We start from the raw sequence: 72,089 nt of genomic DNA, 5'->3' as shown, positions 1-72,089 counted from the left end.
ACTTAAGGTGCAATGCATTTTAAAAGGTTGTTGAATTTTTGTTCCCCGTATGTGGGGTTTAAAAAGAGATTACCTTATTTTATGTAATACTTGCACATGACCAATGTTATATTAATGGTTTGTTGATATATACATTAGCTTAAATGTCAATAAATATTTACCATGACACCATCCTGAAGATGGATATAAAAAAATATCATTGTCTATATTGATAAGGCATTGTTAAAAAAAGTTATATCAAGTAAAAATTGGTATATGCCAAGAATATAGGGAGATGCTCCTGAAGAGTATAATATGTTTGAGCAATAAATTTGACATGTATCAAGCTAAGATTGCAATTGATATTTTAGAATAAGTTATCATCTAATAAAGTAAAATTAGTAGATTGTACGTCTTGTTGGAAAAAACGCATGTTGACATTTTTATATCACATCATATACATGGCTAGGGCTGTGCATCGGTCTAAAACCGGACCGGAACGGAATGGAACGAAACCCGGAATCGAATTTTTTTGGGGACCGGGACCGAACCGTAATCAACCGGTCCAAGTTCCGGTCCAGACCTGTTTATTCCGGTCCGGTTTTGGACCGGAATGGACCGGTTACATTATTTTTTTATTTTTCTTTTTAATTTTAGTATCTTAATATATACATACATTTTTAACGTCTTGTTTTGTTTGCGTGCTTTCCTATTTCGCACCTAGAATTTATAAATTACAAGTTTTGTACCTAAATTTTTTAGAAATTTAAAATTTTCACCCAAAAAATTAAAAAAAAAATACACTTTCCGGACCGGAATATTCCGGTTTTTACCCGGACCGGAAATCCGGAATCCCCAATTTGTGAGGACCGAAGACCGGGCCAAAATAAACCGGTCCGGGTCGGTCCGGTCCAATTCCAGTCAGGTCCCGGTTGGTTTTCCGGTCCAGGTCCATTTCTGCACACCCCTATACATGGCTGTGTATGAACAATTTGTATAAGTGATCACTAATGTTGTTAGTATAATGAGAAGTTAGATTTGAAAAAATTGTTAGATGTAATAAGTTAGGCCATCTGGTTTTAAATTAAAGTACCCATTATGAGAACTTGAACTTTTATTTGATATAAAGAAATAATGTGCTGACTTTATTTCATATCACATGTATATATGGACCGAAAGTCAAGACATGACATTGTGATTGAACATTATTTGCGTCATGTGATTTTCATAGTTTGATTGAAAAAAAAATCAAAAGATACAATATTGGTTTTGAACAATTTTGTATACAAACAAGTAATATGTGACCAGAAGTTCACCATAATAACATATACGTAGCCAAACATTAGTGTAGACACCTAAAAATGTCTCCCCAAAACCAAACCCAATGATGAACAACCTTTCACCGCCATTATTGGTTGGGTTGAGTATTTAACCTTTGGAGAAACTGATTTCGTGTCCACATCACAAAACTGAGAGAAACTGATTTTGTGGCCCTATAATTTTGATCCAATTATTATTTGGTTGGATAGGACTTGAAATAAGTTTTCCAACAATATATCATAAGCCCAATTCCGATTTAAAACGAAGAAGATATGAGCAAAATACTAAACTCGACCCAAAATCGACACACTTTCACTAAAACGGCCATATCTTGAAATATACAAATGATTTTGGCCTGATTCCAATTGGGTTAGAAATAAGACTTGATAGGATTTCCAACGATATATTATATGTCTTATTCCAAGTTAAGAGTTACATAGTTTTAAAAACGCGTAAAAAACTAGAATTATCGCGCACACGATATAAAACGCCGCGTCGCGGCAAAATCTGACGTGGCATGGTGCCTGGTGTCGTGACACGGTATTTTTAAACGTGTCACGGTGCTTTTTCCATGTTTTTTTCCGTATTTTCTCACGCGCTTATGAATCTGGACGTGATTTGGGCAGATTGCACACTATGACACGGCATTGTGTACCGTACCACGGTGAACTTGACCGTGTCACGGTGCCCAACACCGTGTCACGGTCCCCAAATTAGGGTTTTTCTGTGGCTCTATCTCTTTTAGGGTTCCGTGCATCCCTATATTCGTCTCTTCTATAAATACAGACTTGATTTATGCAGCTTAGGAGCACCAAAAATATTCTCTCTCTCTCTACACCAAATCATTCTCTCTTCCTCTCTTCTACACCAAAAATCATTCTTTCTCTCTACACCAAATCATTCTTTCTTCCTCTCTTCCTCTCTTCTACACCAAAAATCATTCTCTTCTCTCTCTCTACACCAAATCATTCTCTCTTCTTCCCTCCTACACCAAAAATCATTCTCTTCTCTCTCTCTCTCTCTCTCTCTCTCATATTCTTAACCTTAAACTTGTATTCCTAATTACATTATTCCTTCACTAAGCACTCCAAAGAGTCCATACTTAACTAGAGGTTCCGTTTTTAAATCAAGGCGTGAAAGGTATAATTAACTGAGGGTTTGGACCAAATCAACTCTACTTTTTGTTTAATTTAATTGTTTCAATTTGATTTATATTTTTATTGAAGTTACTAACAATTTATTCATGATGTATAAATTTAAAGGAGCGCACGAAATGTGAGTAATTAATTAATTTTTAATTACTTATTTAATTTTTATATTGCTAGTATCATAATTAGGTTAATTTATATTTGATTTGACTAACAATTTATTATTAAATTGCTTCCAATATTAATGTTGATTTTATTATTTATTGATCATTGTATTACATGTTAAAGGGAATATGTAATTGAAAATCACGACTAATAAGATAATTTGGACGACCGGTTTATGTTCCTTTTTAATCTTGTTTTTAAATCAAATTATCACAATATTTTTGAATTATATGTTGCATTAATATTTAACCAATTTAGCCTAATAATAGTTTGGAGCAAATTGAATCTTTGTTTGCATGCCTATGAGATCGCATGAATCACTTTTCATAATAAGAATCGAGTTGAGGCCAATACGGGCGAATGTGACTCCATGACTCACTTCGTACCATCATCCCCAATCCTCCTTTTGTGGTTCCGGACTATATGGAGTTAGTAATCTCATGGATTATGAATGGGGTGTAACTTTCACGAGTCAATCGTTGTTGCCTTTCATTGTCCCTTTGTCGTGGTTGCCTTTATGATTTGTGAACGGTTTACAAGTTCCTTAAAAACTTGTTGGCTGCTCCCTACTTTCCTTGTCCCTAATCGTTGTCCCTAATCATATATGTTAATTCCCACTTCCTAAGAGTGCCAAACATATTCACACATGCTTTAACGTAGTTGCACTTCGAACTACGCCTACAATTAATTGACTTGAAGATTACCATATACAGTGGTATATATTATAATATACTAACTATTTTATTAGTAAAATGATCTTTTGATTGGGGCTATCGTATGTCAGCACATAAGAAATAAAATAAGAAAAATACAACTGCACAATTCATGACTCTCCATTGATATTAATTTCTAGAAGAGAATCAAATCATGAAATATTCATCAAAATTACATTTGAAACTTACATTATTTCCTAGAAGAGATAAAAAAAATGTTAATTATGGTTCTCCTAGAGGATGAAATTTGTTTCGCTTGAAATTATATTCTAAGTTGGTTAAAAATTTGACGCCCATATATTTGAAATATTTTACCAACTTATAAGTTATAACTAGGATAAGTTAGAAATCTTTGGAATTATTACTTTATCCCTATAATCAGTCATGTGAAAAGTTTATATGTAAGGCCAACGCTTGTCTATATATAATCAATATATGTTGTGTATTATTCTATGATTTGATTTGTAATCAATTATGACCCATCTAGAGGCGTAGAAGATACGTATTTGTCATAGTGAAACTATGTGCATACATTGAGATAAATCTTGCCATTATTTATCTACATACACATAAAGTGTAGATTATTATATGATTGGTTCCTATATAAAGATGTGATACGTGGCAAGGAAGTGCAGTTGACCATATTTTTGAAGAGTATATAACATCGATAAAATAATATTGTATGAATATCCCATAAGTGGAATAGATTTATGAATCATATTAGATGGCCAACATTACGAGAAAAGTATGATGGTATCGATGAAAAATGTATTCAGATACGATGTTGATTAGCATACAAATGTTACATGAAATAATGTTTATGCGACTTGTATACCATGGAACCGACAAATAAGAATATGCATTAAGTAATGGACTTGTGAAGAGGGGGTCTTAATTATACATCCATTTTAATGTCGACATAATTATGATTATGATTATGAAAAATTAAAGAGCTCATGGACTTCAAGTCCAACAAAATATAGAATTTAAAATCCACACTGTACAATGTATTGCATTTTTTAGTATTACATTCATAGTATTACATTCATATACATGTATAGGAAGTGATATGCATCATTCGTCATATACATATATCATTTATAGTCTATCATTGTATGATATTGATTTATTCATATATCTTTACATTTCATGTTGCATTTGAAATTATTATCCTTGCTTCCAAGTTATGGCTTTGATATATAAGTGAATATGCATGCCAAGCATTGTAAGAGTAATTTGCATGTTTTATGAAAGCGTGTAAGGAGAGATTCAAACTCCAATTGGCTAATGGTAGAAGCATATAATGTTTTAATAGAATGTTATGAACCATGAATGAAATTAAGAAAAGTTCATGAAAACTTAGACATTGTTTATTTATATGTCTCTTTTTTAAAAAAAAATTACTTTTGAATATTGCAGCGTTGATGAGATATTATCCTAAACCCTAAAAGATGACATCTGAACCTGAAGTTTGAGCATGTGAGAGTTGTAATGTTTTATTATTTGTATTGTTAAGAGAACTCTCAAATTAATATAAAATGTATAAAGAATTGCAATTATAAAATACTTATCCGTGTTATTAATTTTTTTCTAGTCCAGAAGAACTAGAAGCAATGCATTGAGATGATTCATGTTACCGATAATTCTTATTTGACAATGATAATATCTATAAGTTTTACAAGTGTTTGGTTAAATTAATATTGATACATTTTTAGCTATATATTAATGACCTTTAGAAGAAGGTACAAGTAAGTCAAATATATATATATATATATATATATATATATATATATATATATATATATTGATATATATATATATATATATATATATATATATATATATATATATATATATATTTTGATATATATATATATATATATATATATATATATAAATGGATAAGAATCGTTATCTTTTATATGAGGATATGTGTATCTAAAATGAGTTTGTTATCAAGATATGTGCATTTGGATTTTTTGCCAAAATATTGGTACATAAGAAAGAGATATATACATCATTATATTCTATGCATATTTTTTTCATAATACAGATGACAAGAAGATAATATATATAACGTGTCAATTATCAATGAAGATAATATATTTTTTGCATCTTTTATATTTTTTGCATTTGGAAATCAATTATCAATGAAGATTTTGTTGCTACATAGGAGAAGTTGCTTATGTCAATATTGGATCCATTGCATTGAAGATCTAAAGTGATGTAAAATTAGGAGGAGAAAATACACACTACACTCTTTTTCCCTTAATCAGATTTTGTCCCACTGGGTTTTCCTAATAAGGTTTTTAATGAGGTAGTCTTTCAAGCGTATTAAGAAGAATGATGTACTCTTTTTTCTTCACTAGATTTTTATCCACATGGTTTTTCCTAGTAAGGTTTTAACTAGTCATAATCTTCAATAATAATGGACAAATCCTTACTCGTGAAACAACTTATACTATGCTGAACGATAATAATAATAATAAAAAAAAAAAAAAAAAAAAAAAAAAAACTGGAACAAAAGTCACCATAAGGAGCACTTACTACACTCAAATCCACTATAGGGGTACTTACAACCTTCAATAATGAGTGTAGTTTTATTGAATTCAATAACAAAATCATAAATAAACTAAATGAAAATGGTCAAAATAGCCAATTTTCCTTTGAAATTTGGCTATTTCCGAACTATGAAAGACTTATTATGAAGAACCCTATAAAAAGTACGAAATATAGCATACGCAAATAAATAATTAGCTGCATAGGTTTGTTTTACAAAAATTCATTTTTTATGACGATGTAGATTGTATATAGGGAATATTAACATAAAATGGTATAATGATGAAATAATTTATAACAATATCCATGGAAATCACATCGCTGTATATAAAAAATAATTGTGGATATGCTTTTTTTTAATGAATTTAGACATAAAATTTGATAAATTTTAGAAAAAATTGATTTTATTATCCTAACTTTGAATTATTTATGAATAATCTCAATTTTAGGAGATATTATATAAATCCCGTGCGATGCACGGGTTGTTTGAATTTTTTAAAATAATTATATATATATATATATATATATATATATATGCTTTTATCAAGCATATCAGGTTACCAAACTTGTTCTAACATATACATGTCAATGACTCTATTGGTCCCAAAAAAGTTAAAAAAATATATTTTTCTAGCCAACCACCCGCATTGCCAAAACCCCTTCCCACCCCAACCCTAAAATGGCCCCCCTTCCAAGCCCCAACTCCGCATCCAAGATACCACCACCCCTCCGTAACCCCATCCTTAAAGTCTCTCAAAGTTAGGATTATTAGAAAACTTTTTTTGTTAAAAACTAAATTTTATTGGTTTTTCTTTTTAGTTTATAATTTCGTGTAAACTCTCTACTTTATTGTTTCTTTTTAACACTTTATACCTATTTTAGTGTTATAAAAACACCTAATTAGTGTGTTTTTGAAAAAATAAATTCAAGAATTCTTTTGTTTCGGTTTGAATCATGCTAACACTCACCTCTTGCGGGACAATATCATCCTTAAGAGGCGCCTGCTGCTGCTGATTTCCCACGAGAGGCACCTGCTGCTGCTGATTCCCCACGCCCCCTGCACCAGCGCCCGCTGGAACCTCGTTGCGCTAAGCAGTGTCCGCAGGCTCTGCATCTGCCTGGACGTGGACTGGACAGGGGGATTGCTCGCTGCCACATGCTTTTGCTTCACCTATCTCAGGCTGCTCATTAGTCTCAACCGCAGACTCATCATCACTAAAATATTGCTCCACCCTAGGGACAACCGAAGGCTTTGGTGCACTCTCACTCTCGGTTGTAAGATAAGGGAAATCACTCTAAAAACAATTGCACATCACGAGAAACAAACATTTTCTTTGTCTCCAAATCATAAACTCTCCATCCTTTTTTCCCAAAGGGATATCCTAAGAAAACACATTTTCTACTTCGGCTAGCAAATTTATCACCTTTACTTTGTTGATTATGAGCATAGGACAAGCAACCAAAAACCCGGATGTTCTCATAGGAAGGTGGTTTATTAAATAAAACCTCAAAGGGAGTTTTATAATAAAGTAACCATGAGGGTGTTTGATTAATCAAATGACAAGAACCTTGCACACATTCCCCCCAAAATTTCAAAGGTAAATTGGCTTGAAACCTCAAGGCTCTAGCCACGTTCAAAATATGTTGGTGTTTCTCTCAACCCTCCCATTTTGTTGGGGTGTCCCAACGCATGATGTCTCAAAAATCATCCCATTAGAAAAAAAATAATTTTTCAAGGAATTGAACTCTATGTCATTGTCACTACGAACTGTTTTTATGACTTGATTAAACTGACGTTTGACCATAGCAACAAAACTAAGAAACATAAACTCAACTTCAATTTTATTAATTACTTATCAAATAGGTCCACACACCACGTGAAAAATCATCTATAATAGTAAAAAAATAGTAAGCACCACAAGACGAAGGTGTCTTGTAGGGCCCCCACAAATCCAAATGCACAAGCTCAAAAATACGACTAGCTTTATTGTTTCTAATTGGGAAACTATTCCTATGTTGTTTTTCCCGTGGGCATACATCACAAGGTTTATTTTTAAAGCTTTTACTAGAACTACTCACAACAGGAAGAGAGCGTAGAACTTTTTCCGAAGGATGCCCCAATCTACGATGCCATAACTCCAAGGAACCATCACCAGTTACTGTCAATGCCTTTACCTCAGGAACACCACGATAATAGTAAAGTCCATCCACGCATTCACCCCTTCCAATCACCTTCCTCGTCATTAGGTCTTGTATAACACAAAGATTGTTAGTGAATTGTAAAGAACAATTCGATTCATCACATAATTGAGTGACAGAGATCAAGTTGCAGTTTAATTGCGGCACAAAAAGGACGTTTTTAATCATCAAACCCCCTTTTAAAGTCACACTGCCAATTTGAGAGGCATTAGCATAATTTTCGTCAGGAAAACCAACTTGGTAATTAGTCACACTTGTCACATTGGTTAAAAGGGATAAATCACAAGTTACATGGTTTGATGCTCCTGTATCGATGATCTAAGCTGAACTATTCTTACCATGAAGCTTTGATTTTACTGAATTTAGATAATCCATTAATTGTTGAACCTGATCAGATGAAACCCCAGTAAGAGCAGCAGCATCAGCAGACGTAGCTGAGCTTTGCGTGGGTTGAGAAGACTGCCTAGTAGTTTTGTTTGCACGAACCGGTGCCGAACCACCACTGCCATGACTGCCAACTCTCCTTGCGCAGGACTAGGGGTGTTCATAAATCGGTCCAAAAAAATGGACCGGACTACCCTGGACCGAACCCGGTCCGGTCTATAAGTCTTAAAATTCATTTTTCCGGTCCGGTCCAAAACCCTATAAAAAACGGTTTTGGAATGGACCGATTTTTTAATTAAAAAAATGTGTGAAACCTTAAATAATGGTTAAAATTATCCTTAATAAGCTTAGTAAACTTTAACTTTATAAGTTTTTTTGCACTAAACATACAAAAAAAGACGTAAAAATGACGTTACAATATAGTTTTTCCAATACTTTTTTTGGTGTTTTCCTTAACTTTATTAAAAACTTAGTATTCTTTGTAAAAAAATTCTTGAATCGGTCCAAAGCGGTCCGGTCCGGGTTTTGGACCGATTCTTTCGGTCCGGGTTCGGTCCTAACTTAATCGGTCCGGTCTTCGGTTCTTAAAATTCTAATTTCCGATGTTCGGTCTAATCCGGTCCGGTCTGGTCTTGGACCGATGAACAGCCCTACGCAGGACTGCCATGACCAGCACCCCTGCCACCTCTGCCACGGTCTCCCCACCACTCGGGATACCCAATAATCTAGAAGCACGTACTCTTGACATGTCCTTCCCTATTGCAATGGTTGCACAACTTATCATTGTTCTCTCACCATCTGATTGAACTTTGAACGCCACGACATGTTCACGAGCACTAGAAGGCTTACCTCCACGCAAGCTTTCTACTTGGATTAATTGTTGATATGCACGATCAACACTCGGGAAATGTTCCTGGGCTAGAAGCTGCCCACGAATTGAACCATAGGCCTCATCTAGGCCAATTAAAAAATGATGAACATAATCATCGGCACGGATTTTCTCCATTTGAGCAACTATGTTGCACGTACAAGCACCACAAGAGCATGCGGGTACTGAAGCATAAGCGCTCAATTCATCCCTGATTTTGGACAAGCGCCCAAAATAAAGGGCCACAAATTCACTCGAAGCTTGCTTGCATTCTCCCAAGGCCTTCTTCAACTGGCACACACGAGTGCCACTAACCACACAAAAACGACTCTTGAGGTTGTTCCACAAGAGACATGCATCATCATATTCACCAATAGTAGACCGCACAATTGGATCCAAGGTATTTGACAACCATGAGACCAACATGAATGCACAGCCACCCAATCATCTAATTTCTCCGAGTCAATCGGCTTCTTGACCGTACCATCAATGAAACCATACTTCCTCTTTGCCTTCAAAGCAGTACGAACTGCTCTCGCCCACTCATCATAGTTCTCACCACGCAATTGTATCGGGGTGATAACATTGCCAGGGCCATCACTCGAACCGAGATGATATGTCAAATCGATCTTAGTTTTGCCTCCATCACCACCAGTCATGATTCAAATATGTAATTAAAAATTTTAATGGAGACTCACAATTCCTCACAAAAGAAATATGAACTAGATGAAACCGATCTCAACCTAAGCTCTTGATACCATGACAACATAAATTCAAGAATTCTTCTCTGTATATTCTATATGGTATGCACGGCCATATACATGTATTTATCTTAGGTAAACTTGGTGGGCAAGGCCAAGATAACCTACAAGATTCTACCATATCTTTCACAATATACAAACTTATCATAAATAACAAAATATATTCACCAAATATCCTATAATATCTCAATAGTGTTCCATGTAATGCCCCACATTGTATCTTTTCTAATTTTTTATTTAATGATGAAAATTTGATGTCTGGTTAATGCGTAAACAAAAAAAAATGATAAAAATTTGTCAATGAAAAAATAACTTATACGGAGTACTAATATGATTTCTACCATAAATTGATCATTTTAGATCATTTGAAGGAGGATGACATTGATGCTGAAGATGGAAATGTTTGAGAAAACTAGTAGTCTGGAAGGGGATATCTCTTATGTGTGAATGCCCTGTTCAAATTGAAAGATTTTTGGAATTATGTTGTAATATGTGCCATTAGCGGTGATCCTCATATGCGAAAGGTTAGTATTAAGGTGAAGGAGCTAGCTATAAGTCTGTATGACTGTATTTGAATATTGCAACTAAAGTAGTTAAGCTCAATAAGATCAATGATGCCATTACTTCTTGCTCTCTGGTATTTTTAGTCTAATAAGAGAATTTGAAAACCTTGTTTAGAAGTCTTTAGGAAGTCGATTATTATTGATAATATTAATCGTTTAAACAATGTAACAATCCTATTAACAATTAATTAGCATTCATAGATGCATTACGTTGTTAAATGGTAATTGTGTAATTATCTTTTTTTTTTTTTTGAATTGCTATTTGCCACCATGAAATTACTCAAGCTATAGTATTAAAAGACTTTTATGCCCCTTATTATTTTGAAAATAACATAACAATCCAACCATTACTAAGTACTAACTTTGTCCTACCTTGACCATACTCAAGCCTTAGCTCCACATTAACTATCAGCTCCACCACCCATACCACCACCCACCTTGACTGTCCACTACCACGACTCCACCTTAACAACAAACTTGACCGATCCCACAACGGTTGACCACTAACATTGTACTTTCTGTCCAATAAAATGAGTCGACGATTGTCTGCGTTCATATCGGAGGCACTTGGTGGGGACAAAAAACCTTCGACGTCGTCGAGTCAAGTATATGTCGGACTTTTTTTTTAATTTCCATTGTTCCGGTCGCATGCTATATACGACTATACCACGGTGTAGTCGCATATAACATGTGACTATATCACGGTGTAGTCGCATATAGCATGCGACCGGGTACCATTTAAATTTTTTTTTTAAGCAAACTGTTTAATTTATACTAATTAACTTTTAATAATTATTAAAAATAACAAAATACACTTAATTTAATTAGTAAAATTTATTGATTAAAAAAAATTAGTAATTTTTTTTTTACAACGAAAATTAGTAAATTTATGGGCTTAAACAAATAACAAATTTGCCAAAAAAAAAGTAAGGGCAGATGCGTCATTCAATACCGCAACATAAGTAATTCTATTGTGGCATTTAGTAACCCCTTGTTTTTTTCTTTTCGAGGGAAATGAATTGTGTCTTCTAAGCAACAGATGTTCCAAATATTATCACAATAACGTAAATCTAGTAAAATCATTTTATTTGTTCATGTAATGACAAAAAACTTTTAAACCCTGAACATAATTGAAGTTCGAGATTAATGCTTAACCTTTCACCTGTTAGTTTTATAAACTCGAGGTTTTGTTTAGCAGCAGGATTTATGTTCACCTGCAATTTTCATGTGTTCAGAGTTTGATAAATTAATTAAAGTTCCTATATTTCGTATTAAAAAACATAATTGAATTTCGAGACCATGAGAGAAGTAGCTCACTTCCCCCGAAATATGAGACTTTAAAAAAGCCCAACCAAAGGAGATAGAACCATCGTTTGAAGTCATTATATGATAAAACTAGGTGCACGAGCTAAACAAATACAAGTACAAAAGAAGTTGATATCACTAACCAATAAACTAATGGCAATCAAAGATAAACAAAGAACAATTACAAATCATATAAACGGAAATTACAGAACTTTCGTAAGATACAGACTAAATATATTTGGTATGGAAAAAAGATAATCAAAGTTTACAGAGCCATCATATGAAAGAATATTGGCACATTGCCAAAGTTGCCAACCTCCTTTTTCGACAAGTTCTTGCTGCACAAAACTGCGTTAGATAATGTTGAGCATAGTAGCAAGAAAAGCAATCCGAAAACAAATGCATGAAGACATGATCAACAAAGGAGGTTAATATAGCCAGCATATTTAAACCAGCTAAGGGCAAAGTAGTGCCTTAATTTAACTGAAAATGTCAAGTACTACAGCAAAACCGAAGCAGCAGTTCAGGCATTCTATCACCCAAATGAAAACAGCCCTATACAAGGTGTCCAGAAAATAAGGCAAGGATGGCAAAAATGCATCCTAAGCATTCGGCTAGGACAATCCCTGTCGTAAACAAGGAAACCTACGCGTGCATACCACTACTGTTTTGAGCTACCATTTATACAAAACGGGCAATTAAAACATACCAAAGTGTTACCAAAGCGTCAAATCACTTCAACAAACCAAAGTGTGCAAAAGCTAAAACCCCATTACTGCTAGTTGAAAATCACTTCTCCAGAAGTCATCCTAAATATTTACATGGATAAAACACGAACTGGCATCTTCTCAGCAAAAGAACATAGAGCTTGCGACACCTTCTTGAAGCCTGGGGAGCTGAGGAACAGGAACAGATCCAGCCGAAGTCACACCACCATGGCTTGAAGAAGTCTCTGAGGTGTCCTCAAACTTCATCCACTGTGACATCTGAGTGGCAGCCAAATGGGCATAGCAAACTGGGGCAACTGCAGACAAAAAAAAGGGCCAAAGTCTGTCATTAGATACCAAGTATACTGTATACACAAGCCGCACAACACAAACACGAAAAGCAATTGTTACTTACCAACAGATATAGCAGTGGTACTCCTTTGATACCTATACAACACCCCAAATCAGTCATTAGTTGAGAGTATGGTCCTATAAGAAAACTGAAACAAGTTTTAAGGTTAAAATGAACTTACACATAGGAAAGCGAGTGAACAAGGTCCTGCAAATCATCAGGAGAGAAACCCACCTCATCCAAAAGGACGTGGTAGTGAGTAGGCCTGGTTGTACCCTAGAAAACAATCAGACTCTAGATGTCAGAACATAATACAAAAGCACCTAATGATAACGACTATAACTTGACAGAAGCAGAATAATGAAACACAAGCCATTAGTGGTAGGATAGAAGGGGTCTGTATTCCAGCAATCCACCCAAAAAAAAAATTCAAAAGAAAAAAGACGTGCAACAAGGAAATACTTTGATAGAATTACTAGAAAACAAGACAACAAGGACATCCCAATATGAGAGCTATAAAAAGTCATGGCTGCAGGATGCTTACAATCATTCCAGCATGGGCACAGAGGTAGAAGTCATAGGTCCTTGGATGGCAGACACTGTTGTCTATTATAGTACCTGCACAAGACAAAAGAAGACTAACATTACAACTCCGATCACTCAACATACAATACTTTTCTACAAGCATATATTACCTGGAGGGACGTTCTCAGGAGCATTGGGCTGGAAAAACTTGGTATGGTGATTCTTCTGAGCCACAATCACCACAAACTTCGGGTTCCACTTCTCATCCAGGAATTTGCAAGCCTACAAAGAGTTTGGAGTATGTTTGTTGATAAAAAGTAGAAAATTATCAAAGGATGAACACAGTAAGATAGCTTTTTAGTCATTGACAAACCTCAATGATTTTGTCCAGCTCAATGTTCAAGACTTGATTGAACTGGGACTCACTAACTCCATCCCTGAGAGAGAGAGCAAAAGAAGAAACCTTAGGAACGAACATTAGCATAGAACTAAACAAACAAGAGAAAAAAAAACAAAAAAAAAACAGAGATTTTTAACAACTAGTCAGGCAGAAGCTCGTACCTGAATATTATGATATGTTCAGGCTTTCTTTTCCCAGAACTGACGTAGAAATCAAGCAGAGCCTCCCTGACAAAATATATTGACCCATCTTAGAACTGCTTAAGCTTAAGACAGCACTTACACAGGTAACACCTTCCTCAAACATACCTCATGATACCTTCATCCTCAGTGTCAGACACAGGTTTGAACAAATTGTCTATCATTTCCACTTTAGGAGACTGTGTCCTCACTGATGCCCTGTATCGCGAAATCAGGGGCCATTCCCTGGAGCTAACAACCTAAAGAGCACAAGAATAAACATTAGCTAATATCGAGAGCAAATTTTCCTTGTCAATTTTTTTGGAAAGGACGAGGGAGGAGCGAGGGTAGAAAGTTACAGCGGCAATGGATGGAACATCAGAATGCCCTGGTGATCCATGAGATACATCCATCCCAAGAATTATTGTGGGCACTTTGGAAATCAGAGGTATAGAAGGAGTATGTTCAACAGCCAGCATGGAATTCAACCCACCAAGCTGCATAAAAAATAGACAAATATGAGAAGTCACCCACATTTAAACCAAGACAGATTATAGAACTGTCATGTACTTCACACTTTCCGCCAAGAATGTTGCACATAAAACCTCACCTTTGCATTTATCTTTAAAAGCAAATTTGTAAGATACTGATCATTAACCCTGGTAGGAGCCATACACTGTGTAACTATACCAAAATCAGCCAAACACTTTTTCTTCCAGGGACCTAAAAGTTCATTATAATTATATAAAGATAATCAGTATTATGTAAAGATAAATTTAAGAAGGAAAAAAAAACAATTATAGCACATCAATTCAACTATAACAAAATGTTACCATAAACTTCGCAATTCTTCCTCTCGGGAAGAAGGCATAAAAGGAATTTCGGTGCCCCAGGGAGCTTGGATTGTACGTCTTCAAACATTTTCTCAACCCTTACGAGTGGAGGTGCACGTCTGTTAGATGGATTCTCCTCAAAGACATCGAACGGAGCCTCAAAGCCCTAGAAATCATGCACCATCAATTACAAATAGATCAAACAACAATGAGCACAAAAGACCATTCCTTCTATCAACTTAAATGAAATTTGGTTGATACTACTTACAATGCCTTTCATGTTCGCACACTTCTCTAAATCCCTGACAAGGCCCCTAGTATCACATCGGGCAGAGAAGTTGACCACTGCCCAGCGCTCTATCTTTGATGGTTGTACAAGTTGCTGTAGAAATACAAGATAAGTAAAAAGCAGAACTACAAAACAAACTTAAGTTGTCAGGGGAACAAATCACACCTTGTTGTTGAAATTCCAGCGCCCATTACGGGGGAAAAAATCCTCCCCTTTTCCACATTTAAGCTGAAACCATGCCATAAAAAAAATTTGTGAGAAATCCATCTATGGTCAGTCATTAATTCATGAATTCATAGAGCACAGATGGTAAAATATGCAATTAGAAGTCACCTTTGGAGCTGGAAGAACACGCCCATTGATTTGAGTAAACGCACTACTGATTGTGACTCCACACTCACGAAGCATAGGTTCAGCATCGTAATTACTGACCTTCAGAGCCTACATCAATATAAAATTATTAACATATACAATAATGATCAGAGCCAATCAAAACACCTAAGTGACATGCATCACTTATGAATAATGGAAACCTACATGAGAAAGCACACTCATTCTCTCCTGGGGCTTTTGCCTAGACTTTTCAACCAATGACGCCCGCTGAAGACCAGATAAAGATTTTGTGTACCGCTGAAGTGACACCAAAGAACAGAGCTGCAAAACATAAACACACAAAGGAAAAATATTAGACTTAAAGAGAGCATTTAACATGTTGCAATGCAGAAACAAACAAGTAACTTCAAACTAAGGTTCACCTCCAATGGGAAGAAAGTTGGTCGCTTAGGCTTCCCAACATTGATGCATGGTAAGTCAGCAGAGTAACGCAACTCAATTTTGCGATTGTTAACGAAGTAGTCATACACTGTAACTTCTAGCGCCTCACCTTCACCATTTTCATTACCTCGTTGCTTCAAGGAGAAGCTACATTGCACGCACAAAGCAAAAGACTCCATTATGTTGCCAGATAAAATACAATGAAAAATAAACAACTAACTTCTAGAAAAGAAGACATACGTCTGCTCTCTGCATGGCTTTTCACTCAAACCAGTAATTTTGAATTCTTGGTTGGACGTGGTTGTTTTGATCCTCAAATTCTTAAGCATTCTTTTTGCCTGTAGCATTGCATGTTCAAATGTCATTAAGTAAAACATTAAAGCTAACATTTTAACAAACTGTTTGCAGCATAGAAAAGGTTGATACCTTATTCCAGTCAATGGAATAGGGATCTCTAACATTCTGATTAGCAATCAAAAAATCAACCACTGGCCCTGGCTGAACAATCATAGTAGTTGACACATCTGAACAACAAATGCTGAATTAGTCATAAAATAATATAAATCATATAGACACCGCTAAGGATTAAATCAAATTACTTACCGATGTTTAGGGACAAGCCAGACTGGGTACCACGGAAGCTAGAATGAAACCCTCGGCAGCCCAAAACACCACCTCCGACATCTGCAAAGTTCTTAGGATCATTATGAAAGAACGACTGCCTAACGAGCAAACAGCCCCTGCAAAAACAGAACACAATATTTATTAATGTCCTTAAGAAAACAATAGATGGAGCACATGAATCAATTGGATAGATCCTTACTGTTTAGCAGCATGCTGCCTCAAAATAATATCAAGAACCCTAAGGGCTTCCATGCTGTTTTCATTTTCTTGACCACGTATGACATTTGATATAGCCTGCATAGGGATCTTAGCAGCGAAACTTAGTTCAACTTTGAATGTTTTTGACTGGAATGGGCGTCGTACTCTTTTCCTGTCACTCTCATTGGGACTTCCACGACCTTCAGGACTTGCATTTCCATTATTCCTATACAAAAATAATAAATAAATAAAAAGATCACAGGTATAAATATTGAGATTACCTTGAAAATAGCTGTCACCATAAACTAGAAGCCCTATAACAGAAACAAGATACAACAATTAATCACCCTTTACCTAGCAGATGTGACATCTTCTAGAACAACAGTGAACTCCAGCTTTTTTCCAGGGAGTGCCCCAACAGTGAACAGACTCTTTTCACCATCATAGGCGAAATGTTTGCCAGCCAACTCAGTATCATATGTTTCTTGCACTCTGTCGAGCACTTTTCTTCCTACGCCTTTCCCCTCTACAGGGCGCCCATCCTCATACATGAGATTGACCTGTATAGTTATTTAGAAGTGTTAGCATTTAATAGATTCAAATATTACTCTTGTAATAGTAAAGAGGAGACAAACATACACTGTAGTGAAAGAAATGGCCATCCACATTAGTTATGTTCACTTTAAAGTGATTACTGAGCAGCTGAATCTTTTGACCTTTGGTCCCACTGCCACGTCTAGCCATAGGGACACGTTTCTTCTTAGGAGGATCTGGTTCTGCCTTAATTGGTACTACGTCCGGAGGAATTTCTGCTGGAGGAGGTGGAGGCGGAGGCAAAGCTTCCGCTGATCCATTTCCATTCCCATTTTCATCATGTGGATCCATATTCTATCACAAGTCTGTCGCAACATAACAGAAGCATAGGTCAACAAAATCAGCAACATTTATCAGATGTCCGCCACAGTCTAATACAAGGGTAATAAGTAGACTGTAATGGAAAACAAATGCAGTCTTAAATACCCTTTAACAGCCTTCAGCTCAGAATAACACTCAGTGGTAGTCTCACACAATATTCAAACAGAATGCATAAAATGTTCAATCAACCCAATAATGTAAACGACTACCCATTGCAGTCACTACTAATAAAGATCAAAAAGACAATATTCAGGAATACACACTTGGGAACAAAGATTAATTGAAAAAAAAATAACAAATGCTAACATCATCAAACACATCCAATGAAACAAAACTTAACAGAAAATCAAAAACATCGATACCATATTGTCACGGAACACAATGTTAGAACAAAACTTAACAGAAAGACGAACAGAGCTCCTATAAAATTGATATCCTATATAACAACTTGTACCAATTTTGTTTACCAGGAAGACGAACAAAGCTAATATAAAATTTATACAAAATCCTATAAAACAATGATATTATAGTCAACAGAGCTACTAATGAAAAATAATCAGGCATTATGTCCAATTGTCCACAAACAAATAGATAAAATCCAGAGGATGACGAACAAGTCAATGCTCTCACATTTCAAGTATATTAGCTAAAATCACCAAAAACTTCTCAAGTTAGCATTCCACCAGCATAAAATCCACAAAAACAATTACACAAACATCATCACAAACAATGCATGTTGTTTCTATACACCATTAAAGCTTCATACATTCATAACAGCAGGAAAAAGCTACATAACGAGTAAAATGTTACAGTATAGTCCAAAAGTAAACAAACAAAAAGAAAACCAGGCATACAAAGCCAAAATGTAAAGATTTTACTGCAACATGAAATTAAAATTACAGAGCAAGACATAAAATCAACATGCAAGGAATTTTACAAAAAACCCCTTTAAATCTGAAACACAAAACACAACAAAATTACCAAAATCAACACTAGAAACATCACAAAACCACAAGATACAGGCAATTTAACACATTTACTGAGAAGATCTGGTGTATATTAGTAGATATACATCTCAAACTATTACATGCAAAGACCAATAAGCAATTATTGTCAAAGAAAATTACCAATAAATTATAAATAAGTGATGTTTTTGAATCTGCTTCTACTTCTCGCCCTTCAACTCCTGTCAAAATGCAAACAAAATAGTGTAAATATGTAAATCAGAACATTTGTTTTTGGGAAGCATAAATACATAAAAATTTCAGAAATTCTGAAAAATAAAACCCTTGAAAATCTTTCAAAAAACCAAAAGACAAAAATTCCAAAATAAAACAAAAATAATAATAATAAGATTTCCAAGCGACATTGCGATGAACAACCCAAAATCGCCAAAAATACGAAAAACCCAGAAAATTAGAATCAAATTTTTACAACTACATTGCACAAGATCAAACCCAAACCCCCCCCCCCCCAAAACCCGAAATTATACCTTAAAAACCCTGAAAATCAACCTAAAAACCCATCAAAATTTCGCCAAAAAAAATCCAAAAAAACCCAAAATTCATATGAAAAAGTAGAAAAACGTTTGATTTACCAAAAGGGAAAAGAGACTACAAGAAAAAAAAGATTAAAAACTAGGGTTTAACGATTTGTTTACTCACAGAGAAGAGAGAGAGTGTAAAAATAAAAAAATAAAAAAAAAAACTGAGCTTGTGACCAAATGTGCAACAAACGAACCCTACTCTGCTATAAAAAGGGGTGAAATCATCTCCCAAGGTAACCAGTAATATCGGTTTCCGGTATTTTTTAATTTCCACTGTCATCGAAATCTTCTTATTCTTAAATAAAGTTAATTAATAAAAATAAATAAGTAAATATGTCATTATAAGTAATTACCATATTTGCCCTATGTCATTATAAATAATTACCATATTTGCCCTTTTGTAAAATGGAAAGTAATAAAGAGTGAGGGTATTTTGGTAATTTCCAAAGGGATGTGGAAAGGATAGTGACGTTTTTTACGGAATAAAGGGGTTGGGCTTTGGATAAAGTGACATTTGGTGATGTTTTTCGAAACACAGTGGATTGTGAGGTTGCCACGTGGAGTTTGTTTTTGGGTTTTTATAATTTTTTAGGAGAGTGAGTGTGTGGGCTATACGAGGTGGTTGGAAATGTCATTATCATGCCATTATGCCAAACTGTTTGTATTTGTAAACTTCTTAACAATATTAATATTAGGTGGAATGGGTTGCATCACATATTTTATTTGTACAATTATACTTCGTTCATCCAATTACAAAATTTAATTTTGTTAGGTTTGACATGTATTTTATGGGGGTGTTTGTACCTTGTTTAGGGGGGTAATGAGGTGACCCCGATCTATGTTTGATTAAGTTGAATTTGTTAACATGTTTATTACTTGTACGTAAGTTATGGGAAAATGAATTTATAATTATAACCATTATTCATGTATATTACTCGTATGTAAGTTATGGGAAAATGATTCTACAATTATGGTCATTACTACTCTCTTTATTACTTAAAATTTACAACTTTTTTAATTGTTTCTTTATCAAGAGTTGTACTAAGTATGCAAGTTGACAGTAGGAATTGTAGGTTATGTATATATATTAGAGTTGTTCATGGGCGGGACGGCCTGCTAAGCCCGCCCAACCCGGCCCGCAAAAAGGTCGGGCTTGGACAACCTTTTTGGAAAAAATTGGATATTTGGGCGGGCTAGGCCCGACCCGTTAACATATATGGGCGGGTATGGACAAGAAATATGTATCCCGGGCTAGCCCGCCCGGACCGTTTATTAATATATAATAATAATAATAATAATAATAATAATAGTTATAAATTAATAATAATAATAATAACATTCTTATTTTAATAATTTTATTTAGTTAGTTAGTTATGACATACTTTGTGTATTTTTGAAAATAAATGCAAAGAGACTATATTGAACTTTAAGTTTTTATTAGTTACAATTATTCATTTTAAATTTATATTTTATCATTAACACTTTTTAAATAAGTTTTATCTTACATATATTTATATTATATGTTATAATTTCAACCTTTTTTAAAAAAAAAAATCTATTACCATTTGTGAACAAAAAATTATAAGACAACTATACTAAAATAATTTTAGCACAAGTAAATATTAGTTAGTGTTATAAAAAATAAAACAAAAATTAAGGCTCGTTAGCCCGCGGGCAAGCCCGACCCGTTTAACAAGCGGGCATGGACAAAGTATCAAGCCCGCATAAAAGGGTTCAGGTTTGCTACATAAAGCCCGTTGGACAAAAAAATAAGCATAGGTCCGACCCGCTACCCGTCCAAGCCCGCAAATGATCACCTCTAAGAGTGAATAAATTGATGATAGGACCATAAACATTTATGTTCAATAAAAGTTAAAGAGTAATTTCTCTCTTTATAAAACAAAATTAAGTTATGTGATTTTAAAATATGCAAGAGTAAATTTTCAGAGTGCAACTTATTAACGTGTGTAAGTGGAACATAAATCTAAATGTTGAGGGATTTGAGGAAATTATATTACATGATAATTTTTCTTTTTTCAACCTTTTTATCTCCCTCCTTCCATCTCCCCTCCTAAAGGAATGCAACTCTTTCAGGAAAGCAAACTCATAGCATTAATAGCTCACCAATTATATTCCATCGTTAAATACTTGATCTTCCACCTTTATTTGACCCAAAATTCAATTTTATCACAAACCTTTCACACCTTTCACCACTAATGTCTATTTCTACCAAGGTCACCTCAAGTTACTCATATTTTACACATTTTCTCTAGTAATAGGAAGAAATGACCTTTTCCCCGCACCTTGAACAATCTATAACAAAAACTTTTTTTTGTTTGACATATGAAACCATCTAAAAGAAGAGTTACAAATCTTACAATTGTAAAGAGTCATGATAATGTTTAAGCAAGTTACTATGAAACGCATCTCCTAGTTTGCTCATTCGGTTTACTAGGTCTTGCAGATGTTACCATAACCATCAAGTATTTGGGTACATTATTAGAGAAAGATACAAACAAAAATTGAGTTGCACTTTATATAGAGGGGTGAATGTAACATCATCACTACAAATAATATGTTTATATTCCATAAATAAAGGTTTTAAAATTCAGGATTATGCAAACTTCTAAAATCATTAGAGAGAATAGAGAATTAATGACTTCCAAAATCAGGTTGTGACATAAACTAGATAGGTTACGGAAGCATAATGGCATATTTTGTACCCTCTCGAACTATATGATGAGTTATCTAGGGAAGCATATTTCATACCCTCTCGAACTATGGATCTTTTACTAAATTAGCTACTTAAGTAAAATTGTTTACCAAGATAGCTATTTATAAATTCCCACATTCTCGAAACTAGCCATATTATTAACTAGATATTGAATTGGAAGTTTTTTTTTCCCATGTAAATCGGTGATTTTACAATTTTGATTACCACACTAACTACTGCCCTACTCAACCATTCCCATTACACCCATTATGCAATTGCATGCATCTAATCTTTGATGATTCCATACAATTTTATATTTTTGTTTGATTAGTAGTTTTGGTTCATGTTAAATAATTCATGTTACCATAAATTAGAAGTATATACAAAGTTAAAAATCACTATTGAATTTGCAACTTAGTCAAATATTTATGAAGAAAAAGTCCATCTTTTATGGTTGATCAAATTATAAGATTGTAAAATCTTACTTTGGGGATGCAATTTGAAGATAAGCAACATGGCTAATGACCTATGATGTGTAATATAGTAGCTAGAAGCTCATTTTTTTATGTAATTATTATTGCATTTTTATGTAATTCTTACTATAAATTTTGAAGAGATTTGAATCGTTTGGTAATTAAAAGTTTGGAAAAATGTTTGTTTGCATATGAATGTATTTTGGCTAATTTATAGAGTGAGAATATAATTAGAAAAATCTATTTTCTCAAAACTTGGCATAAGCAACCAAAAAAAAAAGAGATAAAAACCAAACCGATTCAAATGTTAATTTTCCTTCCTAGCCTATATATATAAATAGTTTTTTTAACTAGCTAATTTCGTAAAATATCCTTCAGAATTATCCTCTACCAGTCTATTTTCCTTACATGAAAATTGTCTTAAATTAAGATTATTCCTCCCATATTTAAGCCATGTTCACTTCACCTTATAAAAAAATAATATGTAGTAAAGATAATTTCAGTTCAGTAAAAATAAGTTTTGTTCTATAAAAATCAGTAACTTCAAAGAACAAGTATAATAAACAACCAGTAAAATTAATTTAAGTTCAATAAAAATAGTTTAAGTTCAACAAAAATTTCAGTTCAGTAAAATTAATTTAAATTCGGCAAAAATAATTTCAGTTTAGTAAAATTAATTTCAGTTCTGCAAAATAAAGGTGAAGTGAATAGGACCTTAATTAGGAATTTCACTTATTAAAAGAATTATTTAGGAAGTGTTGTTTACTCCTTTAAAATCATAGTTCCACGTAAGTACAGACGAGTAGTAACTCATAACTAGTCCGGGTTGCAACTGTTTACACATGTAATCGATAAATTTTTTAAAAGCTTTTTAAAATTGTAATTGTCATCAATTACATACTACTAAAAGCGAATCTGAAGGAACACTTGGCAACATATTATTAAAAAAATTCCCGCCAAAATTACTTTCCAAAAAAATCAATTATCAATTACATACTACTAAAAGCGAATTTGAAGGAACACTTGGCAACATATTATTAAAAAATTTCCGCCAAAATTACTTTCTAAAAAAAATCGTTATTATATAATAAAGATTGCATTTAGATTATGACTTTTTTTATATATATAAAATCTAAAATAAACTTCCTAAAATATCAACTTGCACCTTATAACTATAAATATTTTCTCTCACATGTTTTAATCTATATATTATACTAAAAGACAAGCGCCTCAATGTGAGGATGACAAATGTCACTCTCTCATTGGCTTATCTTATGTATAAAATATATCTATATAATTATTGTTTACATATTCAAGCATAGTTATTTTTGTTCAACTTTAAATAATAAAAGCAAGTTTCTATACTTGCATAAGATTTATATGATTTTCTAACATGATTAAATTTTTAATAATAAAATATATATTTTTCAATACTGCAAATAATCCATAATGTCTTTCCAATCTTTACTTATAGTCAAGTTAAAGAATAATACTGTAACTAATTTGAAGCAATATGATTAAAGTGCATAATTAAGGAAATAAATATTTTGTATTTTGAAAGGCTAATATTGTTTTTTTTATGAAAATTAAATAAAATCGATAAAATTAAGTTTGACGTCAATTATGAAATCAATACATACATTTAAAAAAAAAAACCAGATGTACAGTAAAATATTGTGCACCAATTATAAAAGTTATCCTAAATTCAATACAAGTTATCGAATGAATACAAAAGTTTTTGATAAAGATACAAAATAGTGTAAAAATTACTTTTATCGTTTGTTGTACTCCTTGACAAATACTGAATGCTGAGCCGAAATGTTGTCTTGGAAAAATATATATAATCTTGAACATAAATTTAATTTTAATCGATCTTTCATTTTCTATGCAATGCCTTTTACAATGACCTTTTAATTTTCTTACGTAAATAAAATTGAACCAGAAACCAATCTAAACAAGAAGAATAAATGTTAAATTGAATTAGACATTTGACGGGAAAGGACAGATATAAAATGTATTATAACTATTACTCGTGTTTAAAATTGTAATATTCGTATTAAGGGCCTGTTCACATTTACTTAATTTCAGTTCAGTTCAGTACAACTCCAATCAGTTCAGTTCAGTTCAGCTCCAATCAGTTCAGTTCAGCTCTTAATTTCCATCTCTCATAAAATATTAATTTCACCTCAATTCAATTTAGTTCAGCTCCAATCAGTTCAGTTCAGTTTAGTTCAGCTCAGTTCAGTAAATATGAACAGACCCCAACAATGCTATTACTTATGAATTCGTGCATTGCTCATGTACTATACTAGATATACAACAATCATGTGCAATAATTTATGTTGTTTTATACATAATAATACTTTTAACTATAATTTAGACTTTCACATCAACATTTTATAATAATAAAAAAAATATATACATGTCATTTTTATTACACCTAAACATTATATAATAAGTCACATTGTTAAAGTTCTAATTATATTATTGGAATGTAGGTATGATACTATTTTCATGTACTTTACATTCTATGTAATTACGTATAGTATGAAAATTAATATATTTCGTGTAAAATAGTATGTGTATATAATATAATATTTTTTATAATATAAAAAAGTATATATATGTATATAATATAATATTTTATAACACGGGTCCTCCATATCAAGTGTAGCCTCAATCACCACTACACCAATTGGTTGTTGATGTAGTGGTGATTGAGACTACACTAAATTGGCAGGGAGGACCCGTGTTTGATCCCCTGCAACAACAATCGAGAGGGGAGTGGAACCTAACAGCCTAGAACTGATCCTCGAATCCGGATTAGCCCAAAGGGTGAACCGGATAGAACACCCAAAAAAAATTGATCGAGTAACTCAATGCATATATGACGGGAATTAACTTATCCTTTATATATCTTATACAAAACTCTAAAGTCTATATTTTTTTTCAAAATATAATAATAACATTTGTAAATTTTTGTTAATATGAAAGATATAAACCCATCAAAATGTATATATAGTTAAATTGTTTAATAACTTATATCGAATGCGTAATTTTATTAAAATTATTTGCATGTAGTCATTAAATGTGTTGGATGTTGTGTAGCTATGCAATGTTCAAAACTTTAGTTGAGCTATCTTGATTTAGTGATTGTCAGTAAAAAGATATTGACTTCGATCTTGAAATATAATAGTATAATAAATTCTAAATAGAAAAATTAAAACAAAAGGAAATGAAAATAGTAAATGGCTTTAAATATGAAATAAACATAACCTTTTAAATCAATTTAGCGAATTCAAGAGACAACTTTAAGGCTTTTAAAATTAAATGGGGGAAAATATATGTGAAAGAACATTTTTAGTGATATAAATGTTCATGCACTATTATAAGAGTTTTGTTAACCTTTTTATAATTAAGGTAGGGACAAATCTTAATATATACTCCGTATATTTTATTTGTATAAAATTATCAGTATCCATACGACCATACCTATGTACGAAGTATTTGTGTTGTATAGTGTATTTAATCAGCTGTTGGTTATATGACTATTATATAATATATAGTTTTTGGCACAATGCTTAACTTAGGAAATTATATGTACTGGTAGGTCAGATATAAGGTTATTATCGTGTCTATAGATTTGGTGAGTGCGACGGGTAAATAAAACATGTATATATTAGAATGATTGTAGCTACTGATGCGGATGGTATGATAAGAAAATTTAAGTAGTTTTTTCTCAACGGGAGATATAAATGAATTGGTCCACTTCTCTTATATAGTTATGTGGAGTATTATTCAATAATTTTTCAATTAATAAAAATAACATTATAAAAAATTAAAAGAAATTCAAATAACATAAAATACTATTCAAATCACGTTCCTTTAATTTTTTTTTATTGACCATTAGTAACCAAGTCCTTTATTAGTAATTGAATTACCTTTGTTTTTATTTTTCCTACGGGTTTTATTATTTGATTTATAAGCCGTGCATCGCACGGGCACTATGCTAGTTGTTTTAATATATTTCATGCACTTTGATACCTGATGAATCGATTCATTAATTTTTATATAATTATATTATTATCATAATTATTCAACAACCGTGCATTTGCACGGGGTTTAACCTAGTTGTCAAACTAAAATTGAGTTTTTTTTTTAGTATATTTTATTTTAATTGAACCTTGTGATTTGCACTTATATGAATTTTTTTACATATTAATAACATACTTGATAATTGACTTATTAGATGGTGAAATTATTATTGTTATAAGAGGTTAAGGGTTCAATCCTCCTTATCCTTATGTTTTTATATTCAACTAGTCTTAAACCCGTGCGATGTACGACTGTTTAATGTTATAGAGGTTATTTTGTATTGTATTTTTGCTTAGTATTTCAATTTCATATAACAAATTAAAATTTTCCAAGTTATTAAAATTGCATTATACGCCAAATTGAAGAAATATGCACAACTAAACATAATTTGAAGCCCGCTTTAGTCTTCACTTTCACTGTTAACCCACAATCACCTTTATGCAAATTAAAAATAACAATTGTTTTTAATTTGAAAAACAAATTGATGATATTTAATAACAAAAATGAAACTTTAAATATGAATATACATATATAGTTGAATGAAAAATAGATATAAATTTTTTTTACTATTTTCAATAGGGTGCAGTGGGTCTATAAACCAACACACTAATTTTGGGTTTAAGTTTGAAGAAAGTTAGTTACTTTTCGTAAAGGTTTGATCAATTTTTAATTTTATTTTTTTTTATTTAATTTTATTTTTTTATTTATCAAGGCATGATCAATTTTCATTTTGTAAAGTTAGTTTTAAAATAGGGTAGGTATTTGTAAAGGCATTTAAAAAAAAATTATTTGTTAATTTTTTTTTTAATCTGAAAAATAGGAAGTAAACACATAACTTTCCAACTTTTTGTTTTAATTAGAAGTGTAGATTTGTTATTTGGTAATCATTTACAAAATATTGTATTAAGCATAGTCACTTAAAATCGACTTATAGAAGCTGGTTCAAAATTATACAGAGTAGCAATTGTTAAGAGTTATGTTTTTGTGAGGCAAAATTTATCTTAAATAATAATTGATTAATCAACTAATTAAACCATTGAGTAATCCACAAAACACAAGCATGAGAATATAAGGGGAAAAAATTGATGTTGCTAAATTTTTCAAAAGATAAATACATATGAAACATATATTAAGACAAATTTCATCTGTTTTCTACCAACATAGTTCTTAAAACCATTATTTTAAAAAATCTATAAATTCCTCAAATTTCTATCTAATTGCAAAATTGGCATATGAATATATATTTGAAAAACCATTACTAACAAATCACAGAGAAACACACCTTTAAATTTGTTATATTAATAAAAAAGATGGGAAAACTATTATTGAATTGTTACATAAAACTGTATATTCAACTCACTTGTCAACCCCATTATCACAGATCACAAAACTCAGGACTTGAAATCTTTTAATTTTCCAGATTATAAACATAAAAATTTACCATAATTACAACTAACCTTAAAAAAATAAGAGAAATTAGAGTGAAAGAGGGTTGATCTGATGACAATGACAAAATTAGTGACTATTGCATATTGTAAATTAACTGTTTAAACGGGGAAAAGAAATGATTTGGTGAGGAAATAGAAATTTAAATTAAAAAATTAGTGGTTGTTGATAAAAAAGAAGCTGAAAAAAAAAGAACCTCATAATAAACCATAAAATATATACCAAAGGGGTATCAGCTTGTCATCCTGGTTTGAAAGATAGAAGCGCTTTAAACTTTAATTTAAGTGAAATCATAGAAAAAAAATTAATAAACAACCGCCACCAAGAAACAGATAACATGCATCAAAAATCAAAATTAGGGAAGAAAAAAAAGGCAAGAGAAACAGAATTACAAATTTAAATAAGCATAGTAAGGATGAAGGAGACATTATTGATAGTTAAAATTGAATTAAAAAGTTGGATCAAAATCATACGGAGTAGCAATCACTAATAAGAGTTATTTCCCTAAAAAAAGTTAATCTTTATGGGGTAAAATCAATCATAAGCAAAAATCAATTAATAAACTTACTAAATCATTTATTTATTAATCAACAAAAGGCCAATATTAAAGAAAAATTAACTTCAAAAAATATTGAAAAACAGGGGCAAACCTGCAAACTTAAATGAAGCAAGAGTATTAAAAAAAAAAAAAGAAACAACACTGTAGAAGAATCCATATACCATTGACTCTTCACCCAAAAAATCATTTTAATCAACAAATTGAAAAATAATCACAACTAAAAATTAGAAATTGTTGTATTATGAAACTCAATTAATTTAAAAAATAAAAAATAAAATCGTGGGAGTATAATAGGGATCACAAACCTATGACCTTAATCAATGGTCATAATACAATCTTTTATGTTCATTTTCGCTATATTTATAAATCCTAAACAGAGAAGTTAAAAAAAACGTCGTTTGGTAATCTTTAACTGTGAAACCAAAGGGAAGCCTTGTTTGGGAAGAAACTCAAGTCCGAGAAATAAAAAGATAAACATCTATTTCTTTTTTTTTGAATAAAATATAAACATCCAGATGAGTATGTCAAAAATAAAGAGAGCCGCCAACAAGTTTTTAAGGAACTTGTAAATCGTTCACGGATAATTTAAAGCAACCACGATAAAGGGACAACGATAGACAACAACGATTGACCCGTGAAGGTTACACTCCATTCATAATCCATGAGATTACTAACTCCATATGGTTCGGAACCACGAAAGGAGGATCAGGGATGATGGTACGAAGTGAGTCATGGAGTCACATTCGCCCGTATTGGCCTCTACTCGATTCTTATAGTGAAAAGTGATTCATGCGATCTCAAAGGCATACAAACAAAGATTCAATTTGCTCCAAACTATTATTAATCTAAATTGGTTTAATATTAATGCAACACATAATTCTAAAATATTGTGATCACTTGAATTAACAACAAGATTAAAAAGGAACCTAAACCGGTTGTCCAAATTATCTTAGTAGGCGTGATTTCCAATTACATATTCCCTTTAACATGCAAAATGGTGATCATAATAACAATAGAATAAACATTAATTAATTACTCACATTCTGCGCGTTCCTTTAAATTGCTACATCATGAATAAACTGTTAGTAACTTCAATGAAAATATAAAGCAAATGAAAATTAAATTAAATAAATATAGATTTGATTTGGTCCAAACCCTCAGTTATTTGTACCATTCACGCCTTGGTTTAAGGACATAACATCGGGTTAAGTATGGACTCTTTGGAGTGCTTAGGGAAAGAATGATGTAATTAGGAATATAGGTTTGAGGCTTAGAATATGGGAGAGAGAGAAGAGAATGATTTTGGTGTAAAAGAGAGAAAAAGAGAATGATTTGATATTATAATCAAGCTTGTTGATCATTGGAAAAGGGGTGATATGACCTCTATTTATAGGGAAAAAAAGAGAGTCGAAGAATCAAGAAAAGATCGAGTTCGAATCGGATTAAAACTCTTGCGATAGACAGCAGTTTTTGCGGTTTTTGTTTTTATCATATCTTTTGATTCAAAAATCGGAATAAGATGAATAAGATATCGTTGGAAAGATCTTGAAGTCTACTTTCTAAACAAATTAGAATCAGATTATAATATTTTGTAGAAGTAAAGATATGGCCGAAATAGTGGGACGGTGTCAGTTTTGAATAGAGTTGTTTATTTAACTCATATCTTTTTCGTTATACCTCGAAATTGATATTATAATATATCATTGGAAATATAATTTCAAGGGCTATCTAACCATATAAAATTGGATAAAAAATATGAGGCACGAAAATAATATCTGTCTATCTTTGAATATCTTTCAATTTGAATAAAATTAGGACTTTCAAGAAAAAGGAGTTTTATTCAATTTCAAACTCTTTAATCTTATCTTTTCAAAAAGGATAATTAGGATCTTTTAGAAAATTATAGAAGCTTCTAATTAATCCTAATTGGTTTAGGAATTGGATCAAATAATTTGGACCCTCCACATGATCATTGGGTCGTAGGTAAGGTGGCCTTAGGTTCGGTTTGGGCTCAGTTTAATATTTTGGCCATAACTTATTCGTTATAACTCGGATTTGGGCTTATAATATATCGTTGGAAAGCTCTTTTAAAACCCCATTCAACTATTTAATCATTGGACCCATATTATAGATCAAAATAAACTGGATTAAACGTTGTTATAAAAAGAACACGAAATGAATGATTTTAAAGGACACGAAATGAATTATTTTGGGTTTAAAGGCACAAAAAGAGGAAAATAAGTTATGATTTGGGGAAATGGGCTAGGAGTTGGGTTGGTTTATGAAATGGAAATATGGATTTAAGCACTCCAAGATTAAATACTCAACCCGACCAATAATGGCGGTGAAAGGTTGTTCATCATTGAGCTTGGTTTTGGGGAGACATTTTTAGGTGTCTACATCCCCACACCGTAATCATTCTATAACAATGTCTTTATTAACATGTGACATGATCTAAAAAATGGTTACAATCATCTAAAGTTACAGAACGTTACACAAGTTGCTAAGGAATGCATCTTTTAGTCCATTCATTAGGATCAATAGTTCTTGTGGATGTTGCACCATAACAATCAAGTAGTTGGGTATAGGATCGGACTAGATGAAGAGACAAGCTCAAATTGATTCCACGTACTTTATGGACAAGTGGTCTGGTTAAAATCAGCATTAGACCATCTCCAATGGTGAGACTCAACATTGGGTATTAAAATACAAAATGAGTTATTTTTTAACTCCAATGGTGATACCCAAGCCACTTCTCAATTTAGCAACTCATATGACTATCTCCAATGGTGAGACTCAAATTTGAGTATTGAAATACAAAATGAGTTGTTTTTTTACTTCCAATGGTGATACCATACTCACTTCTCAATTTAGCAACTCATGTGAAGCCTAATTTCCCAATGGTAAGACTCTCTAAAATATACAAATGTCACTTTCAATTTAAGGTTCACCAAATCCATTTCTTTTTTATTATCAAATATTGCAAGATTATAAAAAAAGTTAAACTTAAATAAATTACAAAATATATTAGAATATTGATAAGGGGCCCACACTTTTTGTCAAATGAGACTCAAAATTGAGTATCTAAACTTAACAACATTTTTTTGGAGTTACTAAATTTAGATACCAACTTATTGGTATACATTGCAAAAAATACTCCCTCTCTCCTAAAAATACTCATTTGAGTCTCACCATTAGAGAGAGTCTAATTTCCCAATGGTGAGACTTTCTAAAGTATACTAATCTCACTTTCAATTATGGCCTACCAAATCATATTTTAAGTTTTATTTAGAAAAAAAGTAAAATTAAAACTTAAATAAATTACAAAACATATTATAATATAGATAAGGGCCTACACTTTTCGTCAAATGAGGCTCAATATTGAGTATCTAAACTTAGCAACTTTATTTTGGAGTTGCTAAGTTTAGATACCAACTTATTGGTATCCTTTACAAAAAATACTCTCTCTCTCTCCTAAAAATACTCACTAGAGTTTCACCAATGGAGAGGGTCTTATTGTTTAGCATTTGATGAGTTATCTAGTAATGTAGATTTCCTCTACCCTCTTAGAACTCTTCTCTACTTGATTATTTTCTCTATAATACTAAGATTCTTCCTTCCCATATTTAATTAGGACTTTAAATTATTTAAAATATTATTTAGGAAGTAAGCTTGTTTATTGATAGGCCGTCGTCGAGCCTACCAAAGATAAAAACCTAACTTGGTCTCTCTAATGGGTAGAAAGGGTAAGTAAGGGTCGATCCCACAAGGACTAAGGGGAGCACTAACAAATATCGATTTGTGATAAGCTAAGTCAAGTCTTTTTGGGTTATGAGTTATGAAGAAAAACTACAAACAATAATAAAGAGGATCTCGGGAAGGTATCCACCAATTAAGTCGTTCACAAACTACAATTTAACATACAAGACATAGCGATTTGGGGATAAAATTAGGGGAAGTCATCTAAGGCACCCAACTACTCTCTCAAGCTAGAGGGATTACTTGAATCATGAATACAACCTACTCTCGTGGTTACAAAGCATAAAACAAGTGTTAAAGCATAATCACGATGACATAAACATTCCCTTGATCGGAAATTCCTATTCTCATGGCATTTCGGGTCAATCAAGCATAAGGGAGCTAACTCAAGTTCATCTCTCGATCCTTCGTTGAGAAAGCTTAGATAAATAGTTCTAGCAATGGCCACTTACAAGAACTAACAATGAAACCACTTAAGCTCAACTAATTAACATCCCACATTAGCTAAATCAACACATACAAACAAGTATTTGTGAATTCATCAATGATTTCAACAATCCCAAGTAAAAGAACTACTCACAAATCATAATAAATTGCAAAACTAAAGGAATTAACAACTAAGAACATGAAACAAACACTAATCTAACATAAACAAGTAATTAAGGATGAAAAGATATAAAAATAAGTAAATAGAATAACAAAATAGGAGAGAGAGTAAGAAATTCTCATTGATATTGCAAGGAGTATCCAAATCTTCAAGTCTCCTTCCTTCAATTCTTCATATTCCAAGCTTTCAACAAGATTTTCTCACTTTCTCTCTCTAGAAAATGAGAGTTTCTCTCTCTAAAAACCCTAACCTAAGCTAAAAATAAACTAAGAAGATCCCCCCCCTACAAATGAAGCTAAAGGGATATTATATAACCCCCAAGTAAAAGGACGGAGAAACCAAGAATCGGCCCGTCTACAGGTCGGCACGGACGTGCCAAAGGTTGCACGGACGTGCAGACCTGTAAAAATGAGAACAATAGCTACTGCCTGACCTTGCACGGACGTGCATCAATTGACACGGACGTGCATGAATTGGCACGGACGTGCATCAATTGGCACGGACGTGCAGCTTTTTCTGGCGAAACAGCTTTATTTCGGAAGGTCATAACTTCTTCATTACTCATTGGAATAAGGCATGTAAGCAGTCGTTGGATAGCTCTTGAGATGAACTTTAATCTCCAATTTGAATCACTTCAAAAACTTGAGTAGAAAAAAAGTTATAGTCATTTGAAGTTGACCTTAGTGAAAAAATCCTTCCAAAACCCTTCCAAATGCTCTTATTTCACTCTTGTACACTTTTTCTTGCTTCTTTCATTCTTCCATAGCTCCCTTATTTCCTCTTCTTGTCTCCAACTTCTTTTCTTCTTTGTCCAAAAGCTTCAAAGTGCCATATTTATACCTAAATATGCACCAAAACACTAGCAAACCCGTGAAGCATATGATACACAAAAAATGCATAAAAATAGAGTAATTAGTGAACTAAGCATTGATTTCCCACAATTCTAAGGCTCAAAATCACTTTAAAATCATACAAAATAACAAGTTATCACATCCCCCCAAGCTAAGCTTTTGCTCGTCCTCGAGAAAAACAATAATGTCAAACCAAAGAAGGGAAATAACGTGTTAGAATCTAAACAAGGAGGGGCAACAAGGAGAATGCATATACACACTAATCCGTATGGTAGCCACCACTATCACTTTAAGCGCAAGTGAGAAGCAATTTAAACCTCTAAGTCGCCCTAGAGGACGAGTTTTTATCTCGTGAGGGTTTCCAATGAGCTTGCCCCACAACTCACGCAATCCACAACACATCGTCAAAAATCACACAATTTCAATTTTTCGCCCAAGTCAACTCATCGGGATATGAGACACAAGCAAGACAAGTGAACAACTTTCAAGAATTACCAATCATACAAATGTACACATGAGTTGGGGGTAGAGAGGAGAACTAAACAAGGTTGCACTAGGATACTTCCTTTGGCCTTTTACTAGTTCATTAGAGCACACCTAGATATTCCAAAGTTGTAACAAGCCCTCTTTCGGTTATAAAATCTCAAAATGCTAGTCCACCTCCCAAAATGCACACCCAAGGCCCCTTAACTACACTCTAACTCGGGAATTTCATAAGAAACAACAATGCAAACAAGGTGTGGGAGGCATCCACGAGTTGACCTCTAAAGAAGAGAATTTTTTTTTTTTTAGAAGTTTTGGGGTAGTTTTTGTTCTCCCCTTTTTTTATGCTCTTCTTTTTTTTTTTTTCAATTTTCAATGCCCTCGCCTCTTTTAACTGTGAGCGGCTCTTTCTTTATTGAGAACGTGTGGCTTATTACGCCACTTATTACACATGATACAAGTAGAACCAATTCCCTAATAGAGTTTCATTTCGGGGAGGAAAGGGGACACATCAAGGGCACAAGGGACCACAAATTTATTCAAACATATCCTACTTGAGCAATTAGACAATATCTTATACTAGGCGTGCAATTGAGCATTCATTGGCTTTCATTTCATATACTCCAATGCAATCAAGATTAATAGACCTCTAAATGACCCCAACTCGTGCACACACTCTTCTAAAAAAACTTTTACTCATCACTCAAGAGTCAAGCAAGCAAAACATATAATCGTCATTTGAGTCTCATCCTTGGCAATTTTTTAATTTTTTTAAAGTTATATTAAAGAAAAATAAAGAAGACCATGAATATCCAAATGTACAACTATGAACGAATTCAAGCATCAAACTAACAATCAACCCCCTTCATGAAAGTGTGAAGCTACCCCCCCCCCCCAAGCTTAGACGAAGCGTTGTCCTCAATGCTTTGAAGAGATAATCAAGGGGGAGGAAGGGAGGGAAGGGAACACAATCAATCTCAACAAGTACCTCTAATCCAACATCCATAACTACAACAAAAAACCACAACAATAAAATCTAGCCCCCAAACCAAACTCTTTAACAAGCAACCAATGAATGGCAAAAATAATTATAAAATCAATAGCTTGAGAAGGGATGAAGACAGGAAGAGATATTACTCAATTTGATGCAAAATTCTTCATAAATTCTTCAAAACTTTGTAGAGTATGTTGCGTCTTTCCAATGTAGCAAAAACTCCAAAATTCTTGTGAATTTGAGACTATATGATGTAATTTGGAATGGAGTGATAAAGAGTACCTAATTTAGAATCATTTCATAAAGCTCGTTAGTTCAAATCATCAAACAATTAAAATCCATGCACATCGTTATTCAAAAATAAATAAATAAAAAAAAATTGCCTTTCTTTTCGGTCTTTGGCTAGACCTTAACTAGTAAGTAATTTGACAAACTCCTAAGGAGCTTATCATATGCACTTGAGCACATTTCACAAATTGCAACCATAAAAATAAGAAGAAAATTTAAAGAGAAGAAGAAAAGGATATACATTAATCTACAAAGTTTCCTAAAATAAAAATGAGAAGATCTAAAAAAGGTCCTAGATTGAAAAGAAGAAGGAAAAATAAAAGTATAACTATCAACAAAACACTTTATTGGAGATTCATTTGGTAAATCAAAAACCATATTTACATCAAATTCACCCAATTGAGTATCGTTGGTTAGAAATTGATCATGTAAATCATAGAATGAAGTACAAAGAGGCTCATGTGAAGTGAACTTGGGAAGAGAAGTGGGGAAAAGGCTTGGAAATGAGACAATAATATCAAGAGTTTTTGAGAAAGGGACATGAGGCTCAAAAAAAGAATGGTCAATTGGTAAAGACTCAACAATCACCTCACTCTCAACTCTGTGGTCCTCAAAAGAGGGACTTTCCTCCACTTCATACCTTTTATCCTTACTTTCCCAAAATTTATCATGAATATCTAGGCTACTATTTCCAAATTGATAATTATCCTCAACACCTCTTGAATAATCATCAATATAATCAAATTGAAGAATACCATCAACATTATATTTGGACTTTAGTAGACTTATATCATTAGTGGAATTCAACAAACAATCATCAACTTTGTCATTATTCATAATTAAAGGTACATTAGGCTCATTATACAAATTGATGATATTTGGAAAAATAGGGTCATCAACCAAAGGTTTTTCAAGAAGAGGTTTCTCAAAATTTTCATTTTCATTCATTTGAACCCTAGAAGCTTCACTAAGATGATTCATGGATGTACAATTGCTCTTTATGTCCATTAGATTCTTAGAAATCTCTTCACAACCCTCCAAAAAACATTCTAGAGCGATCTCTAAAGAAGACTTGGGTTCTTGAGGATGGGAGAAATTTCGAAAATCACAATGAGAAGAGGTGTCAACATTATGCACATTAGCCACATCATAAGGAGTACATGACATAAAATTGGAATCCAAGAAAAAAGTTGGGGAATTTTGACAATTTGCATCACCAAAACTCGAAACATTAGAATCCAAAACATTATCATCACATTCTTCAAATGAGTTCGCACCATTAAAATGGTCATACATCTCATGATTAGCCATCTCCCAATCATAAGTATCTTTAGCTAGCCATTCAAACATACTCCAATTCTCATTAATGGTTTTATACATAAATTGACCTTCGGACATAGATTCAACAACAACTCGCATTTCATCATTTAAACCTTCAAAAATTACTTCACAAATATCCACCTTTAAAAGTCTATGACCATAATTATAACCAACATAATCATTAACTCTATGGTAATATCTCCAAAATGTTTCATTCTCGTATTGGGGAAGGGAAAAAATTGCCATTTATTTCAATGGAAGAAACCCCAAAATAAAATATAAAAAAGAAAAATAAAAGGGAAAAAAATATATGTACAAAGACTTAGACTCATCTAATCAATAATTAGACAATGTCAACCGAAGTCCCCGGCAACGGCGCCAAAATTTGATAGGCCGTCGTCGAGCCTACCAAAGATAAAAACCTAACTTGGTCTCTCTAATGGGTAGAAAGGGTAAGTAAGGGTCGATCCCACAAGGACTAAGGGGAGCACTAACAAATATCGATTTGTGATAAGCTAAGTCAAGTCTTTTTGGGTTATGAGTTATGAAGAAAAACTACAAACAATAATAAAGAGGATCTCGGGAAGGTATCCACCAATTAAGTCGTTCACAAACTACAATTTAACATACAAGACATAGCGATTTGGGGATAAAATTAGGGGAAGTCATCTAAGGCACCCAACTACTCTCTCAAGCTAGAGGGATTACTTGAATCATGAATACAACCTACTCTCGTGGTTACAAAGCATAAAACAAGTGTTAAAGCATAATCACGATGACATAAACATTCCCTTGATCGGAAATTCCTATTCTCATGGCATTTCGGGTCAATCAAGCATAAGGGAGCTAACTCAAGTTCATCTCTCGATCCTTCGTTGAGAAAGCTTAGATAAATAGTTCTAGCAATGGCCACTTACAAGAACTAACAATGAAACCACTTAAGCTCAACTAATTAACATCCCACATTAGCTAAATCAACACATACAAACAAGTATTTGTGAATTCATCAATGATTTCAACAATCCCAAGTAAAAGAACTACTCACAAATCATAATAAATTGCAAAACTAAAGGAATTAACAACTAAGAACATGAAACAAACACTAATCTAACATAAACAAGTAATTAAGGATGAAAAGATATAAAAATAAGTAAATAGAATAACAAAATAGGAGAGAGAGTAAGAAATTCTCATTGATATTGCAAGGAGTATCCAAATCTTCAAGTCTCCTTCCTTCAATTCTTCATATTCCAAGCTTTCAACAAGATTTTCTCACTTTCTCTCTCTAGAAAATGAGAGTTTCTCTCTCTAAAAACCCTAACCTAAGCTAAAAATAAACTAAGAAGATCCCCCCCCTACAAATGAAGCTAAAGGGATATTATATAACCCCCAAGTAAAAGGACGGAGAAACCAAGAATCGGCCCGTCTACAGGTCGGCACGGACGTGCCAAAGGTTGCACGGACGTGCAGACCTGTAAAAATGAGAACAATAGCTACTGCCTGACCTTGCACGGACGTGCATCAATTGACACGGACGTGCATGAATTGGCACGGACGTGCATCAATTGGCACGGACGTGCAGCTTTTTCTGGCGAAACAGCTTTATTTCGGAAGGTCATAACTTCTTCATTACTCATTGGAATAAGGCATGTAAGCAGTCGTTGGATAGCTCTTGAGATGAACTTTAATCTCCAATTTGAATCACTTCAAAAACTTGAGTAGAAAAAAAGTTATAGTCATTTGAAGTTGACCTTAGTGAAAAAATCCTTCCAAAACCCTTCCAAATGCTCTTATTTCACTCTTGTACACTTTTTCTTGCTTCTTTCATTCTTCCATAGCTCCCTTATTTCCTCTTCTTGTCTCCAACTTCTTTTCTTCTTTGTCCAAAAGCTTCAAAGTGCCATATTTATACCTAAATATGCACCAAAACACTAGCAAACCCGTGAAGCATATGATACACAAAAAATGCATAAAAATAGAGTAATTAGTGAACTAAGCATTGATTTCCCACAATTCTAAGGCTCAAAATCACTTTAAAATCATACAAAATAACAAGTTATCATTTATTCCAGTAAAGTCTTAATTATGCGAGTTCAAACGAGTAGTATCTTGACTCATAATAACTTTACCTTATTTGAAATGTTAAGATCTCCCCTTTAGTTACTCCTTACTAATTCTATGTTGTCCAGCTCCTCTATATTTATATGGCATTAATCATATGTATAATCGTGATCCTTAGTGTTAGGATCTTACCTATTCGCACTATCTACTGCATTATCGTATCCTTAAAATATTTCCATTTTATCTTCAATTATATTTTATTCAATTAATTCAATTTCATCCTTTCTTAGGATTGCAAATAGATCTTTCAAGTCAATCAGCTATGTTCGGCCTTCAATTGTAGGCACAAAAAAGTATTTCCCATTTAGCATCCGATAACGAAACAACGCTATGCACAATCAGGTTAATTCTCAAAGTAAAAACGATGTTGCTAGGTTCATCACATGTTTTTTACCCTAAAACATTTTGCTTAGCCCCAGAAAACCCAAAAAACCTCTTTAAAGCTCTAAACAGAAGCCTAAAGCCGAAGTTTTACCCAGAAACCCTTAAAGTCAACCACAAACTTCTCCTACCTTTCTAACAATCTTCAAGGCCAGGCCTAATCCAAAAATATCTTCATCAACCTTTTGTCTCTTTTGAACCTCCCGAACCACTAATCACTTGGGATTATGCAAAGTAAAGTTACAAGCTACATATATGTGCCAAATGCACATACTGCGTATCTAACGCACGATTTGTGCTCCGGATGCATGACCTAAGTTCTATAACCCCTTAAATTTTATACACCCCCTTCTCATTTCTCCATTATAAGGGGTCGAAACCCATCAAAAAACTCTACAAACTCTGTCAATCATTGACTCAACTTCTTAGTCACAATTACACTATTTGTTTAGGCAAATCTCAATAAGGACATTTAAGAATTTGCTAGGTTTGAGGGGTAATAACAATCATTCTACCAATAGCATATAAAATAACTAAGAACGATAATGAATCAACAAGTAATCAATAAGTAGGCAGTAAATATTCGATTATATAAAGAAGATGAGTTTAGAGATACAATACTGAGTAGAGACAAGCCTCCTTGTTCAGTAGAGACACAGTTCCGTAGACAAAAGTAGAGTAATTTTATTATATTTAGGTGTATGCATGTGTAAATGAATGCTAAAAATGTCTAATTATGCTTATTTATACCTAGGGATCTCTAGGGTTTACAAATATCTTCAGAATATATTTGAAATGGGGAAGATCTTCTTGATTTATCTTCTTCCTTGTTCTGTAGGTGTATCTTTGGCAAGTATCTCCTTGATTGATATGTATGATGCTGTTTTCCTTGTTTACTTCAATCAAGCCGTTTTGCATATTCTTGCTGATTTATTGGTCTTGGATTGATGCCCTAAATGCAATGGGTCGTGTGATAATACGGGCCCAACAATTGCCCCTAATTTTTATTTTCAAGTATTTGGAAGTGAAAATTACTTAAAAATCCGTTGGGAGGATTTTGAATTTTTCAGAAATTACTTCAACGGTTAACAAAATAGGAAACGTGATGGCGGTTTTAAGGCAACTTCCTCGATAACCGTTCATGGCGGTTTATTTCTTTTTTGGTATTTATTGGGTGTGCAGGCTCTTGTCTAATCACTTCATTGCTTTGCCCCAATTTCGGTTTTCACCAGGTATTTTCTCTCCTTTCTCTGTTTCCTCTGTTTCTTTACTTCGTTGTTTTTCTTTTTGTTTTGCGATGGGTGGTCATGTGAAAGTGGTGTTTTCTGGGGTGGATGAGGGTGTGAAAAAGCCTAACTTGGTGGCGTAGAACGTCTTCCCTGCTAAGGATGTCTATCCTTCTACCATCACGAAAGAGGAAGTTCAGAACATCGCTGCTATTGCGCGATTCCCTGATGGGGTTGTGGTGAAAATCCCATCTTCTAGGGAGAGGGCTGATTGGACTGCCCCTGGTTGGGTGTGTTTCTTCGAGTATCCCTTTGTAATTGGGCATACTTTCCCTTTTTCTTCTCTTGTTCGTCAATTTCTATCTAGGGTTAGGGTTTCACCTTGTCAGTTATTGCCCCAAACTTGGAGGGTTTTGCGAATTTTGGATTTGCTAAGTGCAAAATTGGGTATAGAGCTTGATGTAAGGGACTTGTGTTATCCTTACACTATTAGGACCAGTGGTAAGGGTCGGGTTGGTCTTCGTTTGAAGGATGGTGTTGGTCCTTCGGTGACTGACTTGGAGAAGGCGTTTGATAAGAAGTGGTATCACAAGTTCTTCTTTGTGAGGATTGACTCGTTGGGTGATGATTGTGATTTTTTTATTGACACTGTTAAGGCTGAAGGTATTTTGTTTTCTTATTCTTCTATGTTCTGCTCTCCTTCTTTGTTGATTTGGGCTTATTTGCTTGATGGTTGCAGTGAGTAAATTGAAGCAGCGTTCTCAATCTCCGTCCCTGGTAGACAAGTTGTACGAATTAAGTGTGGACGAGAGATCTTTCATCAAGTTGACGCAATCAGAGGCGGTTATCCAGATCAGGTCTTTGGACGATTCTAATTCTGAGCAGAAAGTTGCCCCAACTATGTCTCAAGGTATGTTCTTCTTTTTTCCTTTTCTGTTTGTGGTTTTTGTTGTGTTGTTCCCTGTGGATGTGTCCTGTTGCAAATTTGTTTTGCCTTTGTTAAAGATTTATTTAGCTTTTAATTTGTTTGTCCTTTCTGAGGTGGTTATGTATTTTGTTGAGTATGTTTGTTGTGTTCCCTGTTACATTCCCTTTTGAATTCTGCCATGTTCCTTGTAGATACTTCGAGGTCACTAAGGTCTCATGACCTTCTTAGCTCATCTTCCCTTCTGGGCCGCCGTAAACATCGCTCTTATCCTCCAACTACTGAGGTTGTTCCTCTTAATACGGTGGCTACAAAGAGCGGTGCTCTTCCGCCTCCACCTCGTACTGGCCTTAAGAGGAAGCTGGGGGTGCCTATTGCTGTTGATGCTGCTGATTTCTCTTTTGATTCCTTGGCTCCGCATGTGGACACCTTACTGTTTCCGTCCTTCAAGGATCGCCAATCTTCGCAGACCTTTGCTGATCTTTCTCAAGAGGCTGCTGTGCAGTCTTTCCAGGTATGGTATACTAAAAAAAAAATAGAAATTTAATAAACATGGTTAAAACCGGATTGCGCATTCCTTACTTGATTCCGTGTTCTGCAGAGCCTGCAGTCTTGCTTGGGCGTACTGGGCAAAGTGTCTGAGTTTACTCGAGCGTATGAGGCTATGAAGAAGGAGCGTGATGCTCTTTCTGATAAGTACAAGGCTGCTACTGAGGCTTTGAAGGCTGAACGTGCTAGGCACAGGGACTGCATTGCTGAACGTGATGGGCTGAAGAGGACCTTGGAGGAGGCTGGGAACGAGGCTGTTGATGCTGCAGCGTATTACTTTGGGAAAGCTCGTCTTGAAATGATGGAGGAATTTCAGCAAGGAAAACATGAGGCCTGGGATTATGAGGCTGACAAGGCTGCTTTTGAGGTTGCATTTGCTGCAGGGACTGCTGCTCCTGGCACATTGTTGCTGAGCTATGCTGATGAGGAAGTGAATTCTCCTCACAACACCGATGTTAGGGATGTCCCAGAAAGTACGAAGCCTGTTGCTGAGGAAGTGGTCCCTTCTGACAACATGGATGAGAATTAGTTTCAATGGTGCTGTGTCACCTTTAAAAATTTGTTAGATTTGAAGGATGTTTGTTTTTACTACCTTAGTGCAGTTGGATAATTTGTTTTGTCTTTGTGCTACATTTCTGTAGCTGGATAATTTGTTTGTTTTGTTTCTCTGCAACTAAGTATTTCTGTCTCCTTTTTGCTAGTTGATCTGTATTTATGTTTCTTATTGTATCATTGCTGTCTTATAATCGTGTTGCAGTCGTATTGCAGTTGTATTACAGTTGTATTACAGTTGTAATATGAATGTAGTGTTGCTTACATGTGTTTGCTTGCTCTGCGAGGATAGTTGGTTTGTTCCTTGTAGGGATGGTTAACCTTTGCTCTGTGATGGTCTGTTGTGCTTTTGCCTAGTAGTGTAGGTAATGTTCCTTGCAAAACAGAATAAGGTGAGGGGTGGCCGTGGGTTTCCCCAACGGCCCTCCGATGCCAAAGTCAGTACTCGTAATGATCATAAATTGAATTGACAAAGTGTGAGTAAAGAGGAGTACCTTTCGTGCTGATTTTGGCTGTTAGAGATTTTTGTGTTTTTCTTCTTTTTTTTTTGGTAAAAAAGGAAAATTGAAATGATAACTACACACCTTCGCTTCTTCAAAAATGATATAGCTTTAAGTGTGTTGCATTCAAGCTTCGCTGTACTTCTTTTCCTTCTGCATTTCTGAGTTTGTAAGCTCCATTACCTACTACCTTAGTGATCTCGTAGGGTCCTTCCCAGTTGGGTGCTAGCTTTACTGAAGCAATGTATAAGGCCAAAATGATTTTCTCTAATGATGCGTACCTCGTTTCTGCACTGAGTAGGGTTTCGCTTACGTAGTAGATTGGGAACTATTCTTTGTTTTCCTCTCTTGTGAGAACTGCGCTGACTGTCCCTTCAGACACTGCGAGGTACAACTGAAGCGGCTCCCCTTCTTTGGGTTTGGAGAGAATCAATGGGTTGGCTAAATATTCTTACAGCTTCTGGAATGCTTCGTCGTGCTCTTGTTCCCACTTGAATTCCTTATTCTTCTTCAGTATTTCGTAAAAGGCTCTATTCTTGTCTGAAGATTTTGAGATGAACCTGTTCAATGCTGCAATTTTCCCTGTTAAGCTTTGTACATCCTTCTTGGATTTTGGTCGCTCTAGGTCTAGGATGGCTTTGACTTGGTCTGGGCTGGCTTCTATTCCTCTTTGTGTGACCATGTATCCTATGAACCTTCCTGACTGTACTCCAAATGTGCATTTTGTAGGGTTTAACTTCATGCCGTACTACTTTAAGATGGAAAATGCTTCTCTCAGGTCTTTGACGTGATCTTCTGCCTTTTTGGACTTAACTACCATGTCATCAATGTAGACTTCCATTGTGTTCCCAATCTGCTCTTCAAACATCTTGTTCACCAACCTCTGGTATGTTGCTCCTGCATTTTTCAATCCAAAAGGCATTACCTTATAGCAGTATATTCCTTGACTGGTAATGAAAGCGGTTTTCTCCTGGTCGTCCTTGTGCATGAGGATCTGGTTGTAACCACTGTAAGCGTCCATGAAGGATAGCAGCTCGTGCCCTGCTGTGGCGTCTACCATGGCATCAATATGAGGTAAAGGGAACGGATCTTTTGGGCACGCCTTGTTGATGTCTGTAAAGTCTATGCAGATTCGCCATTTTCCGTTCTTCTTCCTGACTACTACTACATTGGCGAGCCATTATGGGTACTTTACCTCTCTGATCTTCCCAGTCTTCAGTAGGTTTTGAATTTCCTCGTTGATAATCTTGTTCCTTTTTGGCGCAAATTTCCTTCTCTTCTGTTTTACTGGTGTATGCATTGGGTCCACGTTCAACTTGTGAGTAATTACGTCTGGAGAGATGCCTTTCATGTCTTCATGGGTCCAAGCGAATACGTCTTTCTCTTCGTCTAGAAAGTTGTAAACTTGTTGTCTGAGTTCTGCCTTCAACTCCGATCCTATTCTGACTTTTTTATCTGGATGTTTGGGGTTCAACTGGACTTTTGTAGCTTCTTGTTCTTCTGATATGCTCAAATTTTCTTGGCCCAGCTGACCCTCTGATTGCTATGCTGAACTCTTTTCTGCAGACGTTGCTTTCAATGCTATCTTGTAACACTCTTTAGCTTCCCTAGGATCTCCTCTGATTTCTTGAATACCCCACCTAGTAGGGAACTTAATGACTTGATGGTACGTAGAAGGGATGGCTTTCATCTCATGTATCCAAGGTCTGCCTAAAATCATATTGTACGAAGACAGAGTATCAATCACTAGGAACTTGACCTGTAGGTTGATCCCTTTCGCGTATGTTACCAATGTAATCTCTCCACTTGTCTTTTTGGTTTCCCCACTGAATCCCACTAACATTGTTGACTTGTTGACGATGTTCTTCTCATCTATGTTCATATGTTTCAGGGTGTCGAGCATGATGATATTTGCAGAGCTTCCATTGTCAACTAGGATTCGTTTGATCATGCAGTTTCCCACTGGGAGTGAAATCACCAGACCGTCATGATGGCCTTCTACTGCATCGCTCTCTTCAAACATGATGGGGATGTCTATCTTGGATTTCTCCCTCTTGTCTGGTTGATCCTTGTTACTTTCCTTTGCATGTCGCTTTGCTGCTGAATATGCTAAACCGCATACTTTTGACCCTCCTGATATGAAGCAGATGGTTTTGACAATTGGAGGCGGAGGAGGAGGACCTCCTTGCTTAGAATCTCTCTCCTTCCCCGAGGCTTTAGATCTATTTGACTGGAGCTCTTTGAGGTAGCTTTTCTTCAGCAAGTGTGCGACTTCCTTTCTGAGCGCGACACATTCATCAGTAGTGTGACCGATATCTGAATGGAAATCACACCATCTGGAGGGATCTTTCTTTTCTCCAGGCCTATCACTCCTTCTGGGCCATTGCACAGTATCTCCCATCTTATTCAGGGTCGTTATTACTCCTGTAGGATTAACATTGAAGCAGTACTCATGTAGCTTAGGTGGAAGTTCAGGATCCTCCCTCCAGTCAGAAAATTCTTCTTCGACAACATTGACTGATCCCTCATCGAAGCGTGAACGCTGATACGACTTGAATCGATGATCTCTTCTAGGAAAATTGTTGCTCCTTCTTGGTTGACGGTCTTCATCCTTTCCGAGCTCTGGAGTCTTTCTTGCATACGCGTCTTCCTCAAATCTGACTTGAGCCATAGCCTTAGCTTGCACATCTTCAAAGGTTGTACAGGGATACTTGGTCAACTCCTTGTAGAGCTCACTATGGTCTAGCAACCCTCTTCTGAATGCTTCAATTGTTGTGGGAGCGTCACACTTGTGTATCCCAATCTTTTCCTTGTTGAACCTGTTGAGGTAATCCCTCAAGGATTCACCGTGTCTCTGCACAACACGGTATAGATCTGAAGACTGCTTCTCTATTTTCCTGCTGCTGGCGAACTGGATCTTGAATAGGTTTACCATTCCTGCAAAAGATCGGATTGTCCCATTATCTAAATTAATGAACCAAGTTAGAGCTGGACCTGATAATGTGGCTCCAAAGCCTTTGCACATGATAGCCTCTCTGATGTCTCTAGGGATTGAGCTTGTCATCATCTTCTGCTTGTAGAGGGACACGTGCTCATCTGGGTCTGTTGTTCCGTCGTACATAGCCATTTTGGGTGTGTTGAACCTCTTTGGCACCTCTACCATGGGGATCTCTTCTGAGAAAGGAGACTCTATATAGCCATCTGGCGCCTCTTCCTCCATGGGCTTTGGCATTCCAGGAATCTTGGCGATCTTGGCCTCAATTGCTTTGAGGTACTCTTTGACCACCTTCTCTATCTTTCCTTCCTCGGGTCCTTCCTGGCTGCTCTTCCTGTGAGTTCCTGCATCCAAAGAGTCTAGATCCAAGGCTGTTTCCCTAGTGTTAGATCCTTTTTCCCCGTTAGGGGTGTGAAAAGTTCCTGACATATCAAGCTGCATGGCTATACTTTCGGTGTTCTTTCTGGTGTTAACGGTTTTAGAAGCAACTGTTGTATTTGGCTACGGAGGGCTTCATTTTGTTTGGTGAGACTGGTGAGTTTGGCTTCGGTTTGAATCTTTTGGGCCAACAGTGTTTCAATCTGGCTTTTTTGCTGGTCTAAGGTTTGACGGAATGCATTCATTCCCTCATTGATTTCAGCTATGGTAAAGGGTACTTGGTGTCCAGTCATGGTGTTTGTCTTGGTTTTTAGCGGATTGGTAGGTTAATTGATTATCAGCCCCACGGTGGGCGCCAAATTGTTTAGGGGCAAATCTTAATAAGGACGTTTAAGAATTTGCTAGGTTTGAGGGGTAATAACAATCATTCTACCAATAGCATATAAAATAACTAAGAACGATAATGAATCAACAAGTAATCAATAAGTAGGCAGTAAATATTCGATTATATAAAGAAGATGAGTTTAGAGATACAATACTGAGTAGAGACAGGCCTCCTTGTTCAGTAGAGACACAGTTCCGTAGACAAAGTAGAGTAATTTTATTATATTTAGGTGTATGCGTGTGTACATGAATGCTAAAAATGTCTAATTATGCTTATTTATACCTAGGGATCTCTAGGGTTTACAAATATCTTCAGAATATATTTGAAATGGGGAAGATCTTCTTGATTTATCTTCTTCCTTGTTCTGTAGGTGTATCTTTGGCAAGTATCTCCTTAATTGATATGTATGATGCTGTTTTCCTTGTTTACTTCAATCAAGCCGTTTTGCATATTCTTGCTGATTTATTGGTCTTGGATTGATGCCCTAAATGCAATGGGTCGTGTGATAATACGGGCCCAACAATACTGCGTATCTAACGCACGAATTGTGCTCCGGATGCATGACCTAAGTTCTATAACCCCTTAAATTTTATACACCCCTTCTCATTTCTCCATTATAAGGGGTCGAAACCCATCAAAAAACTCTACAAACTCTGTCAATCATTGACTCAACTTCTTAGTCACAATTACACTATTACTGCATTTTTTCAGTATTTTATAAACTAATAAAAATATATTTTGAGAATTTAAAAGTACTTAATTATTAAATTTTTTTAAATAGTTTTACTTTTTTTACGGGAAATCATAAGAAACTTATTCATCATTCAATAGCAAAATGTCACCATTACAAAACTCATAGCTTCGTTAGGGACTCGTCGATCCACATAAGCAGCCACACAAAGGTCTTGTTAAGTTGTGCTAACTTATGAGAAACCTTGTTACCATTTCTAAAAGTGTTTGGGCTATTGAAATAGCTAGAATGGCTTATGAAATGAAATAAAAATATAAATGACATGAGTTTCTAAGCACGAATCAAGTGTTCCTTTCTTTCAATACTTTACACGAACCAAATGGCGATGAAAGGTTTTACTTATTATTGGGTTTCAGTCGAAGACAATTTTAGGTGTTTATAGTTATATTATTATGAAATTTGAAATGTTTTTATTCCGATCCTTTTAAAAATTTGGTGATAGTATTTGTTTTGGGGTTTCTTGATGTGTCCTGCGGAAGAGTTACAACTCCAAGACTAGTTCTACTGGTGCTTATACCTGCAACAAATGGAAGCTCTGGTGTTTTGGGGTTTTGCCTCCGATGATGATCAAGTTAGTAAATCTTGAAGTTGAGTAAAATACAGAAAGTGAAGTAGATCTTCTCGGATCTCGAGATCAGGTGATTTTTTTGTTGTAAGAGAATAGTATTGAATGATTGATGCAATAATTGTTGTTGTAAAAGTTGTCTCCAAAGGTAATAAATGTCCGTATTTATAGGGCATGGGAGTTAGAGCTCTTCCTTAGGTCATTTAACCTAGGTAATTGTGTTGTCCGTGTCTCGAGAATTGAGCCCATGAGTGCCGCTATTGCTATGCCACGTGTCTTATCCTGGTTGGCCCATTTTGGGCCCCTCCTAGGGTGACACGTGTTACGACCTGATTGGTCTATACGTCTAGGGTATTTTTACCCTTAACAATATTGATGCGATTAGCAGCAAGTCTTACTAAGTGTATATTTATCCTATAATATAGCTATAAATTAAAACTTATTAGTTATTGTATATATAACTCTAAATTTAATTGTCTATATTATCCACTGGAGGAATCTGCTTGCGTACCCAACCAGTTTACAAAAAAGGAAAAACAAACTAAAAATGTAGTTCAAAATTTATGTTAAAAAACAAAATATCTCACCTCTTTCATATAGGAAAAAACTTGTGTGGACCTGGTTGACACTAATATTATTGTGGACATGAGGCCCATATGTACGCAATTGTATAATGAACATAGAGACCCAAATCTTTAAAATAGTAACCTTAATTTTAGGGTTTTTTTTGTCAAAAACTACCTAATAAAATTGATATTTTGTGAGAAACTATCTAATAAAAAAAATTGTAATAAACTACCTAATTAAGGTAAAATGTTATAAAAAAAAAAACTACCTAAGAAAAGGTAAAATGTTGTAATACTACCTATATCGAATTTTCACCATTGATCGACCTCTACACACTCCCAAAACCGCCGCTTTCATTCCCAAAACTAACACGACTTGCTTGAAATCGTCTCCACCACAACTAAACCACCTTTTAACCGTACCCCAAAACCAATACCTCTAATCCTAAAAACCATCATCCCGAAGCACTAATCTACCTTGACCAACTCGGAATATCCTCCAACCACCTCGAAAATAACCTTACCACCTTGAAACCAGCTCTCACGATGATTTTGGGGGGTGTTCTAAGGTGGACCATGTGGTACCTGGTTTTTAGTTGACAAATATTAGTCTATAAAAGGTTCCACTTAAGTGTCTGATAAGACTTATAATTAAAAAAAAAACTTAGAGTCGCCACCTTATTTTTATCCGAATAAGGTCGGATTTTAAAACAGTCAATTTAAGTATAAAAAAAAATCAACTACTAACTCCATAATAGAAATAAGGCACAGGGTTCGGGGTTTAGGTTAAGAGAATCGAACGTCTGTAACTCGTCTTTCCTTCCGTTCTAAGGAACGAGCTCTTACTATTGCGTTGTTAAAAACCAAGTTTTAAGACATGTAAACCACATAAAAAAAAATATAAGGTAGGTTTGAGCACCAAAGTTGCACTACGTACCAATCATAGTGAGATTTTGGATTCACTCACAGATCAAAATCTTCATAGTTTGGACAGATGCCATGTTTTAAATTACCAATTCCATTGGGTTTTTAATTTGGGTTGTTGACATAAATATCATTTTTTGTAAGTGGGATTTTAGTGATCTTGACGGATTCACTCATAAAAGTAAAATGAACCACCTTGGTTGAGGAAAATCACCCCGATTAGTGATCACCAAAAATGTCTTTTGAATAAGACAATTTGACAAATGCGTCCCAATTGACGACTTTTAGTGGATCAAGGTATTTTTGGGAGTGAAACAATAAGGGTTCACTATATAATCTCACTTTGGGTTTCAAATTCACTCAAAGGTAATTTTTGTAAGGTTATAAGGGTTATGTGTTTAGGCTTAATGGAATTGGCCAAATAAAATACGACACCTGTCAAGGCCTTCCTTCCAAATAAAAGGGAACAATTAACTATATTCGATTGTCAATTAATCCATCGGGCAATTATAATGGGATATAAGCTTATTTTTATGGAGATGAACAATTGTTACAACCTTATACAACTAAATAATTAATCTTAACCTCATGTTTGGAAATGAGGCCATAACCTTATATTAACTATCATTAATTATTAGAAATAAACAAGCAAAGTTATGGTTCATTCTTGCATCACAAAAGGGTTTGAAATAAAAAGGTTCACAAAATTATAAAAGAAAACAATGTTTGTTAAAAGTTTTATTTCTGAAGTCATCTTGAAATAAAATTAAAGTCCTTAAGACATCATGTAATAAGATTGAAGATTTTTTAAAACAACGACATTTAGAATTAAAGGCTCTTATTTCTGAAGTCTTCTTTAAAATAAGATTAAAGTTTATTCAAATAATACTTAGAATTAAAGCTTGTTAAAACTCTTATTTCTAAAGCATTTTAAAAATAAGATTAAAGACATTTTAATTAAAACTCCATAAGTTAAGAAGTATATATAGTGTAATATAGGTTTCATACCACCAATAGTTCCTTAAAAATAAATTAATACAATTTTAAAAAGCAATTAAGAGAAAGACGTGCATATTTCATCTCTTTGATAGCTTAACCTAAAAAATCATTAAAAGTCATAGAAAAATCGAAAAACTTATTGAGATATTGTTGGAAAGCTCTTGAAAAGTTCTATCACTTGAGCTAAATAAATGAAACTGATTCTGGTTGTAAGGGTTGTTTCACGGGCCATCTTTAGGTTGTGGTAAGTAATTCTTTACTCTTGAACAACCTTTGCTTAAACTCTTGATTCCTTAGGCCTTTAAGCTCACTTTAAGAAATAAATCAGTCTTTAAAATATACATTAGGCAGTCATATGAATGTATTAACCTTTCATTTTTAAAATGCATTAAAAAGAGATGCAATGTAAAATGCAATTAACCCCTCTCTTTGTAACCTATCACCTCACCAATAGGCTTGGCTTTCTAATGTGGAGTAATGAAAGATTTAGGGCTAATTTAGCACCTAATATCGTCATTACCCCTATTGGTAACATCACATGAAAACAAACACATTAGTTAGCATAATAATAATAATTAAGTAAATTAAGAAAGGAACAAAGATAATATTTTGAGCTAGATGTAGCAATTTTTTTGATAACCCTTCTTACTTATCAAGGATGAAAATATGATCACTCCTTAATTAAAGTGCAATAAAAGAGACTAAGTGAATTTTTTTTTTTGGAGTTTTGAGATATTAAAGGAAATTAATGCAAAAAATAAAGCTAAAGAACTTTTTTTGGTTAGAGAAAATAAACTTGAAAAATAAAGCTAAATCTTGAGAAACAAACCTTTTTTTTTTTTTTGGTTTTACTTATAGACTAGGAATACTTAAGCAATTAAACTAATTTTTTTTAACAAGGATAATAAAGAAAAATAATGCTTGAACTTGAAATACTTTTGTGTTTTTATAGGAATTAAAGATGATAACAATACTTAAATAAAAATAACAATATTAACTTAATTATAAGATGCTTTTAATAAGCTAATAACTTAAAAAATAAAGCTAAATTAGAGAGATTTAACTAAGTAAAGATTAGAGGAGAAATTTTTAGAGAGAGAAATTGTAGGAAATTTTGGTGTGTTTTTAACTTGAAAATTAGGGGGTATTTATAGGAAAATAAAGGGGTTAATTTGTAAATAGAAAAGTAAATAAATTAAAATTCAAGGATTATTTTGGTAAATATCAAGATTTTAGTAATAATGAGAATCTTGATATTAAATTCTTTCGTTTTATATGTAACAAACTACTTAATCTGTTTTACAACACTTAAACTGATAAAATAAAGAAAACCGTAATAAAATCAACTCTAATATTCATATAATAAAATGGTTCTAAAATGCCATGGTATTACAAAAAAGAAAATATATGACCAAGTCATGTCACAACTCAAAATAATACTCACATGGTATACGATAACAGAGCGCCTAAATTTATTTAGTGAGTATTATACTCACCAAGGTACTAAAACAACACTTATAAAATAAACATCAGCTCTGAAAGTTACACAAAGACATCAGGTTACCATACTAATAGGGTTGGACAAAATATTTCAGAGTTTATAAAAAATTGAAAAAGAAGAATAACCCCTGCCCTTATTAGATAGTACATATAAATTTACCCAGGAACATCTAATCATATGACAAAATCGTATACATACGAGCATTACAAACAATGACCCTTACTAAAAGTATAAAATAAAGTAAATCATATAAAGTCATAAAATTGACGTGGTCAAAGTGAAAATACACCATATAAAATCATACAATATTAATTCATACGACATAAATTTAAGGTAGTCAAGAGTAAAATATATTCCCTTAACCGAATTACCCTTAAAAAAAAGGTGAACTCTTATCTTTCCTTAATCTACTAAAACACAAATTTATATTTATCATAGTCGCATTATTTCACAATTGACGATGACAAGAGATACAAAAATTGGATCAAAGCAAACTAAAGAAACGAAGAGAAAAGGGCTTCATCATCATGATGAGCTCATAACTAACTGCTACTCAGTCGCATTACCATTATGGATTCATGCATTCATATCCTAACTAATTTCTAGAAGCTTAAAGTACCACTGTAGATTCAGGCATATGTATCCTATCTAATTGCTACAAGCATAAAGTTCTACCGTTGATTCATCCATTATCAGCCTGTTTTACTCCTGTCCACATACACGCTTCCTATCGATATATGATCATTGATCTGAATTGATATCTATTGGATCCAATATTAACCGTGGGGGGATAAAAAAAAAGGTAACGTTATTTCACTATTGACAATTGTTCATCAAAATTGACGAAAGGATACAAAAATTAGACTGAAATAAACAAGTTATACAAAGTAAATAAGAAAAAAAAAGTAAAACAAGAAGAAAACAACAAATTACAAAAGAAAGTCAGTATCCACATTCTTAGACATGATTTACGCAGAAAAAAATGGCTTTCTTTCATCATAATACTCCATGGGACCCTTAGCCATGCTGCTACAATATTGATACTTCATCGAAATGAGAAAACGGATCCTAGTTTAACGCCGGATACTCACCCTGCCAACACTATTCTAGGGCTGGTAAACAGGTCGGGTCGGGTCGGGTTCAGGTCGACCTGTTTACATAAACAGGTCAGGACCCCCCAACCTGAACCCGACCTGATTTTAAGCGGGTTGACCTGAACCCGACCCGTCTTAACCTGTTTTTTTATTTTTAAAAAAAAAATTGATTAACCTTGTTATTTTTTTTAACCTACAATCTTTTTAACTAATCTTGTAATTTTTAAAAATAAAAATATAATTCTTTTTAAAAAATTAACCTGAAATATTGAACAACATAAAAAATGTAAAATGCAAATTCAAAGCCACTTGCTGCATAGTTTATAGTACAATTATACAACACTAAAAAGTTCCAAGAGTTCTAAAATACATATAACAAAAATTCAATATTTGCCAATTAGTAACTTCATCATCTGATTCTTCATAATCAGCAAGTTCAACGGGTTATGGAGGAAGAGGACAATCAAGTATCAACCATCTGTTAATTAAGAATAAATTAGTTAATTAGATAAATAATTAGGCTAACTTTATCAAAATACTAAATGCCAAATGCAGACTTAGCATCATATAATCAGATGAAAAGATCAAACAAAATCACTTAATCTCACTCATAAACTCATAAAAAACAGTTGTAAAAACAAGTAATCTCACTCATAATCAGATGGTGAAAAAAACCGCTTGCACAAAACACACTCATAACAAACGAGCTTAAATCAGACTAAAAAAGTTAATCGAAGAAATTAAATCGCAAACAAGTAAACACATAAAAACAAACTAATGTTGAGATGAAATTGAAGAACTAAAATGCATAAAAAACAGAACATTTAAGTAAAGAGAATTAATTAGCAAGCAAATTACCTTTGACAATGTTGAGATGAAGATTCACAAGCTTTAATAAACAATTTTCATGGAAAAAAAATATGAAAACAAGAGAGAAGAAAGATGAAAGAGAGAGAGAGAGAGAGGAGAGAGAATGAGTGAAAGAGGGGAATTGGGGAAGCGGCGTGAATAAAGAAAAAAGCTTAGGGTTTTTCATTTTTGTGGTTAGATATTTGGGCTTAGCCCATATTAAAAAGTTAGGGTGTAAATAACTAAAATTAGGGCTGGTTAACAGGTTTAGGTGGGTTAGGTTCGGGTTGACCCGACCTGAAACCAACCCAATTAATTAAATGGGTTTAGGCGGGCTGGTTTCGGGTTGGGATTTCCAACCTGTACCCGACCCATTTAACTTCAGGTCGGGTTCGGGTTGACCCAATTACATAAACGGGTTGAAAATCTCTTTCAAAACCCATTTATTTCGGGTTGGGTTCGGGTCGGGTTGTCGGGTCGGGTCAGCTTTTGCCAGCCCTACACTATTCACCTATTATTCAACATAATAATTATACAAAACAATCACACATTCTTGATAAAAAAAATACATTTTTATCCATACGTATTCCCCTCTTTAAATATCAACGGGTTTGGTCCGAACTTGTATTTATCGGAACAAGTATTAACTGTGGAATAAAATGACAATGACATTTTAACAAGTATATATAAAAGGAGGTTCCTTTAGCACTACAACATGTAGTACTCATTTAGGTGTGGGAATGTTTGTCACTTCCCTATATTGGTTGGGCATGAGTCTTTAGAGTTGTGGACTTTATAGGTAAACTGGTCATATAATAGGGTATTGCACAAATTGCAAAATGCACTAGATAAAATAAAATAATATAAAATACTCTAACAATCTAAGTGAACATACTAATATAATTACTATACTCTAAAGGAATAAATAATGCCTGTTTATAGAGAAAATGACATACTCCCCTAGCCAGACAAAAAATATTATACTTTATACTATACGATTATTATACATATACGTATAGAAATACGGTCTAAAATACCTACTTTTTACTATAAAAAGAAATTACCCTTATCAAAAATCTCCACTCACCACTTAATTCTTATCTTCTTCCATCTTCCTCCTTACCCGAAAAAACTAAAAAAACATGTTTCAAGAAAACCAGGAACATCAGCCTGTCTTCACCTTTGCAAAAGACATGAAGATGATAAGAGCGTACTTCATGTACATTGTGGGGCTAGTGGTCCTCCTAATGGCTGTATTAATTTACTTGTTAATCTTCAAGTAAAGCCCGAAAATTACTTCGGTGGTGCAGGGTAAAAATACATGTAGTGTTAGCTGTACTTCAAGATTTTGTAATTTAGTAGTTTAGAAGTACAAATTGTAACATGTATTTTGGAAATTATAAATAAAAATCATTAATATTACTCGTTTTCTTCGTCATTAAGTTTATAAAAATATTTAGCAAAATAATAATAATGATTATTTGCAAAAAACGATAACATAATAATAAAAGATAATTAATAGTGACAATTACAAAAGTAGGATCAAAATTTAGTGCCTACAGATTGCCCCACATTGATTGAGTTTAAATAAAACGATAATCAATGTTTGAGAAAAGACACGAAACTTTGATGTATGATTCTGAAAAAGGAAGGAAAATACCAACTAATTTTCATTTAAACATTGGCTTTGGTGTAGTTAAAAAACTGGCTGAAAAATTAAGTGAAATTCTCACTCAATTGCAACACAAGTGTCGGCTTGGGTGCAGTTGAAAAACTAGCTGAATAATAGAGTGAAATTCCCACTCAATTGCAACACAAATGTTGGCTTAGGTGCAGTTGAAAAACTGGCTGAAAAATAGAGTGAAATTCTCACTCAATTGCAACACAAATGTTGGCTTGGGTGCAGTTGAAAAACTGGCTGAAAAATAGAGTGAAATTCTCACTCAATTGCAACACAAATGTTGGCTTGGGTGTAGTTGAAAAACTGGCTGAACCTTGCACTAGTTTAATTTAGACATATGTTTAAAAGATCAAACTTTCAATTTCCACGAGCTTTAGGGAAGATAATAATCATTCTTGAAGGAACATAATTTATGGATTTCGGATGTAAGAACATCAGGTGGTTTGTACTGAGTTTTCGGAAAAGTAAACTCCTTCGGCCTTTTCTTCCTGGCACATTATCACCACCACCCCTATAAAAAGGAGGTGATACTCATTCTTTCTACACTAAATCAATTCCCTCCTTCTCCTTTCAAGCTTCTTAAGTCTTATTTCTTCTCTCCTTAATTTTTCTAAGAAAAAAATGAATGCAATGTTTCAAGAAATCAATGAAATCAGCGGAGTTAGAAAGCTCCAACTAAAAGGGGTGGTCGAAAACATTTCTTCACCTCGTCTTTCCCCTTATACAAGTGTCTTTACCAGAACCATCACCCCTCTCCTATCTATCCAACCTCGGTATGATATGATTCATGCTGCTGTTGAATTTTGGGATGAAGAACGCCATGTTTTTCGCTTTGGAGAGACGGAAATGACCCCCCTTCCGGAAGAAGCAAAGGGTTTATTAGGTCTTCAAAACGAGGCTGTGTGATTAAACCTGCTGACCCAAGGGCAACTGATGCGGTCACGAGGGATTTTTTAGGTATACCATTAAATATGGAAATCAATTATCTCCTACTTGACATTTTAATGTTAGAGAATTTCCTTAAAACTTTCTCTTTACCTCATTGGGAATTTGCGAACAATGAAAATTTCCAAAAGTGCCAAGAAAGAGCTTGCATCCTTTTATTGCTCCGCCTTGTTTTACTCAAGGAATCATTATTTTCCTGTCATGTTCACTGCCTTTCTTTGTTGTCACAGATTGAGTCAGGGAACCATTTAGGGCCTCTTATCCTAGGGGAACTTATGATGGGGCTTGACAATCTAAAACAAAATCCAGGGGGTTTTTTCAAAGGATGTCCAATCGTGCTTCAACTCTAGTTATGTGAGAAAATTAAGCTGTCTAGACCACCTATTCGAATTTCTTACCAAACCCGACATATTCGGGTGAGAGGTTTTTTTCCTATATTCCGTCAATGTTGCAACCATGTTGCATGGACAGACCTCTTTGCCGCAGCTGATGTGGAATGGATCATTTCATTTCTCAACATAGATTCCATAACAATTAGCACTAGTTGGCGCAGAGGTGTCCAACTTCCAGGATTGTGTCGAGTCACCTTCTATCTTCCTTGGAGATGCTTGAGACAAGCGGGCCAACTCCAACGACTCCTAGAGCTCCATGAGCTCCCAGTGGTACCTTGTACCACCTATGAAATTGGTAATGTGGAAGCTCTTAGGGAATCATCTCATGTATGGCAATTTGCACGAATGCTCCCAGCATTTTCAGTTCTTGAGGATAATGTTCCAACCGTGTCCTACACAACATGGTTGTTGGAAGACCTCAAGGGTGATGCTTAAATAAATCCTTGGAAGGATTTCCTTATTGTATTTCAATACTTGTACTTGTGTTTCCCTTGTTTGTGCATTTTCAATTCCAAAAGAAGAAATCATTTCCAAAGGCATTGGTTTTTCGGGTATGGTGTATGTGGTTGCTGTTTTCGTGTTTTTTTTTAAAAAAAGTTGTAACCTCGCCAAAAAGCGAGAGAGTTTGTGTTATGTTTGAATAAATAAAAAAAAACTGTTTGTTTGTTGTAATCATATTTTGTTAAGTATTGACTTGATCACGATCTTTTAATAATAATGAATATTTCTACACGACCCTTAAGCATGCAATGCAAACATGAATGAAATCTAAACTTTAACATGTTACACATATACCTATTTAAAGCTAGTAGAAGATTCACAGTTTTTTTTTTTTTTTTTTTTTTTTTTTTTGCGAATCTCACAAATACAACACTGTACCAATCAAGCATAATAATTTTTCAACTGATCAAGGTTGGTGAAATGAACAAACTCATTTCCATCAAGATCCATCAATTTTACTGCTCCTGCTGGTGTAAGATGTTTGACCAGGAAAGGACTAGACCAGTTTGGCTTGAACTTTCCACGTGGATCATGAATCGGTGCTCGATTTTCCTTAAGTACCAAATCTCCTTCTTGTATATTCCTTTCCCTGACCTTTTTATTAAAAGCCCGGGCAATGCGTCTTTGATAAATTTGAATGTTGTGAAGGGCCTATAACCTTCATTCACTTGCTAAAGAAAGCTCATCATATCTTTCTTTAAACCATTTCTCTTCAAATATCTCTCTTTCATTCATTACGTGAAGCGATTGAATCTCTGTTTCGATTGGAAGAAGCGGATCCATTCCATATACCAAAGAATATGGAGTAGTCCTAGTTGGTGTTCGAATGGAAATTTTATATCCCCATAGTGCATAGGGAAGTTTATCAGGCCATTCTCTAGCCCTATCTGTCATCTTGGCGATTATCCTCTTGATGGTTTTGTTAGCTGCTTTAACAACTTCGTTGGTTTGAGGACAATATGGCGAAGATTGGTGATGCCTGATTGTACTTCTTAAGGGTTTCTTTAAGATGGCCTTCAAATTGTGAACCATTGTTAGAGATAATTTCAAAAGGTACCCCATACCGACATATAATGTTATTGATCACAAATTTTGAAACTTGTTTTGCCCCTAGTTTTGAATATGATGATGCCTCCACCCATTTCAAAAAATAATCAACAACAACCAATATATATTGATTCCCATTCGAAGCTTTCGGATGTATTTCCCAATGATGTCTAGGCCCCAGCTGGAAAAGGGCCATGGCGAAGAAAAATTATTCAAGCTAACTGGCGGCATATGATTAAGGTTTGCATATAGCTGACATTTTTTGCATGTTCGTAAAAAATGGATGCAATCACTTTCCAAGGTGGTCCAATAATACCCTGCTCGATTCGTCCATTCATATGAGGCCTACATTATCCCCATGTACTTCTTCCATGATCCTTTGTGTCTGTTCCCCACCGATGCATAATTGCAAGTTTCCATCCTCACTTTTATGATACAACAAACCTTTTAATTTTATAAAATGAGAAGCTAGCCTTCGAATAGCCAACTGATCCTTCTTGTGACTCCCTTCAGGATATTCTCCACCGATCAGATACTTCTTAATATCAGTATACCAAGCATCCTCGCTATCTTCTTGGGTTAGTAGAGCAATTGTTGGTTCAAAATTAACCATTGGAATTTGTTTTTCTACAATCGTTACTGACTGTACCTTTACATCATCATCCCAAGTCAAATTTACCGCAAGATTTGCCAAAGCATCGGTGAAGCTGTTTTGCTTGCGGGGAAGGTGTTTAAACTCTATTTCTTCAAAGAATGGGATAAATTGTTGAAGATACTCCATGTACACTTGTAACCTTTCATCCCGAACTTTCCAAGCTCCAATAGTCTAGGAAATTATAAGATAAGAATCACCATATTACCGTGAGATTTTTTGCAGCAGCTGCTAATGCTGCTTTGATTTCATAGATACAAGCTTCATATTCAGCCGTGTTATTCGTTGTTGGGAAACTAAGCTTCACAGCGAAAGGAACATGTACACCATGAGGATCAATCAATAATACTTCTGCACCATTCCCCCTCCTGTTAGAGGCTCCGTCGAAATACATCTTCCATTGTGATGTATTAAGACAGAAATTATGTTCATCTGGAAAATCATCATTAAATTCATCACCCGATATGGGTCCATCAGCCAAAGCTTCAGATATAGCCCTCCCTTTAACAGACTTTTGATTCACACACTAAATGTCAAATTCTGACAATATCGCATGCCATCTTGCTATTCTTTCACTCAAGATTGGTTTCTCAAAAATGTACTTGATTGGATCTAATCTCGAAACCAGATAAGTTGAATGTGATTGCAAATAATGTCAAAGGTTCTTTGTTGCGTAAATAAGGGCAATGCAAGCTCCTTTTACGTTCTTGGTGGAGGAAGCTCTTGTATGGCCTTTACCTTGTCATAGTCGGCTTTGATTCCGTCTTGACTTACAACGAAGCCCAGAAGCTTTCCCGAAGTTACCCCAAATACACATTTTTGAGGATTCAATCTCAGATTGTATTTCCTAATTCTGTTGAAGAATGATTTTAAAGAATCAAGGTGTGTCTCACGATCATGACTTTTGACAATCATGTCATCAACATACACCTCCACAATATCATGGATGAGATCATGTAAAATCGTCGTTGCAACCTGTTGATTGGTTGCCTCAGCATTCTTTAATCTGAAGGGCATTTCTCAATAACAAAAGGTTCTTGATATGTCCATTTTATACAGTAATTTACCCCCGTCCCTTGGTCATAATTAGTAGTGTTTTTGGCTCTTTCGAGCCACTTTTATTGCTAATTGGTGTTTTCTAGTGTTTTCGTAGTCTTTGTTGAGTTTTGTAGGAAATTACACCTTTGGAGCATTTTCTCGGGTTTTTCATGGAGCGACTACAGAAATTAGAAGAGCACGACCATCTTTGAAGCCCAAGGCAGGTTAGAGTCATCGAGTCGGTGATTAAGGGCTCGGTAATCGGGATATCGAGGTATTTGGACCGAGTATTCAAGACCCGAAGAGGAAATCCGGATTGGGCCGAGGAATCAAGCCCAATCGAAGTCCAAGCCTCGAAGAGAAGCAAGGGCCCGATTGGGCAAGCTAGCACGATCGGGCGCGACATGCATTTGGTGCTGGTGCGTGGCCTAATGCGCGACCGATCGTGCGAGCATCTAGCACGATCGGGCGACGCTGCTGAGAAGAAGCGCAAGGAAAAAGGCGCGCCCGATCGGGCGGCCTCTAGCTCGATCGGGCGCGTGTTTTTCTCAGACCTGATTAGTTTAGTTTTAATTTTTGTTTTGAGGAGGTTTAAGTACGAATTATGTACGTAATTTTGGTTTACCTTATTTTTTAGATTTTCTCTCTCTACTTAGGATATTTCTCTCTCAACTCTTGTTCTTAATTACTTCCATTAATTTAGATTTCCTTTGGTAACAATTTCTTCTCCTTTAATTTCAGCTATTTCATTTACTTATTTGATTATGTTTTGTTTTATTTATTTGATTAGTTTAGTTATGATTATGTCTGAGTAGTTTCATTCTAGGGTTTATGGGGATCCATAATTAATATGAAGGGATAATTTGTTATTATTGATTATTGGTGTTGCATGATAATTTCTTATTGAATTGTTTTAATTCTTTGCAATTAGATTATGAATCGAGTAGATGTAATTTGATTGTGAATGTTTAGCAATATTGAATTGATGAATCGAGCAGATGTTAATTTAATATTAAAGGCTATTTTTAATAGGAAGTTAGATCTAGTAAATTGCGAGAGCCTGTTAGATCTAAGTTGATTACTAAATTACGAGAGCCTGTTGATCATGTTATTTGTGCAATGTTGATTATTAGTAATTATGTTTTATCCCGGAATATTAATTATTGGTGAACCTGTACCCTAGGCCTTCTTATTATTGTTTCTCTCCCTAAACTTATTCTTCGTAGTATAGACTTTATTCCCAAAAATATTGGTTACTTAGATAATTTAGATTATAATAATTAATTAGGAGTAAAAAGACTTGTTTCCCTGTGGAGTTCGACCCTACTTCACTATCTACTTTAGTTAGAGGACTTAGGTATTTATTTTTGATTAGGGGATACGACTTTAACCTGTCAGTTCCCCATGGGGTAATAAAAGAAATTTTTGACATGTCCTCTTCTGACATGAGTATCTGATTGTACCATGAGAATCCATCTGTAGACACCCAAATGTGTCTCCCCAAAACCAAACCCAGTGATGAATACCTTTCATGTCATTTGATTATCGAACAAAGTGAAAGTATGAAAAGTCTAGTGATGAGGATGTTTTTATTAAAATATCTCTTCTTTCTGTTTTTGAAAATATTTATTTTCTTACCTTATTTATGAAAAACGTGTATTCAAGTTTATTTTGGTCCATGAAAAGGGTCCAATAATGGTGTAGTTGGATGGGGCTTGAAAATACCTTTCCAACGATATATTATAAGCCCAATTCCGATGAATAATGAGAAAGTTATGGCCAAAATACTAAACTGGGCTCAAACCGGATTTTTACCTACGGCCCAATGATCTAGAGGAGGGTCTATTATTAATTATCATTCCTAAAGCTATTAGGATTGATTATAGTCTTCTAGAATATTCTAGAAGGTTCTCTTAAATCCTAATGGAGTTAGGATTGATAATTATGTTTCAAAAAGTTTGAAATTGAATAAAACTACTCCTTTTGAGAAACCTTGTTTTATACAAAGTGGAATATATTCATATATTATTTTTTGTGTCTCATAATATTTATCCAAATTTTATATAGTTGGATAGATCTTGAAATTATCTTTCCAATGATATATTATAATATTAAATCCGAGCTATAACGAAAAAGATATGAATGAGATATGAAACTCTATCCAAAACTGACACCCTTCCACTATTTCAGCCATATCTTTTTATCTACAAAAGACTTTAATTAGATTCTAATTGGGTTGGAAAGTAGACTTCAAGAGCTTTCCAATGACATATTATATGACTTATTTGGACTTCTGGATCAAAAGATATAATAAAATTAAAATCCGTAAAAACTGTCTTGCAGCGCCGGACGCCAGGCCTAGCGTGTGGCGGAAGACATGGTGTCTGGCGCCAGACCTAGCGTTTGGCGCTACAGTCCATCGTTTGGCACTGCAGTTCAGCGTCTGGCGACAGGCGCGTGTTTGGCGCTGCGGTCGTGTTTTATTCTTTTCGAAACTCTATCATATCTGGCTGATTTTCTCTATAAATAGCCTCCTAAAACTCCTGTTTTGGATCATCAATTCTTCTAATCAATTCTCATCAATTCTCTCTATCACCAACTCTTATCAAGAATCTCTTGATTACTCTTTCTCTCTCTCTTTCTTAAACAACTTTTTACAAACAAAATTCTGCATTCACAAGATATAGACACACCTAGCCAAGTTCGAAGTTACCTTCGCCCTTGACGTGAAAGGTTTGATTTCTGAGGGTTTGGTCCCAAATCTAGTCTAAAATTTCTTAAGCTCTCTTTCAATTATTTAATTTATTTATTTGATTATTATTTTCCTTGAAGTTATTAACGTGTGTATTTTGTTATTAGAAAGAGGTACGAGGCATCCAAGTAAGTGCTTTAATTAATTTATTGATATTATGATATAAAGATCATGTTTAGGTTGTTATGTTTATTCCTAGTATCATGTTAGGATGTTTTTCTTAATTTGATGTTTAGGGTGACAACAATAAGTTCCTAGTATCATGTTTAGGGTAAAGAATATAATGTCAATTATGATTTCTATGATGCCTTTTATTGTCTTTCCTAATAGTATCATGCTAGGGCTATATATTTGATCTTTATTGTTTAGTGACATGCTAGGGTTTGTTATTAATCTTGTTAGTATCATGCCTAGGAACTTGCTATTATTCTGCTTTAACATGATTATGATGATGATTATTATTATGATTAATATCATGTTGCTTGATATATATTATTTTTATTGCTTGATCACACCTTTTATGCATGTTTAAAGGGAATTTGTACTTGTAATCACGCTTATATAAGATAATTAATAATCTTGTTTAGGGTTAATTTGATTATAATTTAAGTGATCGCAAATAATAGATTTATTTTTGCATTAATATTCAACCGACATAGATAAACAGGTTTAGGGTTAATCCTATTGATTGCATGTTAGTCAGAAAGCGCACATGAATACGATCAGAATAAAGTAGAGGCCTATTATTAGGGCAGGTTCAATTTCTTTTAGGTTGGATTTGTACCTTCATCCCCGTACTACCATTCATGGTTCCAGACCTATTGGAGTTGACAATCTCCTGGATCGTTAAGGGGTGTAACCTTCACCCTGTGAACGGTTTACAAGTTCCTAAAACTTGTTGGCGACTCTTTTGCTCTAGCTTCCTTCCCTTTAGACGCCACCATGCTTTAGTGTATGATCACAGTGGGGTTCACGTTTGGGGTAATGCTTGAAATATTCCCTACACCATCCATGAATGAGAACATGGCGTGTTCGGCAGTGTTATCAACTAGAACATCAATGTGGGGTAATGGAAAATAGTCTTTCGGTGATGCTGAATTTAAATCCCTAAAATCAATGCACACTCTGACCCTTCCATCTTTTTTGCGCACTACCACCACATTCGCCAGCCATTTCGAATACTTGATTGGTTTGATAAAGTTAACATCAAGCTGCTTTTGGACTTCTTTTTTAATTTTGAGACTAACTTCTGGTTTCATTCTTCAAAGCTTTTGTTGCTTTGCCTTGTGTAAGGAGGGTGATCCTATCATAAGGGGTACTCTCCTTAAATGCCCATGGCCACTTAATAGCATAGGACTTTACACTTGTTAGGGTGTAGTAGAATTTTGAATTCCTAACTGTTTGGGGGACCTTGAATTAGAATTGATTATATCATTACGCTTTTTTGTAAGAAACAAGTAGGAGTCGCCAATGAGTTTTAGGAAAACTTATAAACCTCGTTCATGCCTTTCTTCCATGTGGAGTTCATGGAATAATTAGCACGAATCATAAGTTTACCCATGCCCAAATTGATCTATAAACCAGAAATGAGTTCGGGATCGGGGGTACTAAAATAACGTTCCTTTTAGAGGGGAATCGTTATCCTAGCTCTAGTATGACCTCTACTAGCTCTTCCTTTTTTACAATTTCATCACCAAACAATATATGCAACGCGATACCTAAAACTATGTTAGTTGATTTTATTTACAAGCATTAATTCACGTAGGAAATACATCGTAATGTCGTTATGCTTATTTAATTAAATTCGTGAAAAAGACAAGAACATAAACAAGATTCGCCTTGGCTTAAGTGATCAACCAACAATTATTTAATTCAATTCTAATCTTTATTTAACGCAAGATACTATGTGGAATTGATTAATTAATTATTTTAAAGGTGATCAAACAACACTAATTAATTAATTAAATCTTTTTAAACAAGAAAATAAATGTGATTTAACTAAGTGCTTGGGAATTTACCACTTCTCTTTGATAGATCCCCGTTTAGAACACTTATGGACTCCTTCTTGTTGGGGAACCTCCACCGTAGTAACAAAGTATCAAAAGGGTGATTGTTTAGGACAAGAGGGGCTAGGTTGCACAAGTTCTCAAGTATTTCGCCAGAGTTTTAGGTTAATTTCTGTCTATTTAAGCCTCGGTCTAAGCTCGTATTTATAGGGAATGATTAGGTTTAGGGTTTCGAGCATTCTGCCGCAGCAGGTGTCGCACGCCACAAAATGAGTTGCGCGCGACAACCCAGTGCAAGTGATTGGGTTGGGCTTCTATGGGCAATGCAACTAATTGTCTTGCGCGCGACTTTATGGTAAGATTCGATTTTATATTTTACGTATAGTTCTGAATCTTCCGCAGCACAACTCTGGTGGTTGCGCTAGGTGTCACGCGCAACTTAATTAGTTGTGCGCGGTAGCCCAGCGCGACTCTTTGAGATGCGTGCGGCTTTTTCTGCGGCAGCACTAAGATTTAACCTAGGCGCTCCTAAATCCGTCATTATTAGGTTTTAAGCACGGGCTTAAGCCTAATTATGATCAGGTTTAGTTAATTGGACCTTTGTTTTGGCTTTTTCTTTAATTTGGGCTAGTCTTTTGTGTTTTGTGGCTTAACTAGTTATCCATAAGTATTCTTTACTTTGATCCAACACGAAGATGGTTTTATTTATCGTCATTGCACAACCTGTCGGGACAGGAGGCCAAAAGTAGATGTCTACACCTTGCTACCAGGGCAGAGTGGTATACGATGTTCAGTAATATTACGATCGACACCAGGCATATCATCATAAGACCATGCAAACATATCCACATATTCTTTAAGTAAAATAATGAATGCATTTTGTTCATTAAGGGAAAGGGACGATCCTATCTTGACTTCTTTTACATCATTATCAGTACCTATGTTTATAGTTATAGACTCTTCCATGGGTGTCACGCATGATTAAGGTTCATTGAAAAGTTCATTATTAGAAAATGCATCATGATCAAGATCAATTTCTTGTACTCTAACATGTTTACAAGCAACTCCTTCGATATCTTCATGATATGAGATATCAAGCAGTGTATGGATAGATGATTGGCTAGCTGATGAGATATCAGTTTCATAACTATCTAGGGTAGAGGATTGAAAAGGATATAGTTTGGGGAAAGGAAGGAATCGTTCTTGAGTTTCGGATCGAATATTATTTTCAATTTTTGTTTTTATTAGAGTGATAAGTGTAATAGGATCGAATCAAACTTCATAATAAAAAATTGATGAAAACAAGCCGCTTAGAACTCCTTGCTTTAGATGGTCAGCCCAATCAATATCTTTCTTAAATAACGGTTTCTTATCAAACCATTTCTTAATAAATTCTTCATTCCTTGCTTTTGCAAAGAAAATTTCTAACCCAGGGTGAATTTTTTCTTTATCCAAGTCACACCAAGGTTCCGGAAACTCATAAAACGGCTCAGTGTCATTTTGCAATACAAATTGCCCATTCAAGGTGAGAGACTTCCTTTTCATAACTTTAGATACCATTTTCTCATCGAAACTCAAACCATGACGATTTTTCTTATCAAATATTGGGATTGGGTGCCTCATGCCTTCACCATTTCAACCTAAACCAGGTCCCGGAACATAACCCATTTTCATCATCAATTGAAGTCCTCTGATAAGTGTTTGTGGTATTGGATCTTGGATTTCTTGAATGGAATTTGGGGATAGAGTAGATTTTCGAGTTTGGTTGGTCATTGGTTGGCAAAGGATACCTAAACATTACATACTTAAGATTAGGACTTCCTCCCCTTTTTTGAAAATAATAAAAAAGTAAATGATAAATGCAAAAATGCATGCGGGAAAAAAAAAAGATTTTGGCAAACATTTAAAAGACGTCTGTTAATTTGATAAGTTAGCGGGGTGTTCATTCCAAAAAAAAATCTTTTAATTATTTCGGGTCGTGCCACAAGGCTGCCTACGTATCTGCAGACAGATTTTTTGTATTTTTCCCTTCTTTAGAGAATTAGACCCGTCGTAGTTCAAAATGGAAGAAGAATATTCTTTTGAAACCGCTGCACTCGATCAGAGTTGCCTACGTACCCTTATAACAATGTGCATGAAAGTACAATTTTTGTGTATGATCATGAAATAGTGCTTTGGGGATCAAGCTGTACGTAGTTCTTTGTACCAAAAGAAAACATAAAGAGAAAGAAAAAAAAATGCTTGGTTTACAATGCTCATACTACCCCTTTCATGGAGGGTAAGATAGAGGTCACCATGTTTTTGTGGATGCTTCCTTTCCCATGTAGAGATTCCTTAGGCTTCAAGGTTTTCAACAGTTTTTCTTGTAGTCTTGATGAGACATCTTTTCTGAATAGTGAGAGCAATCAAAAGAGTGGGATCGTCTTCGCGTGTCAAAAGGGAAAGGGCATTTATGGACACTTTCTGATTTGGGCAGGAAATTCCAGCTGTGCGCTTTATACACCAACGAAGGGCGTGACATTCGTTAGTATCATGGCCATGTAACTAATGATAGTGACAATATTTGTTGAGATTTGGTCCAACAGTATCAGCTCCTGCTCGACGAGGTAGTGGCTTGATACGACCTTCTTCGAGTAGTTGAAGGAACAAATCAGCTTGAAAGGCCTGTGGCTGTGCCGGGCTTGTCTCTGGTGCGCTGGACTTAGGATGGGCCGGAGTGATGATCCGACGATCAATGAGATCCTGGATTTCACACTTAAGGTCGTACACAAGTATCTGTTCTATGCCCATGTTGATGACAATAATTGCAATATTGTCTCATATCGGTTCCATGTGGTGGTAATGAATACACATAACTTTTTACCCGAAGAATACTTTTTTTTCTTAAACGATCGTACACCACACTCAATGGTTCGTCGATTTGAGTGAATATCCTCCTATTAGCTCTTTCACCTTGAGGGTGCACCTTAGGCCTTCTTTCCTGTAGTCGATAGGCATCAATTTCGTAACCATGTTTCTCCATGTGCGAGAGGTCGGCGTATTTGATGGAGACCATATGTCGATAATAAAAATCATTTAACTTCCTTAGTAATATCAACATAAACCCCCGATCAGTAATGGGAAAACGAAGTTGAGCTTGAATGTAAGAACATCTTGAAAAGAGATGTGAAAATGATTCCCGGTCACTTTGCTCCATATTCACTAGCTTCAATTTTTCGGTGTCAGTCTGTCGAAATTCAAATGCCCAATCACTAAATGCTTGAGCTATTTCTCCCCAAGAACCTTTACTTGTTTCCCCTAAGGTATAATACCAGGATAACACAGGCCCATCCAGACTTCTGTTGAACAACATAGGAAAATGTTCTTCTGGAACATTTAAAGGATATAAGGTGTTCACAAAGTTGTATAAATGGAGGATGGGATCTCCCAACCCATTGAACTTCTCGAACTGGGGGAGATTAAGAAAACGATCTTCATGCATGTAGTTAGGGAAAAGAATCAACTCCTCTAGGTATACTAACCTTCTATAACAAAGGACATTGAAATCCAAATTGAAATCCTCGGCCTTAGACCTCTTCCGAGATCCCTCATCATGACCCTGTCTAAAAGAATTACTTGTCCAAGATTCTCCTCTAAAACATGGGTCGTTGTCTTTTGGAGTTGTAGGCTCTCTTTCTGCCTCATCTTCATTAGACCAATTTGTTCCACCCCTAAATTTTTAAGGTTTAACCTCAGAGTTATTGTCATCTTTTTGAAGCCCTTCTTCTGGATCTTCCTCAGTTCCTACTTCTTCTAGATCTTCCTCAGTTTCTTCATCTTCCTCTAAGTCCTCTTCCGGATCTTCCTCGGTTTCTTCTTCTTCATTCCATGAGCCAATTGAATCAGATCAATATTATGAATAGTGAATTCGTCTAATCGACTACCCCCTTCTTCATCTAAGTGGAGTACCAATTTTCCAACACTAGAAACATTCATAATTTCTGGATTACCCACAAGTGTTACTGCACCATGATCCGTGAGAAACTTCACCTTTTGGTGTAAGGTAGAGGCTACCGCCCTGTTCTCATGAAGCCAAGGTCTTCCGAGCAAAAGGTTAACGCACGCTTCAATGTCAATTACCGCAAATTCAACATATCTAGCTACTGGCCCATATTCCAAAAGTAACTCAATTGACCCCAAAACATCTCTTTTGGCATTGTCATAAGCCCTAACAGCCCGACTTGATGGTGTCAAATCTTCTTTTTGATAACCCAGCTTTGTCATAACTCGATACGGCATACTTTGATGGCAGAACCATTGTCAATAAGTACCCTAGGTATTGTCCACCCATGACATTTCACAGTTATGTGCAAAGAGTTATTATGGTTGACACTTTCTGGGAGATCATTGTCTGTAAACATTAAAGTGTGGTTGGCTCCATGAATAAGTCCTACCATTTGATCCGATGTTATGGATGGATCAATTGAAACTTCATTGAGATGTCTCAAAACAGCAGCCCGATGGGGTTGTGAATGAGTCAATAACTTCCATATAGAAAAATTTGCATTAACCTCCTTCATGCGCTTAATAGCATCATCTTCTTCCTGATTCTCCTCTGTCAATTCCTTATCCTTTTCTTTCCTTCTCAAGGCTTCCACGGGGTTCTCATCTTCAAGATATGAAGGTTTAAAGTGACGTCCTGCGTGAGTCAAATGAGCCACATGTAGATCTTCATCATCACTAAGATTGTCAAGGTAGATCGGGCGTTGAAGATTACTAGGGATATTAAGGTGTGCCCCAACAATTTTCTCAGCAATTGACAACAACGAGAGAGCTTCCTCTTCATCATCTATTAGGAAAAATGCCCCATTGTAGACACCTAAAAATGTCTCCCCAAAACCAAACCCGTTGATGAACACCTTTCACCGCCATTATTGTTCGAGTTGAGTATTTAATCTTTTGAGTGCTTAAATCCATGTTCTATCCAATATATTTCATGAACCAATCCAACTTCTAGCTCATTTCCCTAAACCATAACATATTTTCCACTTTTCGTGTCCACTGAGAGAAACTGATTTTAAGGCTATAAAATTTTGATCCAATTATTATTTTTTTGGATAGGACTTTAAATAATCTTTCCAACCATATATCATAAGCCCAATTTCGAGCTGTAACGAAAAAGATATGAGCAAAACACTAAACTCGGCCTAAAACCAACACCCTTCTACTTAAACAACCATATCTTAAAATCTACATTTTATTTTAACTTTATTCAAATTGTTTTGGAAAGTGGACTTGATAAGCTTTCCAATTATATATTATATGCCTTATTCCGAGTTACGGATCAAAAGTTATGATTATTTTAAAAATGGGTAAAAAACTGAAATTACCGCGCAGCAGCAAAAATGTCGCGACGCGGCAAAAGCTGACGTGTCACGGGACTTATTCCTGTGACACGGTGCCCATTTTTGTAATTTTGCTCAATTTTCCCCCGTGTCACGGGATTTTGCACCGTGTCACGGTGCAATTCCCCGTGTCACGGTGCAATTTCCCGTGTCACGGTGCCCATTCCGTGACACGGGAATATTCCGTGTAATTTCCGCGTACTTTTTACACCGTGACACGGCATACTGCACTGTGCCACGGTGGACAATGCCGTGTCACAGTGCACATCCCGTGTCACGGGATTGCTTCGTGTTTTCTCCGCGTAATCCCTAAACGCGTTTTCATTTCCCATAACTTAAATATTTCCCGTGTCACGCAAATTTGTACCGTGTCACGGGAAAGTTTCCCGTCTTACGGTGGGATTTCCCGTGTCACGGTACACTTTGCCGTGTCGCGGGATACTTTTTTAGGGTTTTTATCATTTTAGGGTTCCGTGTGCTCCCTCAGCACATTTTCTCTATAAATATCCCCTCATTTCTGATGTACGGGGCTCCAATAATGATTCTCTCTCACCTTACACCAAAAATCATTCTCTTCTCCCTCTTTAACCTAATTTCTAGCTTCCTTATTCTTTCATAACAATTCCCCTACGTACTCCAAGGAGTCTATACTTAACCCGAGGTTCCATCCTTAAACCAAGGCGTTAAAGGTACAAATAACTGAGGGTTTGGACCAAATCAAATCTAATATTTATTTATTTAATTTCCATTTACTTTATATTTTTTATTGAAGTTACTAAAAGTTTATTCATGATGTAGCAATTTAAAGGAACGCGCAGAATGTGAGTAATTACTTAATTTAATTACTCTTATTTTATTTTCTTATTGCTAGTATCATGATTAGGTTATTTCATATTTAATTTGACTAATGCTATTATTGTTGAATTGCTTCCAATATTAATGTTTATTCTATTATTTATTATTATGATCACCATATTGCATGTTAAAGGGAATATGTAATTGAAAATCATGCCTAATAAGATAATTTGGACAACCGGTTAGGTTCCTTTTTAATCTTGTTATTAATTGAAGTGATCACAATATTTTAGAATAATGTGTGCTATTAAACCAATTTAGAATAATAATAGTTTGGAGCAAATTGAATATTTTTTTTGTATGCCTTTGAGATTGCAGGAATCATTTTTCACTATAAGAATCGAGTAGAGGCCAATACGGGCGAATGTGACTCCATGACTCACTTCGTACCATCATCCCCGATCCTCCTTTCGTGGTTCCGAACCATATGGAGTTAGTAATCTCATGGATTATGAATGGGGTGTAACCTTCACGGGTCAATCGTTGTTGCCTATCGTTGTCCCTTATTCGTGGTTGCCTTTTATGATCCGTGAACGGTTTACAAGTTCCTTAAAAACTTGTTGGCGGCTCCCTACTTTATTTGTCCCTAATCGTTGTCCCTAATCGTAATGTCAATTCCTACTTCCTATGAGTGCCAAGCATATTCACAACAAGCTTTTAACGTAGGCGCACTTCAAACGA

At 34.7% G+C, this 72,089-nt stretch overlaps 3 protein-coding genes and 1 long non-coding RNA gene across 4 annotated transcripts; all 4 read right to left on the bottom strand.

The window, feature by feature from the left end:
• Window positions 1-12,382: 12,382 nt before the first annotated feature.
• On the bottom strand, window positions 12,383-19,500 carry LOC110740323 (protein argonaute 4B-like). The gene is made up of 24 exons (XM_021920808.1): window positions 19,425-19,500; window positions 18,888-18,946; window positions 17,485-17,744; window positions 17,200-17,405; window positions 16,847-17,071; window positions 16,627-16,763; window positions 16,450-16,547; window positions 16,264-16,361; window positions 16,005-16,170; window positions 15,787-15,903; window positions 15,583-15,690; window positions 15,415-15,477; window positions 15,229-15,342; window positions 14,961-15,126; window positions 14,738-14,850; window positions 14,487-14,624; window positions 14,257-14,387; window positions 14,110-14,175; window positions 13,922-13,985; window positions 13,719-13,830; window positions 13,568-13,641; window positions 13,205-13,299; window positions 13,087-13,118; window positions 12,383-12,988 (listed from the first exon to the last, which is right to left on the bottom strand). Exons 3-24 carry the CDS (start codon window positions 17,728-17,730, stop codon window positions 12,813-12,815), a joined length of 2,745 nt encoding a protein of 914 aa, XP_021776500.1. The 5' UTR covers window positions 17,731-17,744; window positions 18,888-18,946; window positions 19,425-19,500; the 3' UTR covers window positions 12,383-12,812.
• Window positions 19,501-44,691: 25,191 nt separating this feature from the next.
• On the bottom strand, window positions 44,692-46,584 carry LOC110681621. The gene has a single exon (XM_021857774.1). The coding sequence runs from the start codon at window positions 46,582-46,584 to the stop codon at window positions 44,692-44,694; it is 1,893 nt and encodes a 630-aa protein (XP_021713466.1).
• A 7,007-nt stretch (window positions 46,585-53,591) lies between these two features.
• LOC110740263 lies at window positions 53,592-54,641 on the bottom strand. Its single transcript, XR_002515001.1, has 2 exons — window positions 54,165-54,641; window positions 53,592-53,784 (listed from the first exon to the last, which is right to left on the bottom strand). It is a non-coding gene; the product is annotated as an uncharacterized LOC110740263 (long non-coding RNA).
• Window positions 54,642-59,055: 4,414 nt separating this feature from the next.
• Window positions 59,056-59,502, bottom strand: LOC110681620. Its single transcript, XM_021857773.1, has one exon. The coding sequence runs from the start codon at window positions 59,500-59,502 to the stop codon at window positions 59,056-59,058; it is 447 nt and encodes a 148-aa protein (XP_021713465.1).
• Between the last annotated feature and the right edge of the window lie 12,587 nt (window positions 59,503-72,089).

Source organism: Chenopodium quinoa, unplaced genomic scaffold (assembly GCF_001683475.1).
Source record: "Chenopodium quinoa cultivar QQ74 unplaced genomic scaffold, ASM168347v1, whole genome shotgun sequence".
Taxonomy (NCBI): domain Eukaryota; kingdom Viridiplantae; phylum Streptophyta; class Magnoliopsida; order Caryophyllales; family Amaranthaceae; genus Chenopodium; species Chenopodium quinoa.
The sequence above is the reverse complement of the archived record's forward strand: the minus strand, read 5'-3'. Positions and strand labels throughout refer to the sequence as shown.

What these genes read in the sequence shown, in the direction of transcription:
- LOC110740323 (XM_021920808.1), bottom strand. Translation starts at nt 17,730, where the DNA reads ATGGATCCACATGATGAAAATGGGAATGGAAATGGATCAGCGGAAGCT. An exon ending in AAGCCATGCAGAGAGCAGAC is followed by an intron (nt 16,171 to 16,263) that starts GTATGTCTTCTT and finishes CGTGCAATGTAG; the next exon opens with CTTCTCCTTGAAGCAACGAG. An exon ending in GTGTTCTTCCAGCTCCAAAG is followed by an intron (nt 15,478 to 15,582) that starts GTGACTTCTAAT and finishes GCATGGTTTCAG; the next exon opens with CTTAAATGTGGAAAAGGGGA.
- LOC110681621 (XM_021857774.1), bottom strand. Translation starts at nt 46,584, where the DNA reads ATGCAGCTTGATATGTCAGGAACTTTTCACACCCCTAACGGGGAAAAA.
- LOC110681620 (XM_021857773.1), bottom strand. Translation starts at nt 59,502, where the DNA reads ATGGAGTATCTTCAACAATTTATCCCATTCTTTGAAGAAATAGAGTTT.